General features: G+C 45.3%; 1 protein-coding gene across 1 annotated transcript; it reads left to right on the top strand.

Moving 5' to 3' along the window:
- Window positions 1–38,200: 38,200 nt before the first annotated feature.
- On the top strand, window positions 38,201–48,450 carry EGLN3 (egl-9 family hypoxia inducible factor 3). The gene is made up of 5 exons (XM_088456491.1): window positions 38,201–39,214; window positions 40,638–40,757; window positions 41,313–41,449; window positions 41,542–41,615; window positions 47,320–48,450. The coding sequence occupies exons 1-5, from the start codon at window positions 38,822–38,824 to the stop codon at window positions 47,352–47,354; spliced, it is 759 nt and encodes a 252-aa protein (XP_088312617.1). The 5' UTR covers window positions 38,201–38,821; the 3' UTR covers window positions 47,355–48,450.
- Window positions 48,451–72,089: the final 23,639 nt, after the last annotated feature.

The raw sequence follows: 72,089 nt of genomic DNA, 5'->3' as shown, positions 1-72,089 counted from the left end.
TGGATATTGCTGTGGAGGCTGCATTGATGTATCTCTTGATAATGGTCCGGATGGGACCGAAACGTTGAGGAGAATTATTCACTTATGGATTATGTGAGGAATAAAGTTTGATTTTTATATGTGCAATACTGGTGAGTGCCCCTCATTTTTTTCTATATATATATATATATTTATAATCTGTGCGTGGTCGAATTAGACATTTTGAAGTGGGGGTATGGTAATATCAGGGGGGCTTTACTTAGGCAGGCCCAAATCCTGAGCCCCTGATATTTCCATACCCCCACGTCCTCTTAAACACCGCACACATTCCCTCTCAGTCACAGCACACCACACACCATAGCTCATAGCATAATTCACACAGCACACTGCCCACCTTACCCTGCTCTGCTCTGGTGACCGTGGTTGCAGCATTCCCTTCCCTGGGGCCTTCCCCAATCATTCCCCTTGGTGGTACTGGCATTTTTAATTCAGCGCCGGCTGTGAGCAAATGACAGCTCGCGGACTGTCAGCCAATTGGGCGGCTACCTGGCCGCTCCTGATTGGCTGCCAGTCCGTTAACCGTGACTGGCTCGCGGCCGGAGCCAAATTTAAACATGCAGCTGCTTGGTGACCGGCCCTGAGACAGTGATAGTCCCAGCCCCGGCCTCCCCTGATTGGCTGCTGCTCCGTGAGCCATGATTGATTCATTGTCGGAGATAAATTTAAACAAGCAGAGAGCAGCCGCTTGTTGACCGGCACTGGGACAGTCCCACTCCCGGACAGGTGCCGAAGTGAAGTGACGGCATGACATACCATTTCATACCCGCACACTTCAAGCAATGTATATATATATTTTTTTTTTGTCAGAAGGTGAAAAACAAGCACCTTATAGTGTAATATATTCAATGTCATTGAAGTAAATAAATGTAATTATGATGTGTAACATATAGGTTCAAAAATCAGGCATGTAGTAGTTTACTGTGGTACACACCCCCAACATTACTGTCATGCCCGTTTTTTAAAATTGCACTAGCCGGTAGAAAAGCAGGGCCACTTGCTCTAGTTTGCCCCCCAGGCTGAAAGTTGCCAGCCAGCCATTGGCTGAAATCCCACTGCAAAGCTGTCATTCAGGTAGTACTGTCTTTAGAGGACAGTACTAATGTCCGTGGGTCCACGTATTTCGTTGTTTTGTTTTTTTTGCAAGCCTTGGAATGCCTACATGGAACGAAGAGGACCTGATCCACGGATAGGAGGAGGTGAGTATGGATTTGCAAAGCCCATTGCTGGCCTGCTAAGCCCGGTGCTGGTTGTTCAGTTTGGGGAGGGGGCACGCCATATTTTTTTTTCAATTTAACACTTTCATTTTTTTTAAACACAGCAAAACAGACGGAACTCACTGAGCCCTTCCGTGCATCTGTGTTTATATTTATCACACATAGATGCAGGCATCATGGATCTCCCAGATCTGTGCATACTGCATCTGTCTGCCGCCGCCTGCACCGCTGCCAGGTCCCGCAGCCCTCACCGCCGACCACCACTAATCTGTCTGCCGTTACCACCCCCCGGCTGCAGCTAACGGCTGCTTCTTTCCCCCGAGTCCCACCGCCGCTACCGCCCGCCTGGACCGCCATATTGGTGCACCCAAGTGAAGCCACAGTGATTACACCTGCTGAAGGCACCTACTGAGGCTGCGCAACAAGTTGAAGCTTCCTATCTCTATAATGGTGCAATTGTGAGGTAATAGTTTAAAAACTGTAACTTTCTCAATTACCTGATCCCCAAAAGGCCCTAACCTGGAACAAGAGCTACCTATTAAAACAAACCCCAAGTCTAAATTCGCCCCCCACCCTGAGTTATACCTTCCCAAAAATCCCCCATAGAGAACAGCAGAAAAGTGGTCCTAACTGAGAATGTCAGAAACATCTGACAGTTGGAGCTTTGGATTACTCCCAAATCCTGAAATTTGGCATGCAGCACCGAGCGACAGTTCTACCCGTCCATGCCAAATTTCAGCTCGGTAGCTCCAATAGCTATTGAGGTGCAGCCCCTTAGACACCATGACCCCCCCCTCCGAAACTCTCTCTATGGATATTTCCTTTCTTTGTCGATTCAGCCTTAATATAAGGGCATGACTGTGCCCTTATAATAAAGTTTTCCTGTCACTAGCACAGCACCTGCTCAAACAGATGACCAGAGAAATTTCTGTGAAATGGCTGCCAAGCAGCAACTCTGAAATAGCACTGACCCACCCTCTGCCAATCCTATAAGCTAACCAAACCTAACCCCACCCCACAACACTACCTTACTAAACAACTAGCCCCTTCTTGTCCAGAGGCCGACACCCACAGGCTCGGGTGTTTAATTACCTCCTTGCATATGAAATGCACTCCGTCCTACTTCTCCCATAATTTTACTAAGGTCATGGCTTCCCTGAAGACCCTCTCCTACACATGTATCTGCTTCCATTGCCAGGAGTCACAGTGGCACGAACTAGGGGTAGCTTTTTATAATCTCGCAGGCATGACTAATGTCCTTAGAGCTATAAACTGCACACATATTGGGCTGAGACCACCGAAGAAGATTATTATTATTAACAGTTTATTATATAGCGCAGCATATTCCATTGCGCTTTACAAATGGGAACAACAATAGAACAACACTGGGTGTTAACAGACAGACATAAAGGGTAGGAGGGACCTGCTCTCAAGCTTACAATCTGTAGGGATAGGGTGGAAATGTACATAAACAGGCACCAAATCTATGCCATGAATATACAGGTGGTGTGCGATGCTAAACAAAAAATAATGAGTGTTGTAGTTTGCTATCCTGGCTCATGAAACGGTGCCTTTAACATCATAGAAATATCACAAATATTGAAAGGTCATATTTTAACGTAAAACTTTGTCGTAAACTAACTATGTCTGTGGCAATAACCAATGTGTACTGCATCATTTATTCTCGCTTATAGGAAGCCACTCCTTTTAGGAAAGGGATTCTTCTGGGCTTCTCCGCGTGTATTCACCTCTAGTGTGGAGACTAAGCCTGGATGGTGTTGCTGGGGCAGAACTAGTTTGTGGAGTGCTGCCTTCAGGTGTTGTTGTATGTGTCTCAGGTGTACATGTTATCAATTGTGCACGTAATGACAGCATATTTGTGTTTGGATCACGCAAGGCATTGTTTTGTGATTGTTGCATCCTAAGAAGTGATTCCTGCATTCTAAGGTTGGAACTCTCATGTGTTTCCTTCCACAGTTTAAAAATATACTGGTAGATTATTTGGCTCTGGACAAACAATTTATCCCCAGTGTGTAAGTGCGTGTGTGTGTACCTATTGTAGGGAACATAGGGCCTGATTCAGCAAGGAACGCACGGATGCAGACGCACGCACCCGTCTGCTGCGAGAATATGCTAATCAATGCGTACGTACGGAGACCGCAGCACAAGATGCAGACACCCAGTCCTATACTATGCCGCCCATCTCCCTTTACTCACAGCCTGATCAGCACGCAAGATAGCGTAAACATCGGTAACATTGAGAACCATCGGATCCTTTAACATAATAGTGGTTGACCTGACCTGCCACAGGATATTGGCCATGGTATGGCTGCGTATGCCGCCGCACTGCCTTAATTATGCACGCCTCTATAACGGCATTATGTCTGCGCTCGACTGACCACACCCCGTCACCACCCACAAACGACACTACCTGTAAATCAATATCGGAGGGGTCTGCGTACATACTGCGTGTAGTCTGGTGGTTGTATACAATGTACACTAAGCAAAAACACACCAAAGCTTTGCCATCAGGTCAGCTGTCTTTTTATACATTGGAACAAAAGGCTTATTGGTAATTTCACAGACCAATACTGCTACAGCTACAGACACAGGCATCACAAAGTGGACAATTCACTTACAGTGATAACAGGGAAAAGAAACAAACACTCGTTGAGTGTGACTCAGGAGAAGTGCCCTCTCACACTGACCTCTGCCCCCAGCACGGTCCCAGCCAGCAGAAAGTATCAGACAACCTACACTTGAGGTCTCTCAGGGGCCCATTTATTAATGATTGCATTTTGCAAAATGCGATCATACCGGCTGAATGTATGTACCGGCACATGCAGGGAGAGCCAGTCCCTGCGATGTGGCCGGAGTGCATGCAGGACTGCGGCGCATGCGCAGTTCCGCAGACTGCACATGAGCGGCGCCCATTGCCGGCGAAGGGATCTGGGAGATCCCTCCGCCGGCTGAAATGCGGTAAGTCCCCATAGACTACAGCGGCTAACGCTATCTTCAGATAGCGCTAGCTGCTGGGACCAATATCGGGAATGCTTCACATTTTGATGCATTTGGCAGCATCGCATCCCCCATAGAAACCTATGGGGGAGGCGGCTGCGGGCGGCAATGGAGGGATCGCAGCAGGTATCGGTCCCTCTTTCATACATCCGGGGGATACTTAATATTTGAGGTAAACCCCCGAAAAGAGGTGTTTTGGGGGAATTTACCTCAAATTAACTTTGATAAATGGGCACCTCAGACCCAAAAGGCAATAGGAGGCCAGCGGCTCTCTAACACTGGATGCTGTAATTACAGGATTCAGGGAGTGAGTGCCAGTCAGCCAGTGCCCGATATGACAGGCGGGCGGGCAGTGAGCTCCCCTCACTCAGGACACCCCATACAAAGTGACTATATGAGGCTGAGCCCGGCCAGACACACACACAGTGCTGGGGCTGCACGCACTGGCTGAACTGTATGGATGCTGCTGTTGATTAATGACTGAACGCAGTGCTTAAAGTGGTCCTAGAAAAGTGGTGGCCCTTATGCAGTGCCCCTAGTAGTGGTAGTGCCCCTTATGCAGTGCCCACAGTGGTAGTGTCCCTTATTCAGTGACCCCAGTAGTGGTGCCCCTTATTCAGTGCCCCCAGTAGTGGTGCCCTTTATGCAGAGCCCACAGTAGTGGTACTGCCCCTTATGCAGTGCCCCTGGGAGTGGTGCCCCTTATGCAGTGCCACCCTGGAGTGGTGCCCCTTGTAGTAGTGCCCCGTGTAATGCCGCCAGTAATAGTATTGCCCCCAGTAGTAATGCCCCCTTTGTAATGCCCCTTATGTAATGCTGCCAGTAATTATGTTCCATATAGTGCAGCTTAAAAAAATTAAACAATACTTACCTTGCTCCTGCGTGCCTCCAGTCTGCCTGGCTGCTCTGAGTCCTCTGAACTATGGGAGAGACGTCATGACGTCTCTCCCATAGTGCCCGTGAGGGGAGCGGAGCCTCAAGCCGGAGCTCAAGAGCAAGCTCCAGCCTCCAGCTGCCGCTGCAGGGAGGGAGCCGGGCGCCTGCTGGTAACAAAATGTCAGCGGGTGCCCGGCAAATGGAGCCTCCCTGCAGCGCCGGGCTAAGGTGGGTCGGAGGAGGCGGAACTGGTTACGTCTCCAAATAGAAATGATGGAACGCAGTTCTGCCCCACTTTAACCCCTGACTGAGCAGAACAAAGGCAGAGAGAGGATTGACTCTTGATACACATTCCGCCCTCATGCTGTCTGCTCTCTGCATCCCCAGTGTCCCATCACCCCATACAGCCCCAAGCCCAGTGCCCTGAGCTGAATGGGGCGCTTGTAGATGAGATCACTGCTATCAGCACATGATGGCAGTGATGTCATCGAACCGGCAATAAGCTGGGTTGGGCTGTCTGTCTAGAAAGAGTCTCACCCGGGATGGACCCGTGACAAGTGTGAGTGCAACCCGGGTTGGCAGTGTGAAAGGGGTATAAGAGAAGTTCATACAATCTCTGCAGCATACACACTTTTAAACCACTAAAATATAAATAAATAAAAAAACGTTTCACTTAGTATCCCCTCCTTCTAGATTTTTTTCCTCGCACTCTTCTTTGCATAACTTTTCATATTCTCAGGTCTTCTTGTGTACAATGCAAGCTCTAGATGTCTACAGGGATTTAAAATTTTTTTTTTCAAATCTATGGGCCGTAAAGGCCATTCCAAAAATGTCCTGTTGTGATTCTGTAAGCCATGCTTGTCCAACATTTGGGATCTCCCTTTTGGGAGATCCCGTTAACGAAGTCCAAGTAGCAAGTACAGGTGGCATGATGGCGCGATCATACCATCCATGGTGTAATGCCGAGAATCACTGTATCACAACGCAGGTGAGCATGTGCTAAAAGTAGTACTTATTGGACTTCCGGTTCCAGCGGCGATGGAGTGAGCTGCTTTTCACCTCAGCTCCAATACCAACTCCGCCATACCCGCTTATACAGCCACAAGCCGGGCTTCTAAGTGCTGCCGCAATCCCTCTGATTGCCTCCCTTACCTGATCGGTGGTGCGTGGAGAGGTACTTTCCTACTCTGATGCCCGCAAACAGCAAAGACCCCGCCAGGAGCGTAGTCGCACAACCCCGCAATCAAAGATGGCCGCCGCATCCACTCGAGCTGCCGGAGTCTCTGCAGATCAGCCCAATCTGTCATCCTCTACACGGCCTGACATGGAGGGACAAAGTAGCTTATCTTCTCCTGCACCTGCTATGAGTGATTCTCTCACATACTCAGACATAGTACAGGCTATAAAAGAAACAGTGGGTCCTCTTCTTAAAGAACAGGCACAGGAACAATCTGCAGTACTTCAGCAAGCAGGTCAGCTTCAGCAGCTTGCACATAGGGTGTCACAAGTTGAGCACAGATGTGGTGAAAATTTTCAAGATATTATTGCTCTGAAATCTGCAACATCTAAGCTGCAAAAATCTGAACACCTAATATGGGCTAAACTGGATGACCTGGAAAAAAGGTCCAGGCAAAACAATTTAAGAGTGGTTGGTCTCTCAGAGTCGCTAAAGGGTCCTGCATTATACCATTTCCTGCAGAATACCTGAAATTCTAAAAATCCAAGAGGCCTGTGCAGACCTAGTAATAGAATGAGCTCATAGGACTGGCCCTACTAGGATGCAATCAAACTCCAGACCACGTGTGGTTTTGTTCCGATGTCTGAACTTTCTCCATAAGGAAGCGATATGGTCTGCGTCTCGTGGCTCCAAGGATCTTTTATGGAACAATCAGAAGTTTTTTATATTTCAGGACTATTCACCAGAACTGTCAAGGGCTCGCAAGGCATTTTCACCAGTCTGCTCCCGTTTGATTCAAACAGGTCTTAAATTTGCATTACTATACCTGGCCCGGCTGCGTCTCTTGGAGGGAGAATCATTTAAAGATTTCACTTCAGCCCCAGATGCAGAAGCATACGTGGAGGAGGCTATCCAGGCTGTATCTGACAAACAAAGAGCAGAGTCTGATATCTGAATATATGTGATTATGTGTTTTGATATCCTTTCTACTTTCTTCTTATATATGTATACTTGAGCTTGGATATATATCTGTTATTTGTATTTGACCTCATAAATAGTATATACATGAAGATGTATTTCTCTATGTTTTGATATATTTCCTATCTGTTCTCTTTTAATGTTAATATATATATATCAACAAGGTATGTTGAATACAATAAAGCAATGGACTGCTCAGTACTGCTGAAGTACATTGCAAACATTTCTGGAGCGAGAGAGCTCCAAACCATCTCTACCATATTAATAGAAAATAAAGTAAAAGAAACCTGCTGCCTTATCACACCTAAATGAACATACAATATGCTGTGATCAGAAACATAAATACTTTGACTATGAAGGATCTGAGAATTATCTATAATAGAAAACCTATCGTTATGAAAAGGCCGTAAGAGAATATATTAGATAATTATTAATAGAATCGGACCAAAAAATAATCCAAAATACAATATTAATGGCAACAAATGATTCAGGAAGATATCAAATATGAAAATAAATCTTATATCATGAGCAAGAAACTATTCTTTGCTTTAATATATGGAGTTATTTGTCTTGTCTAAGTTTTAATGTTTGTCTTTCCCTCCTGTTTTTTCCTACCCATGATCTCCCTTGTTTTTGTTGTTTGGTAATGGAAAAGTATTTTGTATCTTGCTATATTTTCTTGATCACTGGAATGTAGGGGGTATAGACTCCCCTATTAAGAGGAAGAAATTATTGGTATATTTAACAAAACTTCATTTAGATATTGTCTTCTTACAGGAGACACATCCCTTACCCCCAGAAATTCTTAAACTAAATACTTTAGGATGCTCTGTATTAGCTTCAGCGCCCTTTACATCAAAAGCTAGGGGTGTCTCGATTCTGACTAAGAAACAATTGCAGATAGAGCTATTATCTACAGTGATAGACTCTGAGGGTAGATACCTCATTGCAGACCTCTTTATTGAACAATTAAGATATGTATTATGCATGGTATATGCACCTAACTCATATAATAAGCTTTTTTTCCAATCATTGCTTACACAATTATATTCTTTTATGTCTTTTCCCCTAATCGTAGGGGGTGATTTTAATTTACTTACTTCCAGATATATGGATTCTAATTCCGCAGCTAATGCTAGAAGCCGTATCCCTAGCCTTGGCCTCCCACATTTTGCAGAGCAGCTTACTGATACATGGAGAGCACACCATCCTTTAGGCAGGGAATACACGTTTGTCTGCTGCGCACGGCACGCTTTCAAGAATAGATTATATTTTTGTGGCAGATGCCCTGTTTCCTAGTGTTCTGGAGATGGAAATTGAGCCAATATGGCTTTCAGACCACTCACTGGTTTGAATGTTGGTATCCACCGCGATAGATAGAGGTCCATTTAGACAATGGAGATTTCCTGCGCAATTTGCCTAATCAATTAAATTTAGGGAGAAGGTTGAGTCCTTTTGGGAGGAGTTTTGACTTGATAATATACAACACGCACAGGATGATCCACTAACATTTTGGCAAACTTCTAAGGCAGTAATTAGAGGTCGCATAATAGATTATATGTCCCAAAGGCGACGAGAGTTTCTTTCACTTTATAAACAGTCCCAGGCATCCCTGACGGAGTCCTATCAACTATTTAAATCTGCTCGCTCCTCTGCTACAAAACAAAAGTACACAGAAGCCAAGTTACATTTTGATTAAATATTATCTAAACTAGGGGTGAGCGGGTTCGGATTTCTGAAATCCGAACCCCCCCGAGCCCCCCCGATCCGAGTCCGATCCGAATCAGGCTCGACTTTTCCCGACTGACTCGGATCTGAAATCGAGGCAAAACGTCATCATCCCGCCTTCCGAGTCTCGCGGGTTTTGGATCCTATATAAGGTACCCACGTCGGCGCCATTTTCTCACTCGGCTGTGGACAGTGAAGAGGGAGGGTGGGAGTTAGGGCTGTGTAGTGTAGTGTAGTGTAGTGCTGCTGTTGTCCACTACTTCAAAGTCCATAGGGGCTGGCTGTGTTGTGCTGTGCTGCTGTTGTTAATAGGGGCTGTGTCCACTACTTCAAAGTCCATAGGGGCTGGCTGGACTGTGTTGTGCAGTCAGTTCTCCATAGGGGCTGTGTCCACTCCAAAGTCCTGTGCAGTGTCCCAGTCCTAAAGGAGCGCTGCAGTGTTGTCCAGGGGGTGCTCTGTCCATCAGGGGTGCTCCCCCCAAGTGCTAAAAAAATAATATATTTTCTGTGTTTGTGAATTGTGTGCGCAGTAGCCGCACGTGCATCAACAAAGTAGTGCCAAGCGTGCGCCTGTGTCATAAGTAAAGGGCCGGCTGGCTTGACCGTTAAGGGTGCTGTAACCCCCGAAAGTACACTCCAGTCCAAACCAAAAAAAAAATTATTTTCTGTGTTTGTGAATTGTGTGCGCAGTAGCCGCACATGCATCAACAAAGTAGTGCCAAGCGTGCGCCTGTGTCATAAGTAAAGGGCCGGCTGGCTTGACCGTTAAGGGTGCTGTAACCCCCGAAAGTACACTCCAGTCCAAACCAAAAAAAAAATTATTTTCTGTGTTTGTGAATTGTGTGCGCAGTAGCCGCACGTGCATCAACAAAGTAGTGCCAAGCGTGCGCCTGTGTCATAAGTAAAGGGCCGGCTGGCTTGACCGTTAAGGGTGCTGTAACCCCCGAAAGTACACTCCAGTCCAAACCAAAAAAAAAATTATTTTCTGTGTTTGTGAATTGTGTGCGCAGTAGCCGCACGTGCATCAACAAAGTAGTGCCAAGCGTGCGCCTGTGTCATAAGTAAAGGGCCAGCTGGCTTGACCGTTAAGGGTGCTGTAACCCCCGAAAGTACACTCCAGTCCAAACCAAAAAAAAAATTATTTTCTGTGTTTGTGAATTGTGTGCGCAGTAGCCGCACGTGCATCAACAAAGTAGTGCCAAGCGTGCGCCTGTGTCATAAGTAAAGGGCCGGCTGGCTTGACCGTTAAGGGTGCTGTAACCCCCGAAAGTACACTCCAGTCCAAACCAAAAAAAAATTATTTTCTGTGTTTGTGAATTGTGTGCGCAGTAGCCGCACGTGCATCAACAAAGTAGTGCCAAGCGTGCGCCTGTGTCATAAGTAAAGGGCCGGCTGGCTTGACCGTTAAGGGTGCTGTAACCCCCGAAAGTACACTCCAGTCCAAACCAAAAAAAAAATTATTTTCTGTGTTTGTGAATTGTGTGCGCAGTAGCCGCACGTGCATCAACAAAGTAGTGCCAAGCGTGCGCCTGTGTCATAAGTAAAGGGCCGGCTGGCTTGACCGTTAAGGGTGCTGTAACCCCCGAAAGTACACTCCAGTCCAAACCAAAAAAAAAATTATTTTCTGTGTTTGTGAATTGTGTGCGCAGTAGCCGCACGTGCATCAACAAAGTAGTGCCAAGCGTGCGCCTGTGTCATAAGTAAAGGGCCGGCTGGCTTGACCGTTAAGGGTGCTGTAACCCCCGAAAGTACACTCCAGTCCAAACCAAAAAAAAAATTATTTTCTGTGTTTGTGAATTGTGTGCACTGTGGCTGCACGTGCATCAACAAAGGAGCAGCGCCAAGCGTGCGCCTGTGTCCCATAAGTAAAGAGCCGGCTGGCTCATTTCTTAAAGGGTGGTGTAACCCACAAAGTGCACTACTCTCCAGCAAAAATAAAATAATATTTTCTGTGTTTGTGTGCGCTTTAGCCGCACGTATATATATCAATATAACATAAATGGAGGACCAAACTTTCTCCGATAAAAATAAAATAGGGAAAGATCAATTGTGTGGGCTGTAGCCGCACCTGCATCCTTAAAGCAGCAGTGACAAGCGTGCGTCTGTCTGTTAAAGGGTGGTGACACCCTCAAAGTGTGCTACACAAACAATTAAAATATTGTTCTTTTTTTTTCTGTCTTTGTGAATTGTGTGGGCTGTAGCCGCACCTGCATCCTTAAAGCAGCAGCGACAAGCGTGCGTCTGTCTGTTAAAGGGTGGTGACACCCTCAAAGTGTGCTACACAAACAATTAAAATATTGTTCTTTTTTTTTTGGTCTTTGTGAAATGTGTGGGCTGTAGCCGCACCTGCATCCTTAAAGCAGCAGCGACAAGCGTGCGTCTGTCTGTTAAAGGGTGGTGACACCCTCAAAGTGTGCTACACAAACAATTAAAATATTGTTCTTTTTTTTTCTGTCTTTGTGAATTGTGTGGGCTGTAGCCGCACCTGCATCCTTAAAGCAGCAGCGACAAGCGTGCGTCTGTCTGTTAAAGGGTGGTGACACCCTCAAAGTGTGCTACACAAACAATTAAAATATTGTTCTTTTTTTTTTGGTCTTTGTGAAATGTGTGGGCTGTAGCCGCACCTGCATCCTTAAAGCAGCAGCGACAAGCGTGCGTCTGTCTGTTAAAGGGTGGTGACACCCTCAAAGTGTGCTACACAAACAATTAAAATATTGTTCTTTTTTTTTTGGTCTTTGTGAAATGTGTGGGCTGTAGCCGCACCTGCATCCTTAAAGCAGCAGCGACAAGCGTGCGTCTGTCTGTTAAAGGGTGGTGACACCCTCAAAGTGTGCTACACAAACAATAAAAATATTCTTCTTTTTTCTGTCTATGTGAATTGTGTGGGCTGTAGCCGCACCTGCATCCTTAAAGCAGCAGCGACAAGCGTGCGTCTGTCTGTTAAAGGGTGGTGACACCCTCAAAGTGTTCTACACAAACAATTAAAATATTGTTCTTTTTTTTTCGGTCTTTGTGAAATGTGTGGGCTGTAGCCGCACCTGCATCCTTAAAGCAGCAGCGACAAGCGTGCGTCTGTCTGTTAAAGGGTGGTGTAACTCTCAAAGTGTTCCAAAAAATAAAAAACTATTTTTTTAATGTGTTTGTGACTTGTGTGCGATGTAGCCACACTTGCATCCTCAAAGCAGCAGCGACAAGCGTGCGTCTGTCTGTTAAAGGGTGGTGACACCCTCAAAGTGTGCTACACAAACAATTAAAATATTGTTCTTTTTTTTTCTGTCTATGTGAATTGTGTGGGCTGTAGCCGCACCTGCATCCTTAAAGCAGCAGCGACAAGCGTGCGTCTGTCTGTTAAAGGGTGGTGACACCTCAAAGTGTTCTACACAAACAATTAAAATATTGTTCTTTTTTTTTTGGTCTTTGTGAAATGTGTGGGCTGTAGCCGCACCTGCATCCTTAAAGCAGCAGCGACAAGCGTGCGTCTGTCTGTTAAAGGGTGGTGACACCTCAAAGTGTTCTACACAAACAATTAAAATATTCTTCTTCTTTTTTCTGTCTTTGTGAATTGTATGGGCTGTAGCTGCACTTGCATCCTCAAAGCAGCAGCGACAAGCGTGCTTCTGTCTGTTAAAGGGTGGTGTAACCCTCAAAGTGTGCTCCACAAACAATAAAAATATTTTTTTTTTTTTCTGTCTTTGTGAATTGTGTGGGCTGTAGCCGCACTTGAATCCTCAAAGCAGCAGCGACAAGCGTGCGTCTGTCTGTTAAAGGATTACATCGGTGACAGCATCCAAGTAGGCATGTCAGACAGTCCGTACCTGTACTGGCAGGAAAAAGAAGCAATTTGGAGGTCCCTGTACAAACTGGCTCTATTTTACCTGAGTTGCCCCCCCTCCAGTGTGTACTCCGAAAGAGTGTTTAGTGCAGCCGGGAACCTTGTCAGCGAAAGGCGTAGGAGGTTGCTTCCACAAAATGTGGAGAAGATGATGTTCATAAAATGAATTATCAACTCTTCCAGGGAGACCAGCCTCCAGAACGTACAGAGGGACCTGTGGTTCCAGCAGGGACGAATTAATACTCTGTGAGGATGAGGATGTACACACTGAAGAGGGTGAGGAATCGGTGGATGAGGAGGATGAGGATGACATCTTGCCTCCGTAGAGCCAGTTTGTGCAGGGACAGATAAATTGCCAGCTTGTTTTGTGGGGGCCCAAACGAACCAATCATTTCAGCCACAGTTGTGTGGCAGACCCTGGCGCTGAAATGATTGGTTTGTTAAAGTGTGCATGTCCTGTTTATACAACATAAGGGTGGGTGGGAGGGCCCAAGGACAATTCCATCTTGCACCTCTTTTTTTTCTTTGCATTATGTACAGTTTGGGGCCTAGTTTTTCAATGCCATCCTGTCTGCCACTGCAGTTTCACGCCTAGATGGGTCACGTGTTTGTGCCGCCCACTTGTGTCGCTTAGCATAGTCATCCAGCTACCTCGGTGCAACCTTTTGGACATAAAAACACTATTGTGAGGTGTGAGGTATTCAGAATAGACTGGAAATGAGTGGAAATTAAGGTTATTGAGGTTAATAATAGCATAGGAGCAGAAAAACCTACAAATTCTGTGATTTTAGCTGTTTTTATGCTTTTTTTCAAAAAAATACAGATCCAAAACACAAAACCCAGAACCCAAAACACGCAAGGGTGGTTTTGGCAAAACCAATCCAGATCCAAAACACGAAGAAAGATCCAGATCCAAAACCAAAACACAAAACACGAAAAGTGGCCGGTGCACACCCCTAATCTAAACAAGGAGACAGGATCTCGTTTCATGGCTCATTCAGATTTTATAAATATGGAAGCAAGGTGGGTAGACTGCTTTCTAATCTCATGAAGGGAACACAACTCTCCTCTAATAAACATATTCGCAAACCTGATCAATCCTTTACTTCTAATAGCAAAGATATTGCAGAGGTGTTTCGTCTTTTCTATGATAATCTATATAAACAACCCCAGATAGATGTGTAGGCCAAATCCTCATTTTGGGCGAATGTAACCCTACCTTGCTTAGACCCTGAGATAGTTGAAAATATTTATGCACCTGTCTGCCAAGAGGAGGTGCGTAGATGTATTCAAAAGATTAAACCTATGAAAGTCCCGGGCCCTGATAGGTTCACGGGAGAGTACTACAAGGTTCTACTTCCCCGTATATGTGATTCATTCATGGATGCCATCAATTCTATTATTAGTACTCATCATCTTCCAAGATATTTTAACGATGCAATTATCAAAGTTTTACCCAAACCCAATAGAGATTTAGAACTTCCAAGCTCATATCGCCCTATATCACTCCCAAATACCGATTACAAGATTTTGACAAAGATCTTAGCGGATAGCGTTAAGCTGATTCTCCCAAACATTATTAATGCTGATCAGACAGGCTTCATATGGGGGCGACACTCTGTTTGCAACATTAGAAAGGTGCTTTCGGCGATCCAGTCGATATCCTCTTCTATACCCTCGCAACCACAATATATCTTTTCCCTTGATGCCGAAAAGGCTTTTGATCTTGTCTCTTGGGATCATTTATATGAATCATTGAGACGGTTTGGATTCCCTGAGGAATTTGTTATGTTGCTTCAGACGCTATATACTTCTCCCTCTTCACGCATAGCTTGTAACGGATATTTATCTGATCCAGTCTTATTACAAAAAGGTACAAGTCAGGGATGCCCACTCTCGCCCTTACTCTTTGCAATTGCGATTGAACCGTTAGCCATCGCTCTTCGTAATCTAACTTCCTTTAGTGGGATTAAAGTGGGCCGCACTGAATTGAAACTTGCTTTGTTTGCGGACGTCATGTTGCTATTTATTGCAGACCCATGTGTAACTATTCCTGCCATTTTTAAAATCATAACTGAGTTTGGATCATTTTCAGGCTTTAAGGTCAATAGGGCTGTCAGAGCTCCTCCCTTTGGTTTCGTCCACGGTGTCACCAGAAGTACTGACAGTTACTTCCCAGTTTCGAATAGCGTCTTCTAAATTTAAATATCTACGTATATTCATAACATCTGGGTTGCAGGATTTATATAATTACATTGATACTATGCGGAAAATCTCATCCTCTTTACAAACATGGAATTCTCTTCCGTTATCTTTGTTAGGCCGTGTTGCAGTTATTAAAAGTATTATATTTCCAAAATTATCATATATTATACAAATGCTACCCATAAAAATGTTGCAGTCAGATTTAGCAACATGAAATAAAATGATCTCTACCTTTTTATGGATTGATAAAAAACCTCGCTTTTCTGCGGCAAAAATTAAACTACAGAGAAAGGATGGAGGTCTAGCGGTGCCAGATAAACTTGCTTTTACCCGCGCGATCCATTTCCGATATGTGTCGGATTGGCTGCATTGTAGATCTTCTTATGTTAATCTAGATGATGAAATATCACTATTCTCCCCATATGCACCTGGTGCACTATTGCATATTCCTAGAAAATCTCTTCCCCCAATGGTTATGCAAAACATTTTATTCAGAGATACATATCTGTCGTGGTGGGCCATTAATAAATCATTGAACAGGAACCCATTATCATCTCCTTACATTACATTTTGTGGAAACCCTGGCTTTCAACCAGGACTGGAGAATTTGAATTTTCAAGTCTGGGGTGCTATGGGTATTATAAAAATCAAAGACGTCTTTGATCCTGGGGGGGGCTCTGCTTTCTTTACAAGATTTGGTTAGCAAGTATGGTGTAGATAACAAACAGTTTTATATGTACCTACAACTTCGACATTATGTACGTTCATTACCACAAACTTATGTACCTGTCAAAACTGGATTATTGGCTGAGACAAGATCAGTTTAAAATTGAAACGTGCGCGATGCCATCTTGCAAATGGCAGCTAGACTCCATTTTAGAAACAAGAATCTGCAAGATGCCATTTTGTGACCAGCGTCACTTCAAGTTACAACTCAGGAGCTAAGAACAGATGGCAATGTTTTTGTTAATCTACCAAGGCCAACTGGAAGAACAAGCTTCATGAGTAAAAGTAAATAGAATAGACAATGGGTATTTTTACATACAAATTGGGAATCCCTGGATGCAGACAAAGTATAGTTGTGGCAATTGTAATATAATCCAGGCATTGATCTACACAATTGGATTTGTCTGAATCCTAAACAGGTCTTAGCCCCACACACAGACAGGATGGCCCCAACTTTACAGCTTGAGATGATAACACAGTTTCCTTTGAACACAGGAAAGGTGGGGGCCTGCTAACAGAGGGCATGTGGAACTATCTGGCTCAGCATGTCACACTGCTAAAGTGCACCCATCTTCATACACACATTAATACGTCTTTATATCAAACCCCGAATACTCACACATTACATATTCACACATAAGGTTTAATAAGCTTTAAAGTGTATGATTTAAGTTGGTTCAGTTAGTTTAAATGCTGAGAAATAAAGATATTTGATAACTAAGGTATTATACATGCTAAACAAGTCGTGTTTGGAGTTATACTGATGCGTACTCTTTTTACAGTATTCTGGTGTTATCGGTGGGGAGATCGCATCAAGCATTCTCGAGTTATGGATCGCAGAGCCTACAAGCAACAAAATGTATATTTTAGGAACAGCTGTTAGGATGTTGCAGGGGGTGTGAAGAGGAAGATCCCCAGCTGTTAGAGGCAGGGAGAGTCTATTTGAACTAGCCTGTTAAATGTGCTGTAACAGATGCTTCTCCCCTGGGAACCAATGACACCAGCAACAAACTTCCCTATTGTCCTGTTTATTCTGGGGGGGTATAAATATGTGTGCACGAATGCTGGTTCTCAGTCTTCGTGCTGAACGCTGTTCGACTAGGGGTCTCTTGCTGATGCCTATCTCCGGGTCCAGAAGCGCCTGCGTATGTATACTGTACTTGGGTCTGTATAATTTTCCTTTTGCGCCTAAATTGTGTCTTGATCAATTGTGTAACTGTCTGAACTTTTACCTGAATAACACTTGTGCTTTGGAACCACAGATTCCATGTCTAAGTCTTTATTTATGGTATGACTGCGTACGCAAATTAGTGTCATCCTTAGAGGTTTATAGGTAAGATTTTAGAAGGTACAGGCAGGGGTATATAGAGGTTCAATTTTAATATCAACAGATGGGGGCTCGTCGAGTGAAGTCACTTACCTACTCACACGGTACATGCGTCTAGCGATATCTCAGCAAAGGGTGGAGTGGCCACATACAGGGTTTTCCTGTAACCGCTTTGTGCTGAAAGATCGCTATCCATTTTCATGTGAGCCAAGGAAGCTGACTAGAATCTAGGGAGAAGAAAGGAAAAAGTTTGTTTTCCTTTTTTGATAGAACCTAACGCTTAGAGGGGTGCCGCAGTATTGAGTACGCGACTGAGACGCATTTTTGCGTACGCAGTTAAAAAAGTCATTATACAGTTGTGCGGTAGTCGCATTATTGTGTATGCGGCTGGTCGCACAATAGTGTATACGTACTTCCGGTTGTGCTGCCACGTGTTTGAACAAGGCCATTGAGGTTTATATTTTTTTTCTATTACCAATATCTGGGTTAACGTGTATTTTTCTGCGCAGGAAAAAAGTGTGTAATAGTGAATATTTGTTGAACAAAGTTAAGGGTATCGTATGATCCTTAAAGGCTAGGTGCAAGGGTTAGTCTAGCTGCTCGGTAAGCAGCTTTACCGTTCTATACACAGTAGCAGGTGTACATGTTGTCTTTGTTGTAGAGAGGTGTGTGAGAGTAGCCGACATATAAACTCTCATAGGTGTGGAAGTCGCCTTACTAAATCTTATCCGGGTGTGGAAGTTGCCTTTTTCAAATCTTATCCAGGTGTGGAAGTTGCCTTACTAAATCTTATCCAGGTGTGTGGGCGCCGCCGACTTAAATCGTTCACAGGTAAGTGAAAGTGTCTTGATTGTCTTTCACCGGTCTAAATGTTTATTGAAAAGCATAGGAGTTGTCTCAGAATGGGAGCCACGCAAACAGTAGAGATGTTAGGCAATGATGTGCTGCTAATGGGGGCGCCGATCGGATTGGCCCGTCATATCATGCATACCAAGTACGGTACTTATGCAATAAGGTATTGTGATTTATGGTTTAATATGACGAGGAAGAGTGTTAGACCGTTTCCCAGAATTGGTAGTTTTGATAAGGATGTACTAGAGAATGTCCGGGATCACATCAGTTTGATGGGATCCCGAGAGAAAAATGTTAAATATTTTGAATGTTTAAAACTGTGGCAGCATGAAGGGGATGCATGGCTTAAAAATGTGCAAACGACGCAAACTAGCGTCGTGAACACATTGCCAGAAAATACATCCATGACGCTGAATTGCAATACGGGCGAGCCGCAAAGTGGCGTGCATGTGCGGCAAGGTAGCGTCGTGGAGAGTATTGCCAGCAGTTCACGCTCACCTCCCCCACCCTATGTGGATGGAGGTGCAAGTACAGTTACCAAAAATACCCATAAAAATGTAACAAGCAACTTGTACCCTCTCTTAAGCAACTATAAAGAAAATGTTCATGATGCGGATGATGAGCCTATTGTAATGTCTGCCATTTCCCATGCTGTGCAGATGATAGATGCTGCATCACCACAATCACGGGTGGTGCCGCCATCTCCATCGGTAACAGCAAGGGAAGTGTTAACACACTCTGCACCAGTAGAGGAAGTTGTTAATACCATACGTAGCAGCAGCAGATTAAACCCCCAGCCAGGTAACCAGGTCAGAGGTAGCAATGCTGCCGGTCTGCATCCCATTCAGACAATAACTGTTTCAAATGGAAATGCAGACGCGAACGGTATAGTGCCCACGAGGGAAGTAGTAATGCATTGTCCTTGGACAAGAGCAGAACTAAATTCCATCATAAATGATTTCCCCAATCCCAAAAAGGAATTAGCCACATGTCAAAGATTTTTGAGAAATTTGGGTAGTTCACATGAGCCCACTAATAAAGATTGGTGTGTGGTGTTAAGGGCCTGTCTGCCATGCAATACCAACGTGACAAAATTTATCACGGATTGTGTATTGGATGGTGACATTCCCTTAACAGACCAAGTAAACCAAGGTAACATTTCCCGCATTGTAACTCAATTGGGTATATATTTTCCAGTGGTAGTTAACTGGAACAAAATTTTCACCATTAAACAGCAAGAGAGTGAGACTGCAGAAGATTATTGCGATCAGGCTCTGCACATCCTTACCCCACATATCATACACAACCACAGGTCCCATACTCATATCCCCCACAATATCCTTACCCTCCCTATCATTACCCATACCCACCACCTTTCCCTCTTGCTCAAATCCCACAACAATTTTTTCATCCACCCCATTCAAAATTATGTTTTAACTGTCACCAAGTGGGACACATAAGTAAGTACTGCAAAGTGAAGAACATCACACAGGAACACGAGTTTCCCATGGGTTCATAGGTAACCCCAGTATCTTCTCCCAGGTCTTATATGACTGTTTACAATCTTTTCAACCTGTCAATGTATCTGTTCTAATGTAAAATGTGGACGATTTATTGTTGTATTTTAGGTCATGTTTAAATGATATTAAACTGTTGTGCTTTATCTCCCACTCATAGGAAGCAAGGTTGCTAAAGATAAATGGCAGCCATGCCAGGCTGAGGTTGACTACTCGGAATACTATCCAACCCAGTGGCACAGACATTATTTAGAGCAGTAGCTATTAATAACAAGATTTAATTGCAGGAACCTGTATGCAGATACTAAATCTCTAGAATTATTAAAAATGATGGACTTATTTTACAGGTGACGTTTCCAAGAACATGTGTAAGATGATGGTTAACAACACTAAGATTATCCCAGACTGTCTTTTCCTTTATTTGCCCCCCCTTTGAGATACTGTTCAGGCAGCCTCAAGTGAAAATATGATAATGAGGTTACTGTGCAGGGTCTCACGAAGATGAATGAGAATAACCGAAATTGAAAGTGTTATTAACTAACATGTCTAATGCAACCTGTCATGATGTCAAATCTGGAAGAATTTATGATCCAAATTTTTTTTTTAGCTCAGGTTGTTTGACTGATCGGTGGAAAGGTCCGTATCTGACGATACAACATCCTCAAAGGGTGGCCGGGGAAGATACGTGGGTCCATTCCACTCACTATAGGGAGGTTAACCAACCGGTGGAGATACAAGGCAGAGACAAGGCCGATAACGTGGACTTGTCGATTGCGAGCTTGTGCCGGAAGGATTAAAAAGGTGACAGTGAGATATCTGAGCTAAAGAAATGTGTAGATCAGTGCTTCCAGCAATGGAGTGGTCTGCTGTGGTCATCCTAGTTCTTTTTCTTTCCAAAGTTTTGTCGTGATGATCTGTTTGGGGATACTCAGTGTCTGTGATGGAGGACCGATTGAGGAAATGGGATCTGATGGCAGTGCTGATGGAGTGGAGTCAGGAGGAGTGCAATGCCAATCAGGGGAGTGTCTGACCAATTTTAGTATTGTAATTGTTATGTTATTTGGGAAAAATACTTCCAGAAGTTATGACCCTCACACATGTTGAAATGCTGGGTATACATAAAAACACACCGTCACCCTATCTTCACACACAATATGAACACAGAAGCAAAAGAAATATGATGCGTCCGGTGTGTTCCTATTGTGTTTAAGTGTGGAAAATGTAAAAACAGAGTAAACGAAAGAATGAAATTATGATAGTGGCCAGTATGAATACCGTGGTAAATACAGATCTGCATTACAACCCTGATCTAGGAAATACCATCATTTAATGTATTATATTTAGCCATGCATAAAAAAATTTATTATTGAAATGTTATTTTTTTAAAAACACCCCAAATAATGTAAAGTCTAAATTCCCTTTCAAGACTGCTTTTATAAGACTGGTGCATCCCCGCACCTTTCACATGATCTTCCAAGATCCGCGGTGTGCGTATAATAGTAGTTTAATGTCCCCACTCAGAGACACATTATTGATGGATTAAGAACCACATTGTGCCATCCCATGATAACACTAAATAATATGTAAATGTAAGCCTAAATTAAATTCTACTAGCAGATTGTGATAGCATGTTGTTCGCTATCAAAGGGTGGACTGTCAAAACTGGATTATTGGCTGAGACAAGATCAGTTTAAAATTGAAGCGTGTGCGTGACGCCATCTTGCAAATGGCAGCTAGACTCCATTTTAGAAACAAGAATCTGCAAGACGCCATTTTGTGACCAGCGTCACTTCAAGTTACAACTCAGGAGCTAAGAACAGATGGCAATGTTTTTGTTAATCTACCAAGGCCAACTGGAAGAACAAGCTTCCTGAGTAAAAGTAAATAGAATAGACAATGGGTATTTTTACATACAAATTGGGAATCCCTGGATGCAGACAAAGTATAGTTGTGGCAATTGTAATATAATCCAGGCATTGATCTACACAATTGGATTTGTCTGAATCCTAAACAGGTCTTAGCCCCACACACAGACAGGATGGCCCCAACTTCACAGCTTGAGATGATAACACAGTTTCCTTTGAACACAAGAAAGGTGGGGGCCTGCTAACAGAGGGCATGTGGAACTATCTGGCTCAGCATGTCACACTGCTAAAGTGCACCCATCTTCATACACACATTAATACGTCTTTATATCAAACCCTGAATACTCACACATTACATATTCACACATAAGGTTTAATAAGCTTTAAAGTGTATGATTTAAGGTAGTTCAGTTAGTTTAAATGCTGAGAAATAAAGATATTTGATAACTAAGGTACTATAGATGCTAAACAAGTCGTGTTTGGAGTTGTACTGATGCATACTCTTTTTACAGTATTCTGGTGTTATCGGTGGGGAGATCACATCATGCATACTCGAGTTATGGATCGCAGAGCCTACAAGCAGCAAAATGTATATTTTAGGAACAGCTGTTAGGATGTTGCAGGGGGCGTGAAGAGGAAGATCCCCAGCTGTTAAGAGAGTCTATTTGAACTAGCCTGTTAAATGTGCTGTAACAGATGCTTCTCCCCTGGGAACCAATGACACCAGCAACAAACTTCCCTATTGTCCTGTTTATTCTGGGGGGTATAAATATGTGTGCACGAACGCTGGTTCTCAGTCTTCGTGCTGAACACTGTATGACTAGGGGTCTCTTGCTGATGCCTATCTCCGGGTCCGGAAGCGCCTGGGTATGTATACTGTACTTGGGTCTGTATAATTTTCATTTGAACCTAAATTGTGTCTTGATCAATTGTGTAACTGTCTGAACTTTTACCTGAATAACACTTGTGCTTTGGAACCACAGATTCCATATCTAAGTCTTTATTTATGGTATGACTGTGTACGCAAATTAGCGTCATCCTTAGAGGTTTATAGGTAGGATTTTAGAAGGTACAGGCAGGGGTATATAGAGGTTCAATTTTAATATCAACATACCGGATACTGATTCCCTATAAAACTTGATTATTATATTGGGATTTGATCCCCTCTGACTTCGAAAAAATTTGGAGAACCACGGTGTCTGGGTAGTCCTCTAACTGTCCAAGTATTACTTCTGCCTCTGATATACTATCTGGGATGGATCTTACTCTTAGATATTTAAGTTCTGCCCAACTACAGGAAGTCCACATTCGGACATTGCATAGGGCATTGTCGAAGTCGAATGGTTGGCTGAGACCTAAATTGTAAAAATAATATTTGCACGATGCCATCTGGCGTAGTCAGTATATTATTGTGCACGGTGCTATTTTAGCGTTGTGTACATCTGCCTTGTTACTGCACATTGTTAGTCTTTACATAATCATGAATACACATATATTTAAAGACTTTATATATTCAGTGCTGATAAACAAGTCTTGTGGACATGTCTGGGACTACTAATTGGAATACACAAAGATACTGTGAGTGTTTACTTCGCATAAAGGTACAGTATGTCTGTGGCAAGTGAAGTATAACACAGACACTGATATGCTCATAGAGAGTGTTCTGAATGTTGATTTAGAAACAATTGTCAGACGTGTAGCTATCGTTAGCAATTGTAGGCCTTGTGTCCCATGCTGATGTGGTTAAGAAGTAACAATTGTATTCTAAATAAACATAGGAAAGCCTTTTGTTAAAGTTATCAGACTTCTTGCTAAAGCTTGCTCCACCTGTGAACAGGACAACTCCATTGTCTGTCATTTTTTTTAGTTCAGACAGAAGTAATATTACTGTTTGAAGCTATGTGTGTATATATATATATATATATATATATACACACACTTAAACGATCACATGGGTATCCACAATGCGTTCACACACACATATATATATATATACACAGTTGCAATTATAAATAGAAACACACAGCGCATGTTTTGTGCTGTAACACAAACCCTGCACACAGCGCACCGTTTACGCTGCATACTTACATATAATCATAAATATACACGCACTCATAAAAGGATCCTGCACATTACGGTTTATATTAAAGTTATAAATTATGATGTAAAATGTATTTGATATCTAAGGTTTAGTACATGATAAGAAGACCATGTTTGGTACCATTCTAAACCACTATTTGCAGATCTCTGGTTCCATCGGCAAGGAGATCGCACCATGCCTCTGCAAGTTATGGATTATAGAGAATTAAGTGTTAGAATGTACTTTGTATGTAGTGTCTATTGATTAGTTAAAACACACACAAAGAGCCATTTGAGGGCTGAACTACCATTGTGCAAACTAACCTATGACAGAAGAACCAATAGGATTATGCCAACTCGTTTCTATTGTATTGCCCACTCTCTGTACTGTATATATTCAGGCGCTCTATTTCCAGTAGTTAGTCATCATATTCTTTCTTTTGACGGAGGCTTCACCTTTGATGCCGGAAAATCTGGATCCAGAGCGCCTGTGTATGTAAGGACTGTACCTTGCTTATGTATAATCTTTTGCGCTAATTGTATTTAGATCACAGCGTGTAACTAAATGCTTTTTATGTGAATAACTTTTTGTGCTTTGGAACCACACTCAAAGTCTGGAAAGCAATTATGTCTTGTACGACTTACAACGCTAAATAGCGACATTTAGGTATATAGATCATTAGGTATTCATAGCATACGTATCACAAGGTCAGCATAAACATATGGTTGCAGAGAAGACGGTACATTGCCCAAAATGTGGTGCTCCTGACGTTCTCTTTTTTCACAATTTTTGGTCTTGTCCAAAGATACAAAAATTTTGGAATAAAATAATTGTTTTTATGAATACCACTTTCAAACTTAATTTATGAATGGACCCAGTTGCTTTAGTTTGTGCCAATTTCTCATCGTGGGAATTGGAATCTTTTAATAAACATCTTATACCGTTGATTACTGTTATCATAACTCTTGCTAAAAAAAGCAATAAATGGATAAGGCGCTCATCCCCAAGACTGGAACATGTAACTATGGCTCTTATGCGTACACTGTATTTAGAGAGACAGTGTACACTGTCCGATGTAGAAGCTGGAGGGATGCGTTTCTATAAAAAATGGGGGCCTTATATTGAAACCCTTGATCCCCCTTCTAGGGAAAAGATTCTAATTTGTTTTTAATATACCAATTAGTATCTATATCAAAGATTGCAGTGATAGCTGGATAAATATTTATGCTTAATAATTGTAAGATATTTTTACCTTCTAAACTACCCTATGTCCCTCTTCCCTATTGTTTCTCCCCTTTAACCCCCAAGTCTTTTGTTTGTCCTCCTTGTATGTATTTTATTTTGTATTCTCTATATATTTACAAATTTTGGATACCAATATCGGAAACACTGGTTGTTCTTAGATTTATTTATTTTTTTTGTATAAAATATATATTTTATAGATCCAAATATTTTCTGTATTTGAATATAATAACAATGTTTTTGGAAAATGTATATATATGCACTTCCTATGTCGTTATACGAGCGTTGTTCCAAAATGTAATGCATTTCATTATAGATACAGATTTGAAATTTTACAGTAAAATACTTTGACGTCTAAAGCTGGCCACACACTAGACCAACTTACATCCAACCAGCCAACTAGTTGATTGGTTGGAATGAAAATCTGGTAAGGAATGGGAGTAAATGATGATCAGCAATTTGCTCCTAAATGCCAGAAAACAGATGAAAATGGTCGTCAGACAAGTTTGTTAAATGTTTGATCTAAACAATTTGTTCAAACAACAGTTTTTGTTCATTTTCAGCTGTTTGGGAGCAAATTGCTGATTGTCATTTGTTTTAATACCTTACCAGATTTTCATTCCAACCAATCAACTAGTTGGCTGGTTGGACAGATAATCTTTAGATGTTTGGCCAGCTTTAGTAACAGAATGACTCTACTTAGAAAATTCACCATCTGCCCTCAAACATTTTCTCCACCTCTCAACCCAAGCTGTGAATCCACTTTGGAAAAATTCCAGTGGTTGGTGTTTGACCCAGAAACGTATGGCGTTTTTAACAACCTCTATGTCTTCAAAATGTTGACCACGGTAACAGTTTTTGAGAAGGCCAAACAGATGAAAGTCAGAAGGGGCCAAATCAGGACTGTATGGTTGATGTGGCATTATTGCCCACCCCATTTTGGCAATGGCCGCAGATGTTGCCATCGAAGTGTGAGGGCTGGCATTCTCGTGGTGTAAGATGACATTTGACAGTCGAATTATTGACCTTTTTTTACGGATGGCTTATTTCAGCTTCTTAAGTGTAATAATGTATCAATCACTGTTGATTGATTGGTTTTGTTCCAAGTAATTGATGAGAATAACACCTCGGCAATCCCAAAATAATGTGGCCATGACTTTATTTATGGATCGCTGTGATTTAAACTTTTTTGGCCTAGGTGAACTTAGGTGTTTCCATTGCTTTGATTGGGCCTTTGTTTCTGGGTCATAAAGGAATACCCAGGTTTCATCTCCTGTAATGACATTTTCCAAAAACGTCTCAGGATTGGCTTCAAAGTTGGTCAAAAGGTCATTGCACACTTCCACCCTCTGGGCCTTATGATCCCTGGTTAATTGCTTTGGAACCCATTTAGCACACACTTTACAATATCCCAAATCATTTGTGTTTTTACAGTGCCATGGCTACATTCAAGTTCATCACTGATATCTCTGATGGTCACACAATGGTCTTTCTGAATCATGGCATCGACTTTGTGTCAATTCTCTGCTGTCACTGCAGTTGATGGTCTGCCACCAGGGGCGGATTGGCCCTTATCTTTAGCGGGAGAAATCCCGGTGGGCCGATTGGCTTGTGGGGCCGCTTCTCAGTTGTGGCCCCGCCCCCCGAACAGCGTCACGGCTGTTAGTTCTTAGCATAACAGACAGCCACGCTGGCTATCCTTTTCAGCTACACGTGGCCCGCCTGAGAAGAGGCTTTCCTATTAAACCCCACCCAGAATACCTCCGTATGATGCTGCTACGCAGCGAGGAACAGTGTACTCGTCTCCAGCACTGGTCAGGCGGCAGAAGGTGGGGTAAGCTGCGAGGCTGGGGGCCGCCCAGGCAGCCAGCCTGATTGTCTCCTCTCCACTCTGTCTACTCCCCAGGCTGTAAAGTTAAAGTTTAATTTAACAGCCTGGGGAGGAGGCAGAGAGGAGAGGAGACAATCGGGCTGGCTGCAGTGCCTCGCATTGCAGGGACGCGCCAGGCTAGAGAGGCGCTCTCCCCACCAGCTGCAATGAGTCACTTAATTGTTGCTGTCGCAGCCTGCCTTTATGCCCGCTGGCCAGGTTCCTCCCCTCCCCTCAGTGGACACGCAGCCGCGCTGCCACCACCAATCTCCCGCTACCGCTGACAGTCCCCTTCTGTGCAGGACTCAGCAGGTAAGATTGCTACTGGCGGAGAGAGGACGGGGCTGTGCTGTGACCATGTACTGTCTGACCCTGTAATGGCCAGGATGGGGACTGCCATGCAGGGTCAGGCTGAGCTGTCCGGCAGGGTGCTATGTGCTTCCCGGGCTGCACCTGCTTTTAAGTTTTTTGGCTAGTTTTAAACCAACCCAATAGAACTAGAAGAAGCTATGCCGGGGCAGACATGAAAGGGGAGCAGATACTGAGGCTGATGAGGAGCATTGCTCACTGCTCAGCATCAGCAGATAGGAGTGGAGGCGGAGCTGAGCTGTCCAGGACAGCCAAAGCACTGATTTCATAACAGCTCTGCCACTGTGTCTTTCTGGCTCCGCCCCCTTCTCGGGGACGATGCTTCTATTCTTTAAACTTCCCCACCACAAGTTTCCAACTTGTGTGGGCTCAACTCCTCCTCAACAGATCTCCGGTCAACAAATAAGCTGCTCATCTTGGCTGCGGATCCTCATGCTCTAAGTCCTTCCTCCCTCCCGGCCTGCCTCCTCTCATTGTTTCCTGCCTCCTCTCTTGGCCATACAGTAAGTACTGCCCCAGAACACTAGACAGCTCTGATTTCACACTCAGTACCTCCATAGAGCTGAAAGACTGTCTGGCCCCTGTTTTGGTTGGGGACAGTGTTATGTTGTGTCCCCTGAGATATCCACAACCTATAGGCCTCTTTTCCCACTGCCTCTCCCCAACACACTCTCTCTCCTGTCACCTACAGCCTGTCATTCTCTGTCTCACTGACACTCTCTGCTTGACACCCACTGACTCTCCCTGTCACCCTCTCCCATCAGCCTCTTTCCTTCTCCCTTTGCTTCTTCTCATCACCCACTCCCTCTCCATGTCTCTCTCTGTCACCCTCTACCTCTCCCAGTGTCACCCACTGCCTGTCACCAATTGACTGTCACCCACTGCCTTACCCCAGTGTCACCCACTCCCTTTCCCTGTCTTCCTCTGTCACCCTCTACCTCTGCCCAGCATTACCCACTGCCTTTCTCTTATTAACTGTCACCCACTGCCTCCCCCCAGCGTCACCAACTGCCTGACACATTTGTAGGAGGGTGCAAATTTATAGTTCACTGAGGGGCACCGAACACCCTAATACTGGCCCTGGCTGTGGTACAGTCTGGAATGGTAGCGCTGCTGTCCCGGACTGTAGTGTAGCATGGTGTGTGTGCTATGGATATGCAGGGGTATATAGTGTTTATGTATGCCCAGTGGTAGTGAGGAGTGTGCGCTCAGGCTGGAGGGGGGGGGTAGGGTAGGGAGAGAGGAGGAAGGAAGGATCACACCAAGTGGCAGCGGCTGTGTACCCATAGAGTTGTATATACATAAGGGGGGATGCATTTGTTGGTTGTATAATAATAATGCTATGGTAACTTATTATATCTAACCAAAGGGCCCTATGAGTGCTAGTAATACTTTTTTTAATAGTTGTTGCTAATTTTTTTTTTTTTTTTTTGTTATTATGTTTTGATTTTTTTTTCTATGCACTAGCCCAATCTATGAATGTTTTGCTCTTTCAAAAAATATTTTTTATTTATTTAAACAGTTATTTTCCGACTAAAAGTGCACCCAAACTTTCCAAACTAACCATATATCAAGCTGCTGCCCCTTACATCCACTTTCACCCTCTGCCTCTTCGTCATCCACTGCCTATCACCCTCTGCCTCTCCCCGTCATCTACTCACCATCACTTTCTTCCTTTCACCAACTCTCTGTCACACTCTACCTCCCTCTGTCACCCACTGCTTCTCCCTATCACCCTCGGCTTGTCACCCTCTCCCTGACACCCTCTGCCTTTTCTTGTCACCTTCTCCCTGTCACCCACTGCCCCTTCCTGTTCCCTTCTGCTTGTCACCCTCTCTGTCTCTCAGTCACCCTCTACCTCTCCCTGTCATCCACTACTTTGCGGCATATTGTTATCTTGGGGTTGGGAGTAGCATATTTTTGTACCAGGGCCTGCAACTGCCCCTAGAAAGTGTAACTGCTGTACCCATTTGTTTGTTTTGAAGTTCTAATTGACCTCTTTATGAGTAGAAAAAGTGGCTTAGGAGAGGGGATAATGAGCATAATGATGATCTGAGAGGGGGGCCAGGGGATTATTCTGTACTAAGGGGAGATGAAATGTCTGTGGGAGAGGGTTGTAGGGAGCTAATTTTTGCTAAGGGGAGATAATGATCTGTCTGAGGGGGAGGGGGATCTGCTGTACTAGGGGGTCTGGGGAGATGATGATCTATCTGGTGAGGGTTATACTGTACTAGGGGGAGATGATAATCTGTTTTAGGGAAAGGGGGGTCTGCTGTACTAGGGGCAGATGATTTGTCTGTAGGGTGGGGTAATTTTGTGCTAAGTGACGATGATAATCTGTCTGGGGGTGGGGGGCTATTCTGTGCTAGGGCTGGAGGATGGTGCTGAGGAGACGCAGGATGATGTCGCTGGGGAGACGCAGACTGATGGCATTGGGGAGACACAAGGATAGTACTGGAGAGAAGCAGACACAGGGGGGGAGGTGGGCTAGAGACACTCCAGGGCGATGGTGCTGGTGACACACACAGAGGATGGTAGGACCGCTGGTACTATTAGAAGAAAAGACTGGGGGACAGTAATCATCAGTAACACAACAATTCTACTGAAACCATATTACTGATGCAAATGGTACCAAATGAGCAAATATATTTTATTAATATAAAATTGTTTGATATGGGAAACTCACATTTTGTCCTCCCCCAAAACTTATGTTACTATCTCTGATTGAACCTATGTTGCATGATAATGATATTGGTTTTATTGCGACACAAACAGGAGGCGGCTTCCAGACCATGTGATCTCCTGCATGAATAGTGAATATCGGCAGAATACACTGCCTGTCCAGGGAGGACCAATTTCTTCAGAGGTTCCACAATGGGGAAATATCATATAGGTAAGAAAATACTCATTCACATGCTTGCTGTGCTTATTCACTAGCAAGAGGGACTGTGGGCATGCCCATCAGCTCCTGGAGTGGTGGGCATACCCCCAGCATGACTAAAATGGGGAGAGTGGCTTGTGGGCATAGCATGTAACATTAGGCCACACCCCTTGCCACGAGGCCACACCCGCTTTTCTGGGCGATAGGGCCACTTCAACAGTTTTTTCCAGGGCCACTTTAAATTACCAATCCGCCCCTGTCTGCCACCACGAGGTTTGTCGCACACGGACTATTCTCCTAATTGAAAACACTTCATCTACCATCTGACATTGCTATAGTCAGTTGTACGCTCACCATACACTTTTTTCAGTCTTCTGTGGATTTCTGTAGCACTGCAGCCCTCTTTTTCCAAAAATTCAATGACAGCTCTTTGTTTCATCTTGTATTCCATGGTATTTCTTGGACTACCTAAACAAAACTACATATATAGTTAGCAGACATATTAAACTACAAACTGACAAAGTTTCAAATAAATGTTGCATATTATTTCACAGTTATGAGCATTTAGGCATTACTTTTTGAACAACCCTCGTTTATTACATATTGTATGGTTTCTCATGTCTGTAATGAGGAAGTATGTTTATATTTCAACATGGTTTTTTTCTCTGTTTCTTTTTTTAGCAATTATGTTTCTCTTTTTGTAATGGTATTGTCAATATCATTGTGAAAAAATTTGAATAAAAATATAAAAAAAAAAAGTAGTACTTATTGGATGCTTTTTGAGGCATGTGTTGGATCCAACCTCTATCTAGCATCAGTTTCTTAGCTGGTACATAAAGTCAGGTGTTCCATACGTCAATAGACCTTCATGTACTTTTGTGAAACCCATTGATTTTACTTGTCTGACATTTCTTCTACATTCTTTATTACTTCCCTTGCCATATGGCAATACCGTATGTGGCCACTTTCCCAATATCTGTGTTTTGTGTTCAAGGGTTGTATTTAGTTTTCTATGTACCTTCACCAGAAATGTGATTGTTTCTGTTTGAGGTTTGCCTTTGTCACAATGTTATTGCAATGAACTTGTGAGGAAATGATCACCGTGCAGATTGTTAACTATATGTCATGGGTGGGTCATTGCCACACCTGAGCTTCAGCCTTCTCGGGTTTACAAGTTTCGCTAGCAGTGGCTCAGTCTGTACGTGATGAGGAGCAGATATCTCTAAACCGCTCCCATGCTGCACAAACACACAGACCTCCAGATTTAACCCCATGTTAACTACTGTATACACCACTACAATGCTCTGCTCTGTGAGCTGGAAAGTGAAATATATACTGTAAGAATGAAAATGGGGAAAATGACCAGTCAATAAACAAGGGGTGTTCACTCACATTTATGGCATCATAAAAGTCTTTCTTTGTCAGCTAGGATACTCTGACTGTGGAATGATTAATGCCTGTGATCTTTCTCTATACATAACACAGGAAATAAATGTGTTTTTTACTTTGATGAATACACATATACATCTGTGTCTGGGCAGTGTCATCGTTAATAAATAAAAAGAAATGTAAACGCTGGTGCAAACACAAAATAAAAGCATTAACCTCAAATAAATATGCCAGACTTCCCAACATTTTGGTTTATCCCTCCGGAGGAGAGTCCAGATGGGACATGCCAGTGGCTACTGTTGGGTGTGCAGTGAGCCACATGATTAGGCCCCACCCCTTCCTCATGGTATGATGCCCCAAAATGTGGGATCATGATGATGCAATTTGCGGAGATGAGTCATTGCGCTGCCCCCCATACTGCCCGTTTTACTAGGAAGTAGGCGGAATGACCTAGCAGGAAATACACACAACCGTTGCTGTCTACTTTAAAAACAAATGGGAATTTGCTTTCCCGTCCTAATCAATTACAAATAACTAATAAATGTAAAGAACTCATAGCAACCACTGTTATAATACTAATGGTATCAGTGGGAGGGATCAAGATACACTCAGCCAACCAGAAGAGGCTGCCAATCATCATCATCATCAGTGCGGATTTTGCACAAAGAGTCATGGCACACGAGTTATACACCTCCTGATAGGTGCAAATGCATCTTCATTGTGGTCTGCATTGGACCCTTTTGAATGATTACACCCTTACTGTACTTGGCGGTACAGTACTTAAACTCCCCCTCCATCTTGCCTCTCTAAGCGTAAGGAGAAGTAAGTGCAAAATGCCTCTGAATCGACAGAGACATAGATGTGTAATAATTATTCTGTACATGCGCAGTACAAAAACAAACTTGCAACATATACATACAGCTACTATCTTTCCGCCAGCACAACAAAGATAATATGGCTGTAGCACAGGAAAATAAGAAACCTTTTAATTTTTACTTCAATCTCGGACAGATTATGGATTGATCTTTATACAGACAGTGACACACTGTGAACACTGCATGTTTATTACAGTTGGCATTATAATGGGCAGGTGTCATCTCAGCAGTGACAAACCTGTCACATAATTGTGTCTGCGTGCAGCACCTCATGTTAATGCATTCCTCAGACATGCCAGTGATTGGTTCTCCCGTTTCCTCCCACAACAAACCCAGGTTGTTGCGGACATCTCTGATAAACTGCTAGAGCATGATAAGAATAAAATGTAAGCTTTAATATTACCCGATATTCGTATTCGCCTGCCATTTCCTGCTGATATAGCTGCTGATGACACAATGAAACAAAGCCCTGTGCCAGTCCTGTTCATGCGTTGAAACCAGACAGATTTGTGTTCTCCCCAGCAACACCATTATTAACCTGTATAATATTTTAGTCCCTGTGCTAAAATAGATCAAACTTCATGACAAATGTTTCCAGAGCTGTGTTCTACATTACTAAGTACAGCTTCTATATAAATATGGAGCACACACATGAATTTCTTGTTATCATGTCACAAAATTAAACATCAGGGGATGGTAAATATATATATTGTTTTATGCCATTAATAAGGGTAACTCTAGTCCCTACCCAAGAACAAAATCTTGAATATATATTAAATAAGAAGTGTTAAGGACCACCAGTTATGTACTAGAAAACCAAATGGTTAGAACAATGGAATTGGGATATTGTCATACTGTAGGAAACACATTATTAAACATATATCATGCTTGTATTCAGATTTGTTGCATCAGTGTATAATAATGTTTTATTAATTTGCAAATACACAGATTATTTTGGACAATGATCTCGCTTGTGGCCCGTACACACGGGTCGATCAGACAACGATCAGATATCGAACATCCAGCAACATGCACCAACCCCCTAACGACTTAACGATCGCGGGTCCCTAGAACAAACAGGCTAACCTGGTCAATATCGATCATCCGTGCCCGTGCATCGACCATCATTTGGACGTTAGAGGGGTTGAAAAAAAGAACGATATAAACGATCAAACGATAACAATATCGTTTATATCATTCTTTTAAGTTGACCTGTGTGTATGCACCATTACACACAGATCTACATCCTAATAAGCCAAAGTACAGTATTTATAGTGTTTGTGAACAAATGAGGGTTCAGACACTCTTTTTGTGTATTATATGGCTACTTGATTCTTTTTGAATGTCCTTCGTGTACTTATACACACATCTCACCAACTACAGGTACTATCCACCAAAGAGTGATGTGTGTGTGTATAATATACACACACACGTGTACTGTGTGGGACCAATAAAAGAAAGCAAAACAGAGGAATTAATGGGAGCTTCTCATTGAATTTAAATGTAATGCTTCTTGTAGAACATTAGAATGGTGAATAACACGCATATTCAATAATTATACAGTGCACATTTTTAATTTGTTGGAAACATATCTCCTTTATAAATTTGAACTTTCTGCTAAACTGAACAATTTTGTGCCATTTTGTTATATAAATATTTATTTGATTATACTTAGAATTTGTACAGACTGTGGTTTTCACACATTATTTGTATTAAAGAAAGCATAGAACCAATATAAAAAAAATAAATATAGGTCTGTCTTAAAAACTACAAATGTAATTTTCTTGCCTTACAAGCAGCATATTCATGAATACATATTTCTTCTTTCATTGTTACAATAGCACATTTTATAACTGTCCTTACATTTTAAAAACGACGCCTCTTTCATTCATTCTACCCACCATTGCTTTACGCTGTCTTTAAGGTACTTTTTTTCTAGTGATGGGACATCTATGGTGGATCATGCTACTTAGCGGGTGTGATATGTATTACCGGCGGGCGCATGGCCGGCGGTTCAATTCCCGACAGCGGCTACCCGACAGCGCTGGAAATCACAATCGTCCTAAAGGTAAGTATCAACTAGCCTAACCCCCCTTAGGGGTTCCTAACCCTAACCTCCCCCCCTGTGCCTAACCCTAACCCCCCCTAAGTGCCTAAACCTAACCCCCCTTTCCCCGCTGCCTAACCCTAAGTCCCCCGGGAGGTGCCCAATCCTCCCTCCCCCTAGCCTAGCCCTAACCTCCCAGGGGAGGTTAACCCTAACCCCGCGGGAGCCCTAAACCTAACCCTCCCCCCCCGGCGGCTGTCCACTGAGGCGCCCGGCATCCACTCGATCGGGATGCCGGGTGCCGGTCTCCAGACGTCGGGCAAATTACAGGCGTCTACATTTAGACGCCTGTCATTTGTCCCTAGTCGGGATAAAGCAGTCTGGAAGCCAGCGGTCGGCATTTAGACCGTCGGGTTCCAGACTACATCCCTACTTAGCAACCAACATAAATTAGAGAGCACCTGTGCAGTGTCATGGCATCCTATTTCCGACTGTATAAGATTGCCACCGCCTCAATTACCCCTTTGTCTCAAACACCCCTGGGAATATAGGCACCAGCTCTGTGGGTGTTATGCGTGCGTGAGCATCCCCAATATGTTACATTCTGCTGCAACACTAGATACGCCTTTTTTGGTAATCTGCTAGCATAATAACTAATTAGGGAGTCGCTGATGTGGTATGCAGTCGGGAAGCCGGCGGACCTAATCCCGACAGCTGGTTTCCCGACTGTCATATCCCGGCAAAGGTCTAAAGACAGGCGTCGAGATGCCGACGCCTGGCGTTAGACATACGCCGGGAGCCCAACGTCTGGCATCCCGATCGAAGGGACGCCAGGCGCTGAGCGTGGATAGCCGCGCGGGGGGGGTTAATTTTAGGGCTCCCAGGGGGGGGACTTAGGGTTAGGCACCCCCCGGGAGGTTAGGTTTAGGCTAGGGGAAGTTAGAGTTAGGCACCGCCCGGTGGGGACTTGGGTTTAGACGGCAGGGAAGGGGGGGGTTAGGTTTAGGCAATTAGAGGGGGGATTAGGGTTAGGCACTGTGGGGGAAGGTTAGGCACCCCTAAGGGAGGGTTAGGGGTTAGAAATAGGTTATTATATACTTACCTGGGGACGATCGGGATTTCCTCCTCTGACGGGATGTTGCGGTCGGGATTCCAACCACCGGGCATGGGTCCGGCGGTAAATCATACCGATTCCGCTATCACATACTGTATGATTCCCTAAATTTCTGGGAACACACTTTGGTAAATGACGGACAGGAGTGTGGCTGAAGTTCCAATAATCATGTATATGCATTATTTTTGTTATATGAGGGGGTTAACCCACAATCTTTTGAAAAGTTTGCTCCTATGCCTGGGTGTACATAGACCCCATCAAAGGCCTTGACCAGGGGTGGCCAACCAGTCAGAGGCAAAGAGCCCCAAAACATCAGTATGTATGTCAAAGCAGGGCCGGATTATAGGAGAGGCGAACGGGGCGGTCGTCCCGGGGCTCCCACACCGCTGCAGATACTGACCCGAACTTGGCCAGATCCCAGCAGCAAAATAAAAAAAAAGCACACAGTCACACTCACTGACTCTAATGGGCAACGGACCCGACCGTGGCCGACAATGACTGTGGATGGAGGCGGGTACCTCACAGCAATAGGCCCCGCCCCCTACTCATGCACCCGCGAATCGCGGCATTATGACAGTAAGGAGCAGGGTCTACTGTCGTGAGGTGCCCGCCTCCATCCATCAGAAAGCTGTTGGTGATACTGCAGCTGTAGTGGTGAGTATGTGTGTGCACACTTCTTTCTCTCCCCTATTCTCTGTCTTTCCCCCTCTGTCCCTTCCTCTCTCCATCTGTCTCTCTCCCTCTCTTTTCCTCTATCTCCCTCCCCCATCCCTCTATCCCACTCCCTCCCCTTCCCACCCTGACCAATATAAAAAAAAATGAAAAAAACAGATCCACATAAAATACACTGAAACAAGCCACATACACAAATACACTGAAAAAGCCACATTCACATAAAATACACCGATAAAGCAACATCCACCAAAAAATCCCCAAACATTTGCATAATACAATCCAACCCCCCCCCCCCCCCCGGTGTTACTCCATGTCCTCCATGTGTCACTCCAGTCCCCCTCATGTGTCACTTCAGTGCAGCCCTTCGTGTCACAACAGAAGCCCCTACATGTGTCACTCCAGCAACCCCCATGTTACTCCAGCAGACCATCATGTGCCACTCCAGCCCCCCTATCTCTCCCTGTGCCACTCCAGCCAGCTTCTCCCACACTCCATCCCACTCCAACCCCCCTATCTCTCCCTGTGCCACTGCAACCAGCTTCCCCCACACTCCATTCCCCCTATCTCTCCCTGTGCCACTCCAGCCAGCTTTCCCCACACTCCATCCCACTCGAGCCCCCCCCCCCCCCCCATGTCACAAATATAATGAAAAAAATAGGTAGGCTCTGGCGTCTTTAACCGCATCCACCTCGTGGCTGCAGGTTCATTCACAAGTTGAGCTCCGCCTCCTGTTTGCAACATCACATCACTACATCGCCCATACATGCCTCCAGAGCGGAGAAGACTGCTGCAACAAAGGACGAGTCTCCTCTGAACAGTTGTCAGTGTCAGTCAGGGTAGCCGTATCAGAACAATGAAAGACCCACAGGTTGGCCACCACTGCACTAGACTCACATAGGGGTTAATGGTTATTACACACCTATAGCCTTCATCTAAAATGTTTCCACTGGAGCCACGTCTTACTTACTCTGTGATATAAGGGGATGTGAAAGGCATGTGTCCTTGTACGGTTTGTTGGCTTTTATGAACTGGTATAGATGTGCCTATAGCAGCCATTTCCTGTTGTAACTTCACATGTTGTATATGTGTATTTTTAGCTGTGATGAGGTGTCAGGGTCATTATAGACCACCGCCCCTTTCCTTCCCTCCGTGTTCCACAGTCCTCCCATAAACATCCAGTACATACTGGAAAACCAGAGCTTACTCAATGTATTTCTTCCTGGTGAACGCTTTCTAGCTGAATAATGTACCTTAGCTCTCATTTATTAGATGTGTAGCTCCTTAATTAAACGCATAGCTATTATAAGTCTAATTAGAAATGTGATCCCACAATTTTCTCCGCTGACTATATCCCATCCTATATCAATTTGACTTCCTTGAATCACTAACATCTTCCATGAGAGGGTACGCTGTGTGCTGCCGGGGTAATATATTGGCTCCTGGCTCTGTTTATTGTTTTAATAATTTATTTAATGTCCTAAAGGTCACGCAGGGCCTCACACAGATATATATGCCGTACATAGGCAATCCCACTGGATGCACAGCACTAATTCCCTTTCTCCTCTCCTCTGTACACCAATCCCTCTTTCCCCTCTTACCCCAAGATCCTCCCCCCCCCCAATCTCTTACCTCCCGATATTATTATTGTTTACATTATCCTTTCCTATCCCAACTTTTTCCACACTTTATTTCCCCCCAAACACCGTCACACTCTGTATCCCCTCTCCCCACCTCTCTTCCCGCACATGCCCCCTCCTCTTCTTGGTTTACGCCTCTAGTCCATCGATGGACAACCGATATGTTGCTCCCCCCTGACGGTGGTCTCCCGCCTGGGAGATGAGGAGAGCAGCGGACAGTAGACATCTTGCTATTCATTGCGAGAGGTAGTTGTGATCGCTCAGCCGCATCGTCGGTATATCGCTCTCTAGAACTCAGTGACTGATCGCCTCCTGCAAACCGTGGCTCTAAACGCCAGCAGCGCCGCCCGTGTCAGTGTAGGGGGTAGGAGAGCATCCCCGGGATGCTGCACGGTAACGCCCACCAAACACACAGCAGTATAGCATGCGCCCGCAATGGTTTCCCACAATCTATGGTGGATCGGCCGATGGACATCCTGCTGCACAGCGAGAAGCTACATGCTCAGCCGGGATTCCTCAATGGCGGATGACACACCCACCAAGACGCCGTCTCCTAGCGACCTGGCCACGCCTGCAGCGGCTGAACCAATCGCCATCACCTTTCGTGTGTGTCCCGAGCACGTGCTGACTGGACCCGCCTCAGTGGGATTAAAGGTCGCGCCCCATGTGCGCGCTGATTGGCGGGCGCGTTCTGGGCGTGGTCATCGGGTTTAAACTGCAATATGTAGGCCACACCCGGCGAGTGGAAAGCGCTCATCCTGCACGTAGTATATGCTGCTTATAGGGCTGGCGGAGGCTATGCATCTATAGACACGTAGCTGATAACCTCCATACATGCACAGAGGCTGCACACCTCCAGGACACACATGTCTATTTATATATATATTCATGCATCTACATAACCTCTCTCTCACACATAATTGTACAGGTGGGAAAAATACACATGCCGGGGATTTGTGTTCCTACACATCGTAGGCCCGTGTGTATGTAGCCTGAAGACTGGAATATCATCATACTATTGCACCATAGTTATTGCATAGACATTCCCTGAATTTGCACCAAACTTGAGACTCTGGCCTACACTGGGGGCTTGTGGTGCTATTACCCTGGACGTATCCCCCGGGTACTATTTCACTGGACATCTCCTTGACACTGCTCATCTGACCCAATGCTTTTGTATTGTTAATTTGCGGTCTGATTGGCACATCAGAGACTCTATTATCCTTCCTGCAGGCTAAGGATACTCTGTATATTGGTACAATGTTTTGTAAGAATTTCTAAGTTGCCTATGACGCCTGGGACTTCCTCGTCACCTGCCCTAGTAATGCCTCTCAATCATAGCCTGACTCTGGACCTTGAGAAGCTGGCACTGGAGCACATTGCACCTTGCTTGCTCTCTTCTGGCTACTGTTACCTGGATCACATCTTGGGAGAAGCACTGGGGGATCAGGTGCTGGAGCAGGTTAGGCGTTTGCACAAGAATGGGGCATTGAAGGATGGCCAGCTGGCAGGTCACCTCCAAGGAGTTTCCAAGAGGCACCTGCGGGGAGACAAAATAGCCTGGATCGCTGGCACAGAGGAAGGGTGTGAGGCCATTGGACTTGTTCTGTCAGTAATTGATCGACTGGTGGTGTTGTGTGGAAATCAACTAGGCCAGTACTATGTAAAGGAGAGGTCCAAGGTGAGACTACTCCCCTACTGAAAGTTCTCAATAATGCTGGGTTCTGTAATACAATTTGAGGACACTGCACCTGCTGTGTGTATGTTCCATTTATTTATTTTTCCCTTGGTAAGAAATTACTTGAAAACACAGTCAAAAATACATTGTTACCTTCTGTTCTCTACAAGGGCTTGTTCTGTGTTATTCTTGTGTGCCCACTGGTGTCTTTGCCATACCCTCAGTTATGCACGCTATGGCATATGTTCCACAACTCTTTTCTGCATAATGCACATATTGCTGTATATACACTTCTCTGCTGTCTGCCCAGTATTGTATACCCATAATCAGTAATACCTGTTCCTGGATACAGTGTGCCCACTGTGTCCTCTCCACCATTGTGATGTGTCTGCTCTAGTCTATCTTATTCCTTTATGCCAGTATGCCATACATAACTCTTGTGTGTTACTCCTTCCATAACTGCATGGCTCCCTTCATCTATATCTCATATTTTGCTATGCTCCAACTCCCTCCCCTCTATATTGCTGAATCTGTTCTGTATATCCACTTCTGTCTTTACTCTATGTGCCCAAAGCTCACCTCCTCCCCTTACCTTTCCCCTACAACACCTCTTTTTATATGTATACAGTGGGGGTCTGTATATTGCCACCCTCCTGCCAGGGTCTGACACACCTGTGCCCCCACATACATTGTATTGCCCGTCCAGCTGTGTACCACTCATTCACTTTGCTTTATACTGCACAAGCAATTTACACTGCCCCTTCTCATGCGTGTTCTAGCACAGATGACTAATTTTATTTGTTTAAATACCTGTCCCCCTATTGCCGCTGCCCCCTGTGTCCTTCATCTTTGACTTATAGTTGGTTGATACGTATTTGTGAAGGCTTCAGAAAACGTACAGAAGTGTAACTGCAATCCTTTGCTGTAATGCATTCACATTGGTGTCTGTTACTATATATCAACATCCTTCTTAAAAATAAATATTGTGTCTTTAAATGGTTAGGATATTGTCATTTCTGCACCGACATGCCAAAACTTCAGTGTTGGCAATATTGGATTGATGTCTGCCACTTACTACTGTACTATGAACATCTAACACTAGCAATTAACCCTATCATGATATTTAGCAATGTGCAGAGACATTGTTACTAAATAATTCTGATCTCTTAAAGCATCTGTGACTTTCCTGTACTAAAATAGATGTTTTCCCCCACTAAACTCCATGTGTGGTCATTTTATCCTCCAAAGTAAGTTATCATTTTAGGATGTGTGATGATTTAACTCCACGCCGAGTAGTTACTTGCAATTGTTCAGTACCCTATCAGACATCTGCTTACACCATCTAGCTTGATCGATCAAAGCAAATTGTTTGGTGGCTTTATTAGTGCTGTCTTATAAATAAATCTGTGTATATTTTTATTTTCAGGCAATGGTAGCTTGTTATCCTGGCAATGGAGCTGGTTATGTGAGGCATGTAGATAACCCCACTGGAGATGGGCGCTGCATAACCTGCATCTACTACTTAAACAAGAACTGGGATGCAAAGGTGGGACAATTAACTTTTTTTATTTATATAAAGTTCTTCCATGCTAGTAATTAATCCATGTATTCGCTGCTGATAATATCCAAAATCCAACACAATATACATCTTGTAGAGGTTTTTTTTTTCCTTTCTTACCCACCGTTTTATTCTTGTCTCTAGTTACTGTAACATCACATTCTACCTGAGCACAGAAATTGGTATGGCAGCTCCCACTCCTAGTAACCATTGATGCAAATATTTTCTCTCGCTTATCCTAGCTCCATTCAGAGCACCGAGACTTATCAAACTTGTGGCCATCCAGCTGTTGTGGACTACATATCTAAGCATGCCCTGCTCCAGTTTTGGCGTGCCCTAATAGCAAGACTGTGGCAATGCATGCTGGGATGTGTAGTTCCACTGCAGCTGGATGGCCCGAGTTTGGCACCACTAACCTAACACAACATGTTACTTTAATAGTAAACCTTTATTTATCAGCCCTTCTATAGAGTAGTTTAATTTTTTTTAAACTGGGATTGTGAATCCATGTGGTGTTTGTGACTAGTCTGGTGTTTGTCACAGGTTCATGGTGGCGTATTGCGAATTTTCCCTGATAGTGGCTCACGTGTGGTCGATGTTGAACCCCTCTTTGACCGATTGCTTTTTTTCTGGTCTGACCGGCGCAATCCACATGAGGTGCAACCCTCCTACGCCACCAGGTACCTACAGTCTGTCTAGCAATCTACAAACTGCTGTTATATTTGTAAGATGATCGTGTTGTATGGCTAATTGTTATCAACCTTTCCTACAGATATGCTTTAACAGTCTGGTATTTTGATGCTAAAGAGAGAGCAGCTGCCAAGCAGAGATTCAAAAGGTTGAGTGGTAAGTTGAATGTTTATGTACACACATATAACTGCTTGGTTTCCGGACTATAGATAGACAGTAAAAAGGACGACAATGTCTAGATAGACACCAGGGGCGGGATGAATGAAACAAAAAATGCGATAAAATCCTCATTTACCGCATTTTCCGTATGCATCATTCTCCTGGCCGCCGGGCTCCGATACGGAGGGTAACGCCAGCTTTTGCTGGCATTGCCCTATAGAAGCCTATGGGCTTCTACCGCATCTCGCTGCTAGGAGGGATCCGATCGGATCCCTCCCAGCATGCCCCGCGGCCGCCGCCTCACTCCGCGCATGCGCACATGGACGCCCGGGTCATAAACCCAGAAGTCCACTGTGCAGCAGAGATCGCAAAGGACAGTTCTTATAGGAAGAGCTGTCCTTTGTGCTGCTGATCGCATATGTTAGTGCATATGTGATCAGTACAAATGCGATGTTAGGCAGTAAGCGTTACTGCATCCCGCCCCAGATGTTACACAGTCAATAGGTCAGCTGGGACAAAAGGTTGACCGGGACAAGGTGCAGTTTTAACTACTTTTTTTTTTTTCTCTTATGAATGTCTTGAGGTAGACTTTGAACTTTAATGCATACAGTAGTTTTTGATCTTGTATAAGGGCAGTAGACAATGAACTACTTCATCTGTAATTTATTCAGTCTGTCTTTTTAAATGTCTGCAGATATGTAAAACAGCATTTCCTTGTCAGTGAAATACTTTTCACCACTGTACGTGTGTGACCCTGTGTACGTGCCTCTCTGTATGTCATGGGAGGAGCCAGAGTCTGTAGGTTTTATCATGCTCCAGTCACAAGCTTTTTGGTGATTAAGCAGGCAGGAAGCTGTCCTTATCAGAGGTCACAATCCCTTCCCTCCTTCGTGGGATTTCTAGCTATAGAAACACCACATATGGAATATTTGTCTATATTTAGGTTACAAGACTTTTTAGTTATTTGGTCTACATGTCATCCCGTTAACTCCTTTTTGTTTACATTTCTAAAATAGTATGTAGTATGTAAATGTAGTTGTACAATTTTATATGTATGTATTAGTGACTAATCTGGATATTAGGTACTCACACCACATACATAGAGGCATGGCAAAATCCAGTGGTCTAAGGTTCCTCATTCACATATACAGGATGAGCTACAGTAGTGATGGGCAACAGACAGCCCTACAAGTTATGATGTATACACATGGGACGATCGACAACGATAATTATATCATTGTATGATCTCCTGAGTGTGCTGGATGTTCGATATCGAACATACAGCACACCATGTTCCCACCAACGATGGCCAACGATCGCGGATCCCTATAATAACCTGCTCAATGTCGACCAGGTTGGCCTGCATCCACGCGCGATGGACATTATCGTCCATACGTGCCCGTGCATCGCAAGTTGTTGGCCACGTAAAAATGCACGATATGAACAATAATTATATGATCGATATTGTTATCGTCCATTTTAATCATACCGTGTGTACGCACCATAAGTTTTAGTGATGTGTTTAACACATTTTCCAATAGCTTTTGGGGAATGAAACTGACAACTCTGAGGTGAATTCAAATGTGGTGCTTAGGGGGTTATCTAGAAGTATGGCAGAGGGTAATACCCAATGACCAATAAATCCTGGATCCACATAATGAGAGTCTCTCCCAAATACTATCGTAGGAGGGTGTGGGGAGACCCCACATACAGAGCCCTATTCATAGTTGTACGCTATTAGCATCGCTGTTCCACCTTTGGAAGCGGCAGTGATACATAAATATGCTAATGCCGCAGGCGGTACCTGAAGAAAAGAGTCTCCTTCTGTTGGCATCGCAGATCCGAGTGGTGCGTCTGAAGACGAAGCATGGGATCATCATCGGGCATGATGGCCGCAGTCCTCACCCATCTGAGCATGTCTAAGCGTGCTAAGAATGGTCGATGGAACTCCTCTGCAGGGGGTCAAGAAATCTGCATTGGAAGACACAGACCCTGGCCTTGGCACACCCACAAAATGGAGGCGTTCCCATCGCCTACCATTCCTGGTCCTCAAACGGTCACAGTCTGTCAATCAGGATGTGGCGTTCAGAGCACTGTAATCTATTGCAGCACATGCGCTGTGCGGTACCTGAATCAGGCCACAGACAGCTGCAGGTGGAGCTGACAGTTAAAAGATTAGTTTAAGTTTTTCTTTTTACTAGCTCTCCATATTTGTTCACAGTTCTAATCCTTATTTATTTCTACAACAATTTACTTTAGCACCTTAGAGTAAACCCGATGCTGCAGTCAGAGACGCACCTGCTGAGAGTCCTTGCTGGCTCTTACATATTAAAATGAATAAGAAAAGATTTCACTTTGTCTAGTAGTGTTCACGCTGTTCTTTTTAATGTAAAGCTTCTCAGAAATATTCCCCCTCAGTAAAAGTAAGGCTGTAGTTTTGTAGAAAAACAGTACATTAGTGCAAATAATTATTTTATTAATCCGAATGGGTTGTTCTCAGCAGGACCTGTATTATTCACAGGAGTTTCTAGCTTTATGAAAAGTCTGTCTCCCACCTCTACTTGGAGACTGTTCCAAGCCGTTGCCTCCTGTCATACTGCGATATCCCTGTGCCCATAAAACTGAGAGCAGGGCGATTTAATTGCTGCAATTGCCATGATGGTCTGGCAGCACTTTGCGACCACTAACGTCACCAGTTTCCCCTTGCGCCCATAGAGGTGCACAGGAAACTTGGTGACCTTAGGATAACGTATTCTACCACTATGTGCACAGCCGAACGTTCCTGAGAATTGAGTGTTGGTCATATTCTTATTATGGGTTTTTTTGTTTTTTTTTTGTAACACATTCATTATTTACCATAGTTTTATACAATCTATTTGGATAAGAGTTTTAATCAATTTTATTTTGTATGAGAGAGTCCCCATAAAGCTTGGAGACCACTAACTGGTCTGTTTAAGCTTAATAACAGGGTTTTCCAGCCTTTCATTAAATCATCTATTTCCTGTCATTTCTACGAAGTTGTACCAATAAAATTAAAGCCACCTGTTTTTGTTTTCTCCTTTTTATTGTATATTAAACATTGTATAAATCTGATTCCCTATTATTTGTGATTTGAATAGCTCCCAACTTCCCTTTTTCTGGATAGATTTTCTCATTTTGATCCACTTTCTTGTCCCTCTACCCCTAGAAATCATCCATCCTTTGGTGTAATGAAAATCTCCTTTATGGACGTTTTCTCCTGATCCAAACCACTTGTAAACAGAAACTCCCTCACACTGTGTTTTAATACTTGGTGATATTAATAGCTGGATGTTGTCAGTGTTTATCATACAAGTGTCCATAGTACAGCTTGCCAGGGAATGCATGTGTAAAATGCCTCGGGGGATCTCACTAATTTTTTTATGTCCTTTTACTGCATTATGATGAATGTTCTGCCCTCAAAATAGCTGTGACCATTGTGCTCCAGAATCTGTAAGTGCCCTCTCTTGACCATCAGATATATAGATATATATTTTAGCTAGATTATTTTAGCTGTATAAGTATTGAAAGTTATGTCCCATTAAATTGTCTGTGTACACTTGGGTGGTCTAACAGCTTGCTACTATTATAAAGAACTCGATGAGTTTTTTTTATTATTATTATTTGGCATATAACCTATATATCTGAAACTTTCCCATTAAAAATGTATAGCAGTTTTTTTTGTACATTTTATGAAAGCTTTGGTACATAAGGTAGATGCACATCCCATTTGAAACACCACCGTTCCTCTTCATTAAAATTAGTTTCCTCTATCTGCACACCCCTCTCCTTATTGCAGCTCACAATTTTTTTTATTATCAGAGATAATAAAAGTAACCCCCCCCCCCTTTGCATTTATCATGTTTTGTTGCCTCACAACCTGGAATTAATCCAGGAATGGATTGTTTGAAGGTGTGCACATTTCATTCACAGAGCATGTCTACATCTGTGAAGTTGTGTTTTTTTTTTATATTGTAAATCAAACAACATTTAGGACAACATAACAGAAAACTTCAGCGTGCATAACCATTCACCCCCTTAAAGTCAGTACTTTGTCGAGCCACTTTTTGCGGCATTTACAGCTGCAAGTCGCTTTGGATAAGTCTCTATGAGCTTGCCACATCTTGCCACTGGGATTTTTGCTCATTCCTCAAGGCAAAACTGCTCCAGCTCCTTCATGTTGGATGGTTTCCGCTTGTGAACAGCAATCTACAAGTCTGACCACAGATTGTCAATTGGATTGAGATATGGGCTTTGACTAGGCCATTCCAACACATTTAAATGTTTCCTCTTAAACCACTCAAGTGGTGTTTTAGCAGTATGCTTCGGGTCATTGCCTGCTAGAAGGTGAACCTCCATCCCAGTCTCAAATCACAGGCAGATTGAAACAGGTTTTGCTTAAGAATATCCCTGTATTTAGCACCATCCATCTTTCCCTCGACTCAAACCAGTTTCCTAGTCCCTGCTGCTGAAAAACATCCCCACAGCATGATGCTACCACCACCATGTTTCACTGTGGGGATGGTGTTCTTGGGGTGATGGAATGTGTTGAGTTTGTGCCAGACATAGCGTTTTCCTTGGTGGCTGAAAAGTTAAATTTTAGTCTCATCTGACCAGAGCACCTTCCTCCATACATTTGCGGAGTTGCCCACATGCCTTTTGGCAATCTCAAATCATGTCTTCTTATTTTTTATCACTAAGTAATTACTTTTTTAGGCCACTCTTCCATAAAGCCCAGATCTATGGAGTGTACGGCTTATTGTGGTGACATGCATAGATACACCAGTCTCTGCTGTGGAACTCTGCAGCTCCTTCAGGGTTACCTTTGGTCTCTGTGCTGCCTCTCTGATTAATGCCCTCCTTGCCCGGCCTGTGAGTTATGAGTTTTGGTGGGCGGCCCTCTCTGAACAGGTTTGTTGTGGTACCATGTTCTTTTGATGATGATGGTGCTCCAGGGGTTCATCAAAGATTTGGATATTTTTTTTTATAACCCAACCCAACCCAGAATTGTACTTCTCAACAACTTTGTCCCTGACTTGTTTGGAGAGCTCCTTGGTCTTCATGGTGTGGTGCCTCTTGCTTAGTGGTGTTGCAGCCTCTGGGGCCTCTCAGAAAAGGTGTGTTTATACTGACAGATCATGTGACACTTAGATTTCACACAGGTGGACTTCATTTCACTAATTATGTGACTTCTGAAGGTAATTGGTTGCACCAAAACTTTGGAGGGGCTTCATAGCAAAGGGGGCGATTACGTATGCACATGCCATTGCTATGGGCAACATCTCCACAACTGAAAACTCACACTTTAGTAAATTTACCCCCTGGAGTCTAATTCCCTTCAGATATAACTTTGGCTGTCTAGTAGCAGCTGAGCTTTAAATATGCCAGTAGAGAGATCATACTCACAGCTGTCTGGCTGCTCAACCTAGCTAATAAGAGATGTAATGGCTAAATGTGGTGGGATATAACAACACTGATCCTTAAAATTGTCCAGGTAAAAAAGGTGAAATAAGCCTTAAGCTCCATGATTCCATATTTGTACCAGAATGCTGTGATCTGTGTATCCAGAATGTTTTTACTGATGGTATTTGCAGTCCATGTTTACATGTTAGTCCGTACTTGTAGTGTCAGGTATTTCTGTGTCTTTACTGATGTGATCTTTGTTTCCTTCTTTTAAATCCAGAGTCTACAGAGGACCCTACTTCTAAGGACAGCTGATACCGGTCCTCCATCCATAATAGGTGTGCTGGTTCCTCACCTCCCAAATACTGCACTGGAATGTGCACAGATGAAGCAAGAATAAGTCAGACCTAATGCATCACAGTCACCTATGTTGTCCTTGGTTTATCCTAATTCATCAGCATGTTTATGTGTTGTCTTCAACGGAAAATACTACATGGCACCAAGTCTAGAAATTAAATATTCAGCTGAAACGATGTTTCTGTCCTCTCTGGGACACTTTAAGGACTGTAAAGTACAAACTAAATGTCCCACTTTCTAAGTTGAACAACCATCAAGCACAAGTGACTGGAGGTCTGAGCACCAGCACCAGTGCGCGCGCCCCAGTCTATGATATGAGACTCTCTTCCACAAGCATAGACTGACCAGTATAGTTAGTGCTCTTTTAGCACATTCATTTACTTTTTGGTACAACATATTGAACTTTAGAACTAAGAGACTATGGATTGTGTCCTAATACACAAACACAATGGAAGTGATGCATAAAGATAAATGGATCGGTACGCTCACTGACCAAATAATGACATATCTGCGGGCCAGAGTATGTTCTCTTAGTTGTGCAAATGTAATCCCTACCATACTATGGCAATATCCCCTCCTGCTATAAATAGACAGGGAGATTACCAGTGTTGTGCAGGGATATGTGTCTGGCAGACGTCCTCCTGAGCTGATGCGGCCTGTGTGCTAGATCTGAAAGAATAAACTGTGAAAATCTGTCTCCTGTCACATGATTTCTTTCTATGTGTAACAGTGGTGGCGAGTACAAGTGCTTGTTATATTCCATTGGCTGTTCTACAACCTCACCCACTGCACTAAAGTCACTTGTTTGAAGGATGCTCTTGTCTGTATTTAACCTTACTAGGACAAGTAGTGGCAGTGTAACTGCATGGGTTTTGCAATAGCAAACTAGAGAACACATGCAGCCATCTTATCTGTAGCTGTGGAGGTGCTAGGCGGATTCCACTGCCTCACGTGCCACCAGCCAGCTTTGTATTGACTGCTGTCTATCCAGATTAGTACATAGGGGGAGATGTAACAAGCCTTCTAAGGAGTGGAGATGTTTTCTATAGCAACCAATCAGCTTCTGCCTATCATTTTATAGAATGTACTTGATAATTGCTACCTCAAAGCTGATTGGTTGCTATGGCCAACTTCTAAACTCTTTGGAGTCTTAATACATCTCCCCCACGAGGAGGTGTGAGCAATACAATGGCTGCAGGAAGACCAGTTACCATGTTGGGAGGGATCGTAAACAGTACAGAAGATTCAGTGGTTACATGGGGATATAATGTATAATGGGTGTGGGCACTGGCTTTGGTGGCTGAAATTACCATAGGGAGAAGAAATATGTTATTGAATGGCTACACAGAGATATATTTCTGTTGGGAAGGAGGGTAAACCATTACAAGGGATATAATTGGTTGCTGTAGGAGATAGGTCAGGAGCTGTCAAAATACTGGCCACTAAGCAATTCAGTGTGGTCATTTGCTTCTTGCTCTCACCTGAGCCTGAATGGAAGCAGTCTCCCCTAGAGGGAGAAGTAGGAAGTCACACAGCAGCCAGAGATCTGGCAATAGGGACTGCTCACAATAACAAGTTTCTATACAGGGGGAGAGAGGAGGTGATGTACTAATACACTGTATTGGCTCATCTCACTCTCCCTCCATGTAGACTATTGAAAATTGTGAACAATCCATGTCAGATACCTGGCTGCCGAGTTGATTGAATACATCGACATGAAAGAGGGGGATCGAGACAGCCAGTTACTAGACAGCATCAGCCCGTCCTCTGTGAACCATAGTGTTGGTGACCCGGGAAAGGAGGGGACATCAATGATATGGGGTTAGCAACAAGAAGCCATTTTTTGATTTTCCCTTCAACGTTGTACTGTGCCACTAGTGAGATTTGACTGCTACACTTTATGATACATACTTCTCTCATGTACCAATGTTTATAAACTAGGCAATGATTGGTCTCCACTGCTATCCACATTCCACCAATACCTACTGACCTTTGCTTAAATAGCTCCTTATCTCAGATACTAAAGTTTTTATTGTACATTCTTACAGTAAGTACCATTACAATTTTATTGATACAGGTTAGTAAAAAATATTTTATTTGCAAACCCTCTTTTGTGCTCCCCACAGCTGGAAAAATAACCCACCCCTGAGATAGATGATTACAGGGACTTAGGGCCTCATTCAGAGGCGACCGCAAGAAGCGATCGATCTCTCTGAATGAGGGCGGCCGCTTCTTTTTATTTAGTGCGGCCTCCTGGTCGCTAGCTAAGCTGTGGTTTACCACCCACAGCTTAGCGACCGACCAGGGTGATGGTCACGATGGTTAAGACCATCGGGGCTTGCGACGAGACCCTAAGGTTGGGTCTCGGCAACCGCAAGCCCCAGGGAGCTTCCTGCTCTGATTGAGCAGGAAGCTCCCCACTGACATCACTGCTGATGTCAATGCGGCTGCCCACAAAACGGCAGGCGTTCCGTCAGGAACACCTCAGTTTGGGTAGCCAGTCCCCCACCCCGCCTACAAAACGGGCCTAGCTATCGATCAACATCGACAGCCGGCCCTTTTGTAGTGAGCTCCGGAGCGAGAGTGTTTCTCTCTCGCTCCGGGGCTTGCGCACGCAGGACGAAAACATCGACCCGGTTGCGAGCGCTCAGCGCTTGCGACCGGGTCTGAATGAGGTCCATAGTGCTCCAGGACATATGATAGTAAAGGCCGCCACACAAGGTATGATTTTTGTTACACAATTTGGCCACTTTCGTTCGATTGGAACGACCAATTGTTTAAAAAAGGGAAGTGTGTGGGGATGATCGGGATGTCGATGCCCGCTGTCGCTGATCTCTTGAACCTGCAGAAAGATATCGACCTATCCTTCACAATTTGGCACACATCGTTTCGTGTGTATGCACGATGAAAGATATGTTGTCACTTTTCTTGGCCACTCTGCGCCTCCATTTTGTACCAGCCGATGGAGAGACAGAAGATGTATCGTGCGGTTGTTTGGTGCCAAACGATCTATTGTTAACGATCCATCTATATAGTTTGTACAATCATTCCATGTGTAGGCACAATATAATTTGTTCAGGAGTTCAAGGGTAATTGCAACTGATATTGGATCGTTTGCAAATCATACCGTGTGTAGGCCCCTTAATGGGGAAATGAGGAAGGGGGCTGATGGATAAAAAGAGAGGAGGATGAAAAGATCTTGGAGTGGGAAGAGAATGCTGATGATGGGGAGAAATTCTAATTGTGAGGTGGAAATGGTGCCTACACACTTGGCAATATTTTACCTGATCTGGCCGATTCCGACGCATTGGAACGACATCGTGTAAAATATGCTCAAATCGTGAGTCCCCCTTGGTCGCACATCGCATCGTCAGATCTGTCGTAGTGTAGGGCAGTTCCGACAATCTGGAACACGATGCACTGATAAAAAAAAGAAAGGATGCACGACGTATCGTTTGTACATACACCAAATCGTGAGCAGGACTGGAGGGGGAGTTTCAAGGCACATCGTCGGATCGGCAGCCCATCAAGTGTGTAGGCACTAGGGGTGTGCACCGGCCACTTTTTGTGTTTTGGTTTTGGATCTGGATCTTTCTTCGTATTTTGGATCTGGATTGGTTTTGCCAAAACCACCCTTCGTGTTTTGGGTTTTGTGTTTTGTGTTTTGGATCTGTATTTTTTTGAAAAAAAGCATAAAAACAGCTAAAATCACAGAATTTGTAGGTTTTTCTGCTCCTATGCTATTATTAACCTCAATAACCTTAATTTCCACTCATTTCCAGTGTATTCTGAACACCTCACAATAGTGTTTTTATGTCCAAAAGGTTGCACCGAGGTAGCTGGATGACTATGCTAAGCGACACGAGTGGGCGTGAAACTGCAGTGGCAGACAGGATGGCAGTTTGAAAAACTAGGCCCCAAACTGTACATAATGCAAAGAAAAAAAAGAGGTGCAAGATGGAATTTTCCTTGGGCCCTCCCACCCACCCTTATGTTGTATAAACAGGACATGCACACTTTAACAAACCAATCATTTCAGCGCCAGGGTCTGCCACACAACTGTGGCTGAAATGATTGGTTCGTTTGGGCCCCCACAAAACAAGCTGGCAATTAATCTGTCCCTGCACAAACTGGCTCTACGGAGGCAAGATGTCATCCTCAGCCTCCTCATCCACCGATTCCTCACCCTCTTCAGTGTGTACATCCTCATCCTCACAGAGTATTAATTCGTCCCTGCTGGAACCACAGGTCCCTCTGTACGTTCTGGAGGCTGGTCTCCCTGGAAGAGTTGATAATTCATTTTATGAGCATCATCTTCTCCACATTTTGTGGAAGCAACCTCCTACGCCTTTCGCTGACAAGGTTCCCGGCTGCACTAAACACTCTTTCGGAGTACACACTGGAGGGGGGGCAACTCAGGTAAAATAGAGCCAGTTTGTACAGGGACCTCCAAATTGCTTCTTTTTCCTGCCAGTACAGGTACGGACTGTCTGACATGCCTACTTGGATGCTGTCACCGATGTAATCCTTTAACAGACAGACGCACGCTTGTCGCTGCTGCTTTGAGGATGCAAGTGCGGCTACATCGCACACAAGTCACAAACACATTAAAAAAATAGTTTTTTCTTTTTTGGAGCACTTTGAGAGTTACACCACCCTTTAACAGACAGACGCACGCTTGTCGCTGCTGCTTTAAGGATGCAGGTGCGGCTACAGCCCACACATTTCACAAAGACCGAAAAAAAAAGAACAATATTTTAATTGTTTGTGTAGCACACTTTGAGGGTGTCACCACCCTTTAACAGACAGACGCACGCTTGTCGCTGCTGCTTTAAGGATGCAGGTGCGGCTACAGCCCACACAATTCACAAAGAGAGAAAAAAGAAGAAGAATATTTTTATTGTTTGTGTAGCACACTTTGAGGGTGTCACCACCCTTTAACAGACAGACGCACGCTTGTCGCTGCTGCTTTGAGGATGCAAGTGCGGCTACATCGCACACAAGTCACAAAGACAGAAAATTTTTTTTTTTTTTTTTGGAGCACTTTGAGAGTTACAACACCCTTTAACAGACAGATGCACGCTTGTCGCTGCTGCTTTGAGGATGCAGGTGGAATCTAGACGGGATTTGGAACCGAGGACACACTACCTCCATCAATTGTCTAAATCCCACTGCACTAATGGCGGATACCGGACGCACGTCTAACACCAACATAGCAGTCAAGGCCTCAGTTATACGTTTTGCTTCAGGATGACTGCTGTCGTACTTCATCCTCATCGCTAGGGACTGTTGGAGGGTCAATTGTTTAGTAAAAGTAGTGATGTTCCTACTTCCTCTCTGGGATGATGAACAACTCCCAGCAGCAGCAACAGCACTAGGAGGAAGTGGTTCTTGATCTTTCCCTATTTTATTTTTATCGGAGAAAGTTTGGTCCTCCATTTATGTTATATTGATATATACGTGCGGCTAAAGCGCACACAAACACAGAAAATATTTTTGTATTTTTGCTGGAGAGTAGTGCACTTTGTGGGTTACACCACCCTTTAAGAAATGAGCCAGCCGGCTCTTTACTTATGGGACACAGGCGCACGCTTGGCGCTGCTCCTTTGTTGATGCACGTGCAGCCACAGTGCACACAAGTCACAAACACAGAAAATATATATTTTTTTGTTTTGGAGTGTACTTTGGGGGTTACAGAACCCTTTAACGGTCAAGCCAGCCGGCCCTTTACTTATGACACAGGCGCACGCTTGGCACTACTTTGTTGATGCACGTGCGGCTACTGCGCACACAATTCACAAACACAGAAAATAATTTTTTTTTTGGTTTGGACTGGAGTGTACTTTCGGGGGTTACAGCACCCTTAACGGTCAAGCCAGCCGGCCCTTTACTTATGACACAGGCGCACGCTTGGCACTACTTTGTTGATGCACGTGCGGCTACTGTGCACACAATTCACAAACACAGAAAATAATTTTTTTTTTGGTTTGGACTGGAGTGTACTTTTGGGGGTTACAGCACCCTTAACAGTCAAGCCAGCCGGCCCTTTACTTATGACACAGGCGCACGCTTGGCACTACTTTGTTGATGCACGTGCGGCTACTGCGCACACAATTCACAAACACAGAAAATAATTTTTTTTTTGGTTTGGACTGGAGTGTACTTTCGGGGGTTACAGCACCCTTTAACGGTCAAGCCAGCCGGCCCTTTACTTATGACACAGGCGCACGCTTGGCACTACTTTGTTGATGCACGTGCGGCTACTGCGCAAACAATTCACAAACACAGAAAATAATTTTTTTTTTGGTTTGGACTGGAGTGTACTTTGGGGGTTACAGCACCCTTTAACGGTCAAGCCAGCCGGCCCTTTACTTATGACACAGGCGCACGCTTGGCACTACTTTGTTGATGCACGTGCGGCTACTGCGCACACAATTCACAAACACAGAAAATTATTTTTTATTTGGTTTGGACTGGAGTGTACTTTGGGGGTTACAGCACCCTTTAACGGTCAAGCCAGCCGGCCCTTTACTTATGACACAGGCGCACGCTTGGCACTACTTTGTTGATGCACGTGCGGCTACTGCGCACACAATTCACAAACACAGAAAATATATTATTTTTTTAGCACTTGGGGGGAGCACCCCTGATGGACAGAGCACCCCCTGGACAACACTACAGCACCCCTTTAGGACTGGGACACTGCACAGGACTTTGGAGTGGACACAGCCCCTATGGAGAACTGACTGCACAACACAGTCCAGCCAGCCCCTATGGACTTTGAAGTAGTGGACACAGCCCCTATTAACAACAGCAGCACAGCACAACACAGCCAGCCCCTATGGACTTTGAAGTAGTGGACAACAGCAGCACTACACTACACTACACTACACAGCCCTAACTCCCACCCTCCCTCTTCACTGTCCACAGCCGAGTGAGAAAATGGCGCCGACGCGGGTACCTTATATAGGATCCAAAACCCGCGAGACTCAGAAGGCGGGATGATGACGTTTTGCCTCGATTTCAGATCCGAGTCAGGCGGGAAAAGTCGAGCCTGACTCGGATCGGACTCGGATCGGGGGGGCTCAGGGGGGTTCGGATTTCAGAAATCCGAACCCGCTCACCCCTAGTAGGCACCTTAAGATTCATGGGGATAGATGCATAAGTGAACTGAAAGTGGATATTAATGCTTTCAGTACCTTACATTCATAAATAAAAATAAATATACAGTATATACACAAATCCATGCAGTAAAATGAATGTACGTGCAAACAAAGGGCCTGATTCAGAGCCGCTCGTAAGCGGCCGCTCGTTTGTTCCGAGCGATGTTAGCCCAACTGCGCATGCGTACGGATCGTTATACGCATGCGCTAACCAGTCAGTGCGTCCGAAATTCATGTGCTCGCAAAATAGCGAATGCCTGCTATTTTGAGTGACAGAAAGAGGCGTATGTGGGTGGTAACAGGGGAAGGTGCTTGAAAATGGGGAGTGGAAATCAGAACGCAGGCGTGCTTAAAGGTCAAAACGGGCGTTTTATGGGTGTGCATTTTTAAAACAGCAGCGTCATTGACCACGTCACTGGGTTATTTTATAGTCAGAACTGCTCGCAAAATTGTGGTAGCAAACACCAACCCCAAGAATAGCGAGCAGTTCATACCCTTGTCGATGTATTCGATTAATCTAATAAATAGCGGACATGACGTAGGATGCGAGCGGCCAGGGGGCGTATTTTTCCAAAAAACGAACGCAAGTTTTGTTCGCTCGTTCAGACATAGAGGCGTGAACAGACCACAAAAAGCGAATGGTTCATTTGAATAGCCACCCCTTGTTTTAGAACGAACGACCGCAAATAGCGAGTGGCTCTGAATGAGGGCCAATATTTCTACAAAGATATGAAATACATAAATGTTACATGTTGAGAGAAAGAAGGCGAAATTAGGAAATCCTATCAAACAGAGAACATTGGGGGAGATGTATTACAGCGGCACACATCATGCCGCTATAATTCTTACTCTTTACCGAGGCAAAGCAGGAAGCAGTGCCGATGAGCTGTAATAACATCTCATCTGCCTGAGTGAAAACTACCCTCTCTGGCGATCTCCGCCTGAGCAGATGGTGCGTCTGTGTCTCACCTCCCAGCCGGCTCCACCAGGTATGCTCAAGATCTCACCTGCAGCCCAGAGTCGGCAGCCGCCGTAGTCAGGGACAGTGCTGTCTCTGCTGTGGTGATAGGGCAACAACAACTGCAGCTTTCGGAAAGGTCACTGACCGTTCATACATTGCCCTGCACATCGGCACACTATAGCAGTGCTAATAATGACGGGCGCATATCGCCCCTGTCATTTATTACCCAGCCAAACATTAATACGTAGGGGAGAAGTATCAGCGCACATAACGTGCACTGATACCACTAAACCCCCATAACAACGGATCATACATCTCCCCATTATATCCATCTATATATCATATACATGCATATGGCCAGGACTGGTCTGTGCATCTGGTAAATACAAAAGGGCCAATGGCCAGATAGGCAGACCAGGCAGTCCAACTCCGAAGGCCTGACCAAGTTAGTAGCACTAATGAGCATCAAAATTCGATGTTTGCCTACCATCAATGTTTTTCTTGTGATACTAGGGCCTGATTCAGACCCACTCGCAAACGGGCGAACGTACGTTAGGCGTACGTACAAAAATATTTAAATTCAAGGGCTCGCTCGTATTTTCGAACGCATCTAAAAATCCTCCCCAAACTCAGACGACCCCTCCTCAAACTAACGAGCGTGCGAAATAGCGAGCGTACATCCCCAAAATGGCTTGAAGGGAACGCACGCACAAGTATAAACCGGAAGTGGCCTTGTCAGATGTCGATTACCTGCTCCTTTATTCTGCCTAACTCCATCAATCGTATCATGCCAATCAATGTATCAATTAGCTTAATTGTTTTTTTTTTTTCAACACAATGCAAGAAACTTTACTCTTGTCCGTGTTTGTGTTTTCCCGCAGAATACGTACGGCTTAAACATTCGCTTTTATTGCTCAATAAACATGTTACCCACAATTAAACAATTGTTCTATTGCTTTGGATCCCCGCCTATTTCCCGGGGTTCATTTCTTTATTTAAATTTGCTTACGCATGTCACTGCATCAAGCCTATCATAACTCTCCAGAGATTTCTGGCCCTGTCGAACACATGACTCATACACTAACCAATAGAATTGCTCCTGTTAATTTCCCAAAAATATTAGCCAATCAGAAATTTTTTGGCCACTTTATCAAAAATGAATTTTAGGAAAAACACCATTGCCATCATGAGAGCCTCCGCATTCACCAAGCGCGAGCTGCTGGTGCTAACGGAGGTGATAGATAGGCGTGTCACCAGCCAGCCTCCACCCATCAGCAACCGGCAGAAGCGTTCCGCATATGCGGAGGCACGGGCCCGCCTGCGCTCCTTCGGCTCACGCCGCAACATCGGCCAGCTGGAGCGCAGGTGGTCGGACCTGCAACGGCGAACGCCCCGCTTGCTGGCATGCTTTCGCATGCAGATTTCAGAAAGTAAGTTTTATGTATTTTGTTTTTCATGTTTGTCTTTGTGGCCCAAACTGCGTGTGCATGTTTTCATGTCTGTCCTATTTATTCATTCTCCTCATATTTGCATGGCCATGTTTTCCCTCAATTTCATAATTATTCATTCTACTCATATTTGCCTGGCCATGTTTTCCCTCTATTTCATAATTATTCATTCTACTCATATTTGCATGGCCATGTTTTCCCTCTATTTCATAATTATTCATTCTACTTATATTTGCCTGGCCATGTTTTCCCTCTATTTCATAATTATTCATTCTACTCATATTTGCATGGCCATGTTTTCCCTCAATTTCATAATTATTCATTCTACTCATATTTGCATGGCCATGTTTTCCCTCTATTTCATAATTATTCATTCTACTCATATTTGCATGGCCATGTTTTCCCTCTATTTCATAATTATTCATTCTACTCATATTTGCATGGCCATGTTTTCCCTCAATTTCATAATTATTCATTATACTCATATTTGCATGGTCATGTTTTCCCTCTTTCATAATTATTCATTCTACTCATATTTGCATGGCCATGTTTTCCCTCAATTTCATAATTATTCATTCTACTCATATTTGCATGGCCATGTTTTCCCTCAATTTCATAATTATTCATTCTACTCATATTTGCATGGCCATGTTTTCCCTCAATTTCATAATTATTCATTCTACTCATATTTGCATGGCCATGTTTTCCCTCAATTTCATAATTATTCATTCTACTCATATTTGCATGGCCATGTTTTCCCTCAATTTCATAATTATTCATTCTACTCATATTTGCATGGCCATGTTTTACCTCAATTTCATAATTATTCATTCTACTCATATTTGCATGGCCATGTTTTCCCTCAATTTCATAATTATTCATTCTCCTCATATTTGCATGGCCATGTTTTCCCTCAATTTCATAATTATTCATTCTCCTCATATTTGCCTGGCCATGTTTTCCCTCTATTTCATAATTATTCATTCTACTCATATTTGCCTGGCCATGTTTTCCCTCTATTTCATAATTATTAATTCTACTCATACTTGCATGTTTTTTGTTGGTGGGGGGTGATTTTAAATTGTTTTTTGGCCAGGATTTGTGCTGAAACTAACCACAATTTGTTTGACATCTTTTAGGGGGACAGCCAAGACTACGCCGTCACCGTCCGGCCAGACGGCGGTCACGCCCACTCTCCCCAACCCCCAGCCAACACTCCACCCCCAATAATTCCCCTATTCCCCACTCCTCCCCAGCCTTCCAAGACCCTCGCCCGGAAATGTCGGGCCTCCTTCCCCTCCGTCCCACTTCCCCCTCTCCTCCAACCACCCCTCTTCCAATTACCCCCTCCCCGGAGTCCGTAATAACCCCGCCCCGATCTTTGGGGAATGGAGGGTCCTCCGAGGAGGACGATGGTGGGACTTCCGGAGCTGCCGTTTTGTCACCCGGTATGTTTTTCTTTCGCCTTTTTTTAAAGCACAAACTGTTTGTATGTAATCATGTGTCGTTCCTTTATTCGGGGTTTTTGGGTCGACTTTTGTGGATTTAGCAGATTGCCTTTACCTGTTCCTGCTGATTTCAACATACACATATCACACCTGGGGGAATTTGTACATAGGCCTTGTATTTTTTGCAGACCCCAAATTTTTTTGTTTTGGGTTTTTTTTTTGGGGAGTGATTTCGTTGTTTTTTAAAATTTCTAATGTGGTTTCCCTATTGTTGTATTAATCCACACACTTTTCTCACCCACAGAGGAACAGAGGCGTCGTCAAGAAGTCCAAGACTGTGTGGCCCAGATGCGCCAACATATAATTGGGGTGCTCGTGGCCCTTGACCGTCTGTCTGGCATCCTTCGGCAATAGTTATTTTTTTGGTTGTTTTTTTTCCAATTAAATTGTATTTTGCAAACATACGTTCCGGCTAATTCGTTTTTTGAAACCCAAAGATTGTTTACCCTGACATAAGTAGACTGTTCCTGCAAGGATTTCCATTTTTTTAAAGTAAGATTGTGTTTTGTATTTGTATGTAAAACAGCCACAAGAAACACATAACAGTCACGATGTCATTTCCCTTTTTGGGTGTAGTGTCAATTAGATATTTCTATATTTTACAGGTTCCTAGTTGGTGTGCAAGCTGCTTAGGCCAATCTTACAAAGCCAAATGATTGTACAGGCTTCCTTTTGGTGTGGGTTTTGAACCTGAAAACATATTTCATTTTAGCTCAACTGGCGACAGTACTGGATTACCCCTTAGTCAAATGTACCGTGTGTGAACCTGGTTACACTTGCTGGTAACGTCCAAAAAAAGGAAGAACATTTCACTCTACAAACATTTATTCACAACATAACTGATAAATCAAAGTGGTCACTCACAAAAAAAACACACAGTGATAATCTCAAATACAACACATACCAAACAAAAACAAACCAAAAACAACAAATCAAGAACTGGTTGACGAAGGACCATGCCAACATGATTCCACAAACATGGCGTTGCGATATGGGTTCCATAATATATTCCCAAAATGTCCAGATCCAGGTTTGGTAAGGGTAGCAGGAAGTAGTGAGCGTTGGAGTGCCAAAGATTATGTGAAAAAACAGAAGATGGTGAAAAAAACAACAAAAAATTAGAGGTTCGCAAACAAACCCAAACACATTAGGTATAAACACTGTTGTTTTGTAAAAACTTACCTAAAAAATCTGGCCACCACATCATCGCGTATGGCCCCCCCACATACTGACCTCCGACCAACCTCGGGGGGGCCATCCTCAGGTAAGGCATCCTCTGGCTGCATTGGGACACCACTCCTTATGGCGATGTTGTGAAATATCCCACACAGGACCACAATTTTCGACACCATATCCGGCAAATACATGAGCTCGCCACCAGAGCGGTGGAGGCATCGGAATCAGCCTTTTAAAAGGCCGATACAGCGCTCCACCACTTGCCTGGTGGCTGTAAGTGCGGAATTATACGCACTTTGTGGGCCTGGTGTGGGAGCCAAATAAGGAGTGAGCAGCCAGGACATGCAAGGGTAGCCACTGTCTCCTGTGAAAAAGAATAGACCACATCAGGAACACTGTGTATCAAGCATAACATTGTTATGTACTAAAGGTCTCCACTTACCCAGAAGCCACGCATCACCAGCTTGTAGGTTGTTTAATTTGTGCCATATCCCTGATTGCCGGATGATGAAGGAGTCATGTGCACTTCCGGGTAATTTAGCATTCAGGGACAGGATCTTTAGGGAGGCATCACATACCACCATTACATTCAGGGAGTGATAGTGTTTCCTGTTTCGAAATATGGCCTCCAGCCGTGCTGGAGGCTGAAGTGGTATGTGAGTACCATCCACAACCCCTATGATGTGTGGGAAGCCAGCTATTTGGTAAAAATTGGCCTTGGCCACACTAAGGGCACCCATATCCAAAGGCATTTGAATAAAATGATGGAAGTGCTTGAAAAGTGCCTCCATCACTGCCCTCAGGATCCGGGAAAAGGAGGATTGGGAGATGCCCACCACTATTCCCACCGTTGTTTGAAACGATCCTGAGGCACAGAAATGTAACACCGCCATAAATTGCGTAAGTGGTGGTATTGCTGTTGGACTGTCAATTTGCCGCTCAAGATCACTTTCTATTAATGAGAGAGTGTCTATGATGATTTTGGGAGGTAGACGGTAGCATCTTAAAACCTCATCATCGGGCATTCCAAAAAGGGTGACACGTGTTCGAAATATCTGGGGCCTTGCATGCCTACGATGCCTACGCCTGGGACGAGATTGAGGTTGGTCGGCTTCCGGGAGCATGGCCAGAACAATCCGCCCCAGATCAACCTGAAATTCAAAGATTTCAATGTAAGGCTTTTGACCCACCCCAAAAGTAAATTAAAACAACTTAGCTTGATGATACCATCCATTGCTGCTTACATGCCGGGGTATTGTCATGATACGTCCAAACTGAAATTAAACACAAAAATTATTTGACACATTTCACTTTGTGCATTTTTGTTTCTAAATTTTGTGCTAGACCAAACTTAAAATATGCGAAACACACATTTTGCAAAACAGCAAAACGACATTTCACACAGTACATCAAAATGGGTTGAAATGTTTGCACAAAAAGCGAAAGGGAAACCTCAAAAAAGATAAAATGATTATTAAGCATTTAAAAATGCGCTAATTAGTTCGAAAATACAAGTCACAAGAGTAAGTAGTAAAAATGCGCTAATTAGTTCGCAAATACAAGTCACAAGAGTAAGTAGTAAAAATGCGCTAATTAGTTCGCAAATACAAGTCACAAGAGTAAGTAGTAAAAATGCGCTAATTAGTTCGCAAATACAAGATAAAAAATGGACTTACCAAGAGCAAATATATAAGAGTCCAAATCAAAAGGTCTTTTGGTTCGAAAATAATCAAAAACTAAAATAGAAGAAATTATGGATCCAAAATTTAAAAAAAAGAAGAAACACAATGAAACAACAATTGATCAAGACTTCACAAAACTTACCAAATCAAGAAACGAGCTCCCAAAAATATAAACCAGCAAAGAGAACGGAAAATAAAAACGCAAATCTAACCAACAAAAGAATCTCCAACCGCCAACTCCTTTATACGCAATCAATAAACTCCAGCCAAGGTAACCTCCAACAATCCAAAAACGCCACCTCGACTAGAGACACACCAAGCCATAAATAGTGTTTAGTTTCCCGCACAAATTAAGGAGGGATCATAGGGACGCACAATCAATGATGCGGCCGCAAAATAAGGACGCATGTATAAATACGTCACGAAAACACATTAAAATTCTGGTGTATTTCTTGTTTGGACCTCAGACATGGCGACAGACCAGGGAAACAATGCCCAAGAGTCAGGCGGTAAGTCTTTCATGCATTTTGTATCAATGATTAATTTGAAACATAAGATTGGGCAAGTTGTGATTTTGTGATTTCTGAAAATGTAAACAAATAGGTGAGGAGGATGACATGGAAGAGGCTGCTGGGCCCAGTATTCCGGCCAAAGCGGCCAAAAAAAAAAGGCAGCCACATTTCACAAGAAGGGAGATGGAGGTTTTGATCCAGAAGTGTGTGGACATCCTGCCACAGGCAGACAGGAATATGAGTCTAAGCCAGAAGTGGAGAATGTGGGAAGAGGTAGCCATTGCTGTCAATAGGGTGGGTGATTATGTCCGTCTAGCCCGGGATGTCAAACGGCGGTAAGTAAACCCTTGCCCCCCCTAAAAACAAACACCATTTTAAACCAAAGGATAATGGCTTCCATTTTTTCCCACAGATGGGGCGACTTCAAATATCGCCTAAAGCAAAAACTCGCGGACAGGGCTAGGCATGCAAGGGGGACAGGTGGGGGTCCCACCTCTGTGTCATTGGAGTTGACGGATTTAGAAGAGCTGGCACAGGGGTGTGTGCAGCCTGTGGAGGTGTTTGGCGTGTCCAACATGGATACGGACATGCCAGACTTTGCGGCTCCTCATGTTGGCCCAGGTAAATCTTTTGATGTCATCAACTCAGAAATGTTATTGGGCCAATATGTAGATTTTAATGTGAGGCATTTCTCTTTTTTCCTAACAGAGACACAGGCGGATGAGTCTGCTCCAGAGGGGAGCCTTGGCCGCCGAATTTCTGCTGGCTCTGCAGGGGAGGAACCAGTACATCCGGCTGAGGACCCTGCAGAAAGCCAGTCCAGGGCAATCCCCCTCGCAGGCAGTGGCCCTCCTCACAGAACTCAATTTCAAATCGGATTCCCATACGGAGATTCTGCAGAGGATGGACGCCAGTCTGGTACGGGTGGCTGAGGCCCTGAAGCAAAATGCTGCGGCCAACGTGACCATTGGTCAGGCCCTGGCGGAAAATACCAGGGCCAACATCCGCATCGCCATTGCCCTGGAGCAGCTCGTTCGCCAGCACATGGTGGAGCCGACCTCCCTTCCTGCCGGAACATCAGGATCCTCCACCTCTGGCACAACATCAGCCAATCCTCCAAATGTGCCTAGCCCTGTGCCTAGTCCAGAGGCCACAACATCTGCCTCTGGACAGGCCAGCCCGATGACATCCCGGACCCGGTCTGGCGCCCTCCCTCCCCCATCCAAATGGGTGAAAAAACGGTGACAGCAATGGTGACTCTTCCCACAATCCTTCTGTGCTTGGCTCATATTCCTTTCTGGTCAAAACTTCCCTCTCCTTTCTTGTGAAATGTTATTATTTTTTTGTTGTATGTTTATGTCAACAGTTATGTTGGGCCAATTTGTTTGATTTTGGAACATATCTTTGGCCAAAAAAGATGTCCCCAATATTTAATTTATTATTTTTTTGGTTGAGCAATAAATTGAAACAAAAAATCTGACATTGGATTGTGAAATTATTGTACAAATGGGTTACATTTAATCCTGGACCAAAAGGCTAAAACTGGCCCAAAAAAAAAAAAAAAAAGGGCTCTTTAAGGAACGTTTAAAAATTCATATAACGAGGCAAATTCAAGAGGCACAAATAAAATGGTGCGAAAATTAAAACATGATGACATTATTGTTACAATAGGCCCTAACCACCAAATTGAGGGCAAAATAAACCCCCACAAATGTACGCAAATTGATTGTGTCATCCTGACATTAGCAGCTCTGAGTTCCACCTGCGTACGGTTTTGTGCTATCCCAAAAAAATGATTTCAAAACACATACCAAGCCGGTTCTCAATCCAACACTAATTGCTTTTCTGCCCGCCCGTGATTAATCGCAACAACATCGTGGAGTCCCGGGACGGAGGAGAAGGCCATCGCCAATGTGGTCGAGTAATCCAGACCCTAAGCTGTGCGAGCATTTTGAAGTGAAAGAGGATCATCCAGTGACGTATGAGTCGGTCCGAACACATTTTACGCTCGCATCTGCTAATGTATGTACGCCCCAAAAACGCCTCGCCACGCCTGCGTTTTTCCATCTCCACCCCCGTCAACACCCTAAAACGCCCTGTTCTGCAATCACATTTGACATGTCACTTTCTGTACGCTATTTTAGGAACGAGTCAAAAAAAGCTCGCAATCTGCCGTATGCACATGCGCAGTGTTACACCGACGCATGCGCGGTCAGTCAACATCGGAACGCAACGAGCGTACTGCTGTTAACGAGCGGCTCTGAATGAGGGCCCTAGTGTTTTTACCATTTGATGGCGTCATTCCGATGTTTGTCACCATCGAATGGTATTGATTTGATGGTGTTGTGATGATTAACTTTTTTTTTATATGCTGAGAGCTGCGCTGTCTCTGACTGCAACTCTCAGTATCTGGCATCTTCTCACAGGAACTACTCCTGACCCCGCCCCCAATCCCACCTCGTCCCTCAGTCCCAACCGGTCTCGCCCCCTGCCAGCTGAGCTTTATGGCTTTGGTACATGCACAAGCATGGCCTTTTGCATATGCGTATATCAAATGATTAAATTAAAAATACTGTTGATGCGATCTTTACTTACCATCGCATCGAAAGTTTTGATGTTGGAAGCCCAACCATTATTTGATGGTGGGCTTCCGAAGTCCATCCCTAGCACAGACTCCCGGGCCGGCATTTTGCTCAGGAGGTGGCCGCGGAGTTATTTTCTCTTCAAGACGCGACGGCTGTGTGGGAGGTCCAGGGCAGAGCGCCCCGCCTCCCACAAGGATGCCGATGAAAACCGGACCCCGCGTCGCCAGGCACGCCAACATGGTGTGGCGCGCTATCACCAAGCGATGCGGTGGGCCAATGAGGACCCGCCGCATCATCAACCAGAGGATGACGCGCAGCGGAATATTTAAACCCTGGCATGCGGCCCGGGAGGCGACATGTGCGGGAGTTACCAGAGCTGCAGGATCGTCGCTGGAAGGGATCTAGGACGCAGTTCAGCGGATCAGGTTAGACCGTCCCTGGTTGTGTCGAACTGGAGAGACCCAGGACCATCGGTAGGAGTAACCAAGGCGGCCTGAAGGTGAGAGCCACGGGGTGCAAGAGGTAAGTGCTCCGCCACACCTTCATGGCAGCAGGCGCACACATCAGTCCACCCCTTGCCCCTCTTACATTTGGCATAGCTGGCAGGATCAGACGCGAGCGGAGGACCTTCAGGAAGGATGACAGACAAAGCCGCCAGTTTCCCGACCGAAGGCCCGTCAGCAGGTAGGCCGGTCCTGATCTTCGACCCTCAGGTCGCCCCGGCCATGGGTGCTGCCGTACAAATCCTCCAGAAGTTTGATGGACGGAACATGGAACTGGATGACTGGATGGACCAGGTGGAGTCGGCAATCCGCCTGTATAGTCTCCCTGGGACGGTACAGGTGGAACTGGCACTGCAAGGGCTTCTGGGGGCAGCCAAACGAGCCATCACCAATTGGCCCCACGACCAAAGGAGGGACCTCCAAGGGGTGTTCAAGATCTTGAAGGCCACGTACGGGAACCGGTTCACGACCACCAACCTCCGGAAACGCCTGTTTTGCCCAGATCCAGCGTGAGGACGAATCAATCTCCCAATTTGCCGACACCCTCCAGAGTTGCGCAGAACAGATACGTGCCCGACCGGACGCGGACTGGCTGGCGGGCATCCCAGAAGCTGTCCTACGGGACTTATTTGTGGCAAGGCTAAAGAGCAGGCCTCTACGCCACCAGCTCCAAGACCGGATCGAGGAGGACCCCCACCTTATGTTCCACAAAGTGCTGGAAAAGGCCTTTGGAAAGAGCAGGATGAAGAGATTGGTTCCTGCTCTGTGTCCCTCAAGCCGGCACACCCCGATGACCGCATCCCCAAACCACACCTCAGCCCACTGGAGAGCTGCATCAAGGAGTTGATCAACGCACTCCTCCTGGTTCAGCAAGAGATGTCTCAGCTGAAACAGCGGACAGAGGACCATCGGGCCGAGTCGGAGGACAGAGCCGAAGGGAAGAGGCCCAAGACCACACGTCGCCAGCTGGTCGATCGGGACCAGCCCCGGCGCTGGGAGTCCACGGGCTCCCGCCAGCGGGACACCCGGGGTCTGATCTGCTGGGAGTGCGATCGATCTGGACATTTCGCCAACGACTGTCCAGAAGCACCGCCCAGCCGGGACAATCACAGGAGACCTTTAAACTAACGTTCCTCGCGGTTGCTGGCCAAACCGCGAGGAGGAGAGATGAATAAGTGGACCTGACCCACTCGTCAGATCTCATTGGAGAGTGCCCCTTGGTAGTAGTCCAGTTGGTGGGAAAAAGCCAGCGCTGCCTCCTGGATACAGGTTCCCAAGTGTCTACCATGTCCGAGCGATGCTTCAGAGAAAACTACTCCCATCTGCAGAAAACCAACGTCGGGGATTGGGTAACCCTCATGGCCACAAACAACCTCCCCATTCCCTTCCTGGGCGTGGTGTGGATCGAGGTGGGACTATACGACCAACCCCTAGGGAAGAAAGGCATCATGGTTGTCGCCGGAGAAGAGTTGAAGCATGGACCTGTCATCCTAGGGATGAATATACTATGTTGCTTGGACCAAGCCCTGGTCCAGGAGAGAGGCCCTAGCTATTGGAGACACCTAGGGGTCCAGAAGCCTGTGCAGCAGGCCTTGCAGAGGGTGGTGCACCTGTGCCAGGAAACATCCCCATCCTCCAACGCATCCCCTCTAGGGCGTATCAAAAACAGCCACAACCAAAGGATAAAGGTCCCCGCCAGGCAGGAGGTGGTCCTGGACCTGGCCGTACCTGCACAACAGCGACTGGAAGGAAGGGAAGTCCCGATAGAACCCTGCTGGTTTGGCCAGACCGAAGCCGGATTGATCGTGGCTCGGGCTTTGGCAGTGGTCAGGCATGGGGTGGTGCCTGTCCGAATCTGTAACCTGGGGGACTCCCCTGCCCGGATGTTACCCAGGACCATCCTGGCCCAAGTAGAGCCTGTGCCCGAGGGCGGTGTCCAGTCAGGACAAACCGTTCTCCTAGATCCCGACGTGCGTTGGCCATGGACGCTGCCCATGAGGGTAGAAGAGCAGAAAGAGCCCACAGAGGACTGGAACGGACGAGTCATACTGAAACAAGTGGACGCCCCTCTGGACGAGTTCAGCCCGGCCGATGTCAAGAAGCTTGAGTGACTACTGTGGAGGAGACAAAAGGCGTTCTCTTACAGCGAGGACGACTTCGGCTACACACGGGAGCTGGAACATGAGATCAACACTGGGGACCAGCCACCCATCCGGGAGCACTACAGACCCATTCCACCAAAGCTTTACCAGGAGGTGAAGACCATGATCCGCCAGATGCTGGATAACCACGTCACCAAAGAGAGCAAGAGCCCATGGGCAGCTCCTATCGTCCTGGTTAAAAAGAAGGATGGGGCACTACGCTTCTGCGTGGACTACCGGCGGTTGAACAACTGCACCGTGCGGGACGCATACCCTCTGCCCCGCATCGAGGAGTCATTGGCGGCCCTTGGGAAGTCTTGTTTCTTCTTGACATTGGACCTGGCCAGCGGCTACTAGCAAGTGCCAGTGGCCGAAGGAGATCAAGCCAAGACTGCCTTTATCACACCCATGGGCCTGTTCGACTGCTGCCAAATGCCCTTTGGACTGTCCAATGCGCCAGCTACCTTCCAGCGGCTCATGGAACGTTGTCTAGGGGACCTGAACTTTGACCCCGTCTTGATCTATCTGGACGATGTCACCGTGTTCGCCCCGACATTGGACGAGCATTTCTGGAGGCTGGATCAGGTACTGCAGAGGCTTGAACAATATGGGCTCAAGCTGAAGCCGAGGAAGTGCCACCTCCTTCAACCCAGCCTGGAGTACTTGGGGCACATCGTCTCCCAAGATGGGGTGGAACCCACACCCTGCAAGCTGGCAGCAATTCAGGGATGGAAGATGCCCATCACCGTGACCGAAGTACGGGCCTTCCTGGGGCTAGTCGGCTACTACCGCCGGTGCATTTGGGGTTTTGCCAAAATAGCCGGACCGAAGCACAAGCTGCTGAGAGGAGTGGCGACGGACGCAAGAAAAAGGACAGTGGCACGGGGCCGTGCGCAGAACGACGCCTTCAACCAGCTGAAAGAGGCCCTCACCCAGGCGCCAATACTCGCCTACACGGACTTTGACAAGCCTTTCTTGATCTACACCAATGGCAGTCACAAGGGGCTGGGGGTGGTTCTCTCCCAAATCCAGGATGGGCAAGAACAGGTGATTGCCTATGGGAGCCGGGGGCTGCGGGACTCTGAAAGGAACCCTGAAAACTACAGCTCTTTCAAGCTCGAGTTGCTGGCCTTGGTATGGGCCGTGACTGAGAAGTTCGCAGAGTACCTGACAGCGGCCAAGTTCAAGGTCGTCACAGATAACAACCCCCTGGCACACCTGGGTACAGCCAAGTTTGGGGCCCTAGAGCAGCGCTGGGTCACCCGGCTGGCAAAATTTCAATACAAAATCAGATATTGCCCGGGGACGGACAACGCCAACACCGATGCCCTGTCTTGCTTCCCCATCTAGACGCCTAGAGGCCCATCTGACGAAGACCAGGAGGGGCTGAAAATCCCTCACCTGGCCAGGGTGAGGCTACCCCCCCAACCCCTAGGAACCACCAGCTGCGGCCTCCATCTACAGAGGACTTCCCCCGAGTTGGCCTTGCAACAGAAGCAAGACCCGGATCTGAGAGCCATTCGCGTCTGGAAGGAGCGAAGCCATTGGCCCTCCGCCAGCGAGAGGGGCCAGCTCGGAGGAATAGGCCAAAGGGTGCTGCACCAGTGGGATCGGCTGACTGTCCACGAGGGGGTGCTGTGCCGGCCCACCTACCCGGAGCAAGAGCTTCGTGAAGTATGGCAGGTGGTACTCCCGGAAGACCTAGCCCGAGGGTTAGTGGTGGAGTCGCACGAGGAGTGGGTCCACCTTGGAGTGGCCAAAACGCTGCAGTGGATCCACCGCCAGTATTTCTTTCCAGGGCTGCAGAGGTTGGTGGAGGATGTGTGTCGGGTGTGCCTAGTGTGCGGGGTCGCCAAGCCCACCGAACAGAGGACCCCAGTGCAGACCATCCACACAAAGCGACCCCTGGAGCTGTTTATGGTGGACTACATGCTGATCGGGGAATCGACGAGTGGGTATCAGTACGCCCTGGTGATGACGGATCACTTCACCAAGTTTACAGCAGTGGTGCCCACCAGGGACCAAACAGCAGAAACAGCCACCAAGGCCATTGTGAAACACTTCATCCGATGGTATGGCTGTCCCGAACGCATCCATTTGGACCAGGGGGCGTGCTTCCAGGGCCGCGTGATGGAACGACTCTGCCAGACCTATGGCATGCAAAAGTCCAGGACCACACCCTACCATCCCCAGAGGAACGGGGCCTGTGAAGGATTCAATCGGACTCTGCTGCAGATGTTGCGGACCCTTGAAGCCGAGAAACAACACCGTTGGCCGGAATTCATTCAGGAGTTGGTGTGGGTGTACAACAACAGAGTACACCAGACCACGGGCACTTCACCCTACCTCCTGCTGTCCAGTCGACCCGGAAGGGAACTGCAGGACCTTGACCTATCTTTACCTATGGGAGAAGATGAATGGACCCATAGTGGGTGAATTGAAGAAAAAAGACGACGGCTGAAGACAGCAGGAGAATTGGCAGAGCAAAACATCGCGTCCGCCAGGCACCCCAAACCTCGAGGGGCCATAGGAGACCCCTTCCCGGTTGGGCAGCGAGTCCTGGTCCGCAACAAACGCCCTAGGAGCAAGCTAAGTCCGAGGTGGGAAGTGCTGCCCTACATTGTGCAGCGACAAGTCTCCCCCGATAACGCGGTCTATGAGGTACGGGCTGAGGACGGCAGCGGTCACACCCGCATCCTGCACCAAAACCTGTTGTGACGATGGGAGGCTGAGGACCTACACATCCAGCGGCCGCAGGAGTCTGGTTGCAACCTTCAACCGGGCAGACCATGCCAGGACACACCCAGCCCTCCAGCAGTAATGGGGGCCCCGAGGGTTACCCCATTCACATGGTGGGTCCCCCCACCCCCTCCCAGTGCCCCTGACGCCTCAGCCGCTGCAGAGAGGCTAGCAGAGGCCGAAACCCCCTACTAGAAGCACAGGTAGGCCCGCCCCAGCCCAGACCCCCGGACAACACACCTCCAGGCGACACGGCCCCCGATGCTACAGCCCGGAGGTCCACGAGATCAACCCTGGGAGTGCCGCCACCACGGTTCGCGGACCCCAACTTCGAGTGGTCATGTGACTCGGTCTTTGTGGGGACCACAAAAGGAAAAGAGGGGGAGAGTGTGGGAGGTCCAGGGCAGAGCGCCCTGCCTCCCACAAGGATGCCAACGAAAACCGGACCCCGCGTCGCTGGGCGCGCCCATGTGGTGTGGCGCACTATCACCAAGCAACGCGGCGGGCCAATGAGGACCCGCCAAGTCATCAACCCGGGAGGAGACACGTGCGGGAGTTACCAGAGCTGCAGGATCGTCGTTGGAAGGGATCTAGGACGCGGTTCAGCGAATCAGGTTAGACCGTCCCTGGCTGAGAGACCCAGGACCGTCGGTAGGAGTAACCAAGGCAGCCTGAAGGTGAGAGCCACGTGGTGCGAGAGGTAAGTGCTCCGCCACACCTGCACAGCAGCAGTCGCACACATCAGTCCACCTCTTGCCCCTCTTACATGTGTATCATGACGTCACGTCCCGCTGGTGCGAACCTGATGTGAGGAGCCGAGCGCCGTCTTCGGTTTGGGGGACTGCAGGAAATAAGAGCTCACTGGGCGACATCAGAGCTTTGCGGGTGCAGGCGGAGGACCTGGAGTCTGTTCTCTACGGTGAAGGTAAGAAAGTCATCAGGGTCACTCTGAGGCTGGCATATTAAGGGGCATGACAGGGGGCTCTGGCAATATTAAGCGCATTTTAGGGGGACCTGAGGCTGGTTTATGAAGGTCATGGCAGGGCCTGATGCTGGCATAATAATTTAAGGGGGCATGACAAGGGCTCTGAGGCTGGCCTATTAAGGGAGTATAACTGGGCTCAGAGGTTGGTATTTTAAGGGTCCATGATGGTGCTCTGAGACTGGCATATGGAAGAGGCTTGATAGAGGTCTCTGATGTTGGCATATTAGGAAGATTGACAGGGGCTCTGAGGCTGGCATATTAAGGGGGCATATTGAGGCTCTGAGGCTGGTATATATGGGCATGACGGGTTCTGAGCCTGGCATGTAAAGGCATGACAGGGGGCTTTGACTGGCAGATATGTGATATATGAGGGTCTTATGTGACATTTTCAGTGACCTGAGGGCACTTTGCAGAATTATTCTGTAACATGGGGGCATTATGTGGCATTTTCTTCGACATATGGGGGGGTGGTAAGTAGTATTCTCTGTGACATATGGGGATGCTATTTGGCATTTTCTGTGACATATGGGGGCACTATGGGGGGAATTCAATTGTTTTTGTGTGCCTGATCGCCCATCTACACAGGATGATATTCAATTGCTTACGTTTTTTGCGATTGTCGCACCCAAATAGACTGGGTTTAGATGCGTAAAGTGGCTAAACCCATCTAAAGTCTTGCTTAGTGGGCCCAAATGAGGGACTTTTCACTCACCACCTTAGGAGGCTGTGAGCAGAAATCATGCATTCGTGTTGGCAGAAGCAATTGAATAGCTCTGACAGGCGCAAAAAAATTGAATTCCCCCCAATGTGGCATTTTTTTATGTAACGACTAAACATTTCTAATTTTAACAAACATTTCAACTGATCACTCTTTTGTTTAAAATTATGAATGGTGGTGGGTGTGTGTGGTAGATCACGGTTAGTTTTGACACGTGAAAGTAGATTACCACCTATTGGTTGTTGGACAAGCCTAATCTAGATGATCAATGGTGGCTTGTGTGTTGTACTTCAGTGTCAAGCTGGCAGCTTTAAAGTCATAATTGTACCTGGTGGAAGGGGTCTAGTTGTATGATCTGAGTTATGGTTTAAGTTAGTTTACATTGCAGTAAATATTTGATTTATTGCAGTTTTGTGTAATGTTTCTAGTTACATGTTAACTTAAGTATTTTATATAATAACTAAGAAATTATTTTAGTTTGCAGTACATGTACATATAGTGCATATTTCAATAAACTACTATGGTCGTTGGGGGGAATTCAATAATTTTTTTCACATCCGTTCTCCCGCGAA

Source organism: Taudactylus pleione, unplaced genomic scaffold (genome assembly GCF_031769625.1).
Source record: "Taudactylus pleione unplaced genomic scaffold, aTauple2 ptg000707l, whole genome shotgun sequence".
NCBI lineage: Eukaryota > Metazoa > Chordata > Amphibia > Anura > Myobatrachidae > Taudactylus > Taudactylus pleione.
The sequence above is the reverse complement of the archived record's forward strand: the minus strand, read 5'-3'. Positions and strand labels throughout refer to the sequence as shown.

Bases quoted from the DNA above. Each gene is read 5' to 3' on its own strand.
- EGLN3 (XM_088456491.1), top strand. From the start codon at position 38,822: ATGACGCCTGGGACTTCCTCGTCACCTGCCCTAGTAATGCCTCTCAAT. The intron at 39,215-40,637 runs GTGAGACTACTC...TTTTATTTTCAG, and splicing joins ATGTAAAGGAGAGGTCCAAG to GCAATGGTAGCTTGTTATCC. The intron at 41,616-47,319 runs GTAAGTTGAATG...TTTTAAATCCAG, and splicing joins GAGATTCAAAAGGTTGAGTG to AGTCTACAGAGGACCCTACT.